General features: G+C 37.8%; 3 protein-coding genes across 3 annotated transcripts; 2 read left to right on the top strand and 1 right to left on the bottom strand.

The window, feature by feature from the left end:
• The first annotated feature begins 25515 nt into the window (after window positions 1–25515).
• LOC114350289 (uncharacterized) lies at window positions 25516–35007 on the top strand. The gene is made up of 3 exons (XM_028301022.1): window positions 25516–25618; window positions 34079–34371; window positions 34935–35007. Exons 1-3 carry the CDS (start codon window positions 25516–25518, stop codon window positions 34941–34943), a joined length of 405 nt encoding a protein of 134 aa, XP_028156823.1. The 3' UTR covers window positions 34944–35007.
• Window positions 35008–36785: 1778 nt separating this feature from the next.
• LOC114350288 (tetraspanin-8-like) lies at window positions 36786–54629 on the bottom strand. The gene is made up of 2 exons (XM_028301021.1): window positions 54435–54629; window positions 36786–36986 (listed from the first exon to the last, which is right to left on the bottom strand). Exons 1-2 carry the CDS (start codon window positions 54495–54497, stop codon window positions 36786–36788), a joined length of 264 nt encoding a protein of 87 aa, XP_028156822.1. The 5' UTR covers window positions 54498–54629.
• Window positions 54630–60756: 6127 nt separating this feature from the next.
• LOC114350287 (uncharacterized) lies at window positions 60757–70235 on the top strand (the record flags this gene model as incomplete). The annotated part of the gene is made up of 5 exons (XM_028301020.1): window positions 60757–60787; window positions 60889–60964; window positions 63119–63271; window positions 68162–68340; window positions 70050–70235. Coding segments are annotated over exons 1-5 (618 nt in total), but the record flags the coding sequence as incomplete, so codon positions are not given.
• Window positions 70236–72089: the final 1854 nt, after the last annotated feature.

The raw sequence follows: 72089 nt of genomic DNA, 5'->3' as shown, positions 1-72089 counted from the left end.
CTTCCTGCAACCTGAAACAATAATACAGTGTGAGTCACGATAAAGTGCACTATATAGGAAAAAGGTGAAACTAGACCTATTTTTATCGACAAAAAAGTGGTCAAGAATTTTTGAGATTAAAAAAAAGAAATTATAGATTTTTTTTCTTGCAATTACTTATTGTAAAGAAAACGTAATAACTTTTAAACTAAGAGATGTATCCTGATAAAATAAAAACATTAATAATGATAAATAACAGACAATACTAAAAAATACATAAAATACTCAGAAAATGGCAACAAATAATAAAAAAAATTACATTTTGAGAAAAATCTGCATTTTTAATTCATGTTTTTTTGGTTATTTGATAAATTTCTCCAAATAATGCCCCCATAACAGGTGGTTTTTATAACCTTGTATTATTTTCTATCGTATTGCCTTTGTAAAACCAAAAATCTCATGTCTCTATCCCTATCACAACATTTGCAATGAGCGTTTGTACCAGTATTTGTTTTGTCAGAGTTTGTTGCGGCGCTTCTTCTCAGCACTTGCCAAATGTTGGTCTCGAAGCGCTGGTAGGGTAAAAAGATTATGAGACATGTAGAGGCTCCTTAAGAGCAAAATGACGATTTGTAAGAACTACCTATTTACTAATTAATTTAGAAATTTTGACTTTGACTTTGACTATTTTCGGAGCCTTTTCAATTCAAAACAATCAAAAATGTTTTCTCTTGATAATAACAGTGTAGATAATGTAAATCAAGATCAACGTATTACGTGCATAAGAGCAATTTTATTCGTAAACGATTCTGTTTTCCCCCTTTACTCGTGGTTCCAGTTTGCATCGATCGATGTAGCTTCAGCCTTAGTCGGCTGTAAGTACACGTTGTGCCGCGCTAAGCATCGCCCGGCAGGCAACATAATACCTCGAGACTGGTTCGCTAGATGGCGCTGTGCTTACTTGACTCGCGATTCAATTTGATTTTATCAAACTTTATGAATAATCATTTCATGTTGACCTCTCTAGGTTACTTAGAGAAAACGTCTCTTCTTGAGAATTTTTGACAGCAATGCATTCAGTATATCAATACCAAGGTATCTGATATACGAATAATGCGTTGCATAGATATCACACTGATCTTTCTTATTATTATTGCCTAAAGTAGTACAGGCCAAATTATCTTTTAAGCGGTAATTATTTACTTTTAAATACCTACACCTACCTAACTGAATTTGTTTCTTTACTAATTTGTGAAGAAATAAAAAATACGCATTTTTCAGGCCATACAAAGCAAAAAGTAGACTTCTCACCGGGCAAAGTAATCGATTCGCATTCAACTCTCATTATGATCAAATCAATAAGAAATAATAACCCTCTAATTCTCACCGAAACTGTTTCCCACAAAAAAATACAAGGAAAAAATGTAGATCGTTCGTCTACCATACATACTCAGCTAAATTACAGTAAATCAAACCTGTGTATGGAAGTAACACCTACGTCTTAGTAATCAGAAACACATCATCAATTTTGCTATTTCATTAACGTCTATAGATCATGCATCAAAAATCATGTTGTGTACAGTAGCACGAACCATCAAAAATGTAGAGTCAACTGGATGCAATGACCCTAGCGCCAAAATGAAAAACTAACACTTAAAAAAGCTTCCGAAACTCTATTTTGATCATTATTTTCATGACCTTAAAGTTTACATGCCATTGATTAAATGTTAATTTTAAATTTGTGCTCTAACATCATCTTCTTCTCACCATTCAACTGATTTTAAATTCTAATGTTAACAAAATAAGAGTCATCGATATTTCTGAAGATTTAACCACTTGCCCGTCGAAACTGAATCGTGTCCAAAAGCAGTGGACCGCAAAATGGAAGCTCCCAAGATACGTTCAAAGAAAAAGTAATAAATGGTCCTGTATGAAATATTATACAAAACGAGCACTCGACGTGTGGTAGCTAACTGCGGAATTCGAGAGGTTAAATTAATGTCGATATTTGGTGTTAGATGTTTACATTCACTGATTTGAATGCATGAGCTTGGGAGCGTGGTTTTTATGAGAGCCACTTGTGCGTGCGACTTCGTACGTTTTCGCCCAAGTTCTTACTTATGGGTCTGCTAATAAATTCTCATAATTTATCAAAATGTCCTTGTCGAAGCACACTATACAATATTCTAGTGTTATTATTCCATTATAAAGGTCGAATAGTTTTACGGATCACAGAACACAAACAATGTGAAAACGTATGTTATTGGAAAAAGTGGTAGTTTACGACCCAAATACTCGAACTTGCACCATCATACTTTAACAAACGTCAAAAATCTGTCAAGCTCCATACAAAAATCACCGGTTATTTAGGTGGTGCAATTATTCAGCCTTACAGTCTGTTGAGTTATCGCTAACATATTATTAGGTACTGCATCATCAGATCATTTTAGTCTCCACTGCAAAAGCACAATTATTTCTTCGCTTACTAAGCCTTTAGTTGTGAAGGACTGAGGCATTATGAAGGACTTGGCCTACATGCACTCCACACGCTGCGCTTACGGTTTGGGGAGGCCTGATGTCGCGTATTTGTCCTTTAGTTCAAAATGTACAATCAGAATACATTAAAGAACTTTGAATTTGAGTCTTGAGTCGCTTACGACATCCAAGGTAAGAATCTTCGTTTCAGCCAATTGGCGTCTACGGCCACACAGTACAAACATTTGTGTACATGAACATGACATATTTGTTAGTAAAAAAAAGTATGTTTATATTCGTTGTTTAGTACCCATAGTAAAAGCTCTGCTTAGTTTGGGACTACAGGCGCAGCGGATATATTTTGTAGTACCTTTGGGTAGGTCTACCGGCGTCTTTGTATGCCGCCAAAGCATAGACAAAGTAAGCACTTACAATGCGCCGCCGCAGACTTATTTGTGCGCTCGCGCAGATCCATTACACCACTTACTAAATCCTCGGCAAAAGTGTATTTCAGAGGCCGCCGCGCTAGTTCCCCGCTTTGAATGTAGGCGCCGATTCGAAGTGACCAGTGGTCCGTTAACGTTTTTAATCTTTAAATCTGGCTGCCACAGAGTTGCGGATTGTAGAGCAGTGTGCAATATTTTTGTTATGACACAGTCATATAAAAGTAAATAGTTGAGCCTGATGTTTCTTTTATACTTTCTCATCATCATAATTATCATTTCATCCACAAGACGTCTACTGCTGAACATAGGTATCTCCCAATGATTTCCACATCGCCCTGTTGGTAGCGGCCTGCATCCAGCGCGTTCCTGTCGCTTTCTAATTGGCCAGGATAAAAAGGAATCGAAGGACAGTAGAAAAATCGTACATTCCTTAGTGATGGCAAAATATTTATTACTTTTCTTTTATTGTTTCAGATGAGTCCCAATGCAGTCCTGAAAGAAATAGGAAAGTCATGAAAAAATTTCTCGTCGTCTCAACCAAATCTTGTCCACCACAGCTGGACACAGGCGCCCCCATGGATTTCCACCATGCTGAAATTAATAACTTCGATAAAATGTAGTGAAAATTGAAAAACTTATTGTTTCTTTTAATTTCCTGTCATACACAATTATCCTAACACTAACGGCCGTCCCCTTCGTACGCGTGGACCCCGTTTTACTGCCTTAGGGGTGGGATTTCTTAAAATCCGTTAATTCTACACCCTATAAGGAACATAGGTACCTGCCTTTCAAGTTTGTAGGTGTTTAGTTTCTGAGATTTCGTGATTAACCTCTCAGCCCCCAAGTGGTAGCCGGCTGCCGCGTAACAATTGATTAACAATTTATTGCGTCTAGATTCGCGGAGCTTGAAGGATTAATCAATGAGTGGTATTTCGCTTTTATTTAAACACATTTAATAATCATTTTAATTACATAATGATTCCAGGTCGCATATCTATGGCACCCGCCGGCCGGCATATAATCGCAAAGCATCCAGACGCTCTCCACTGATCTCCAATCGGCGACTGGTCAAAGAAGGCGTAACTGTGCGACTGCGCACCGACAATACAGCATCCCGAAGAGATTTTCTGCTACGATGCCTCTTATACATACTACGGTATGGTAAACATATTGGCTTCTTATGCATTTTGTAATAAGGTTCGATTTTGCAGCAAAAATGTGCAGTGGATTGTACCTACTTGAAAGTGAAAAAATGCATTTGCCACACGCACTTTATTCTATGACCGCGTGATATTTGTTTGTATCTAGTGTGTATATTCAAAATAAATAATACGCCTTTGTGTGGCCACGAGTGGTGCTCAGACACATTTTACATGTGCTTCAGTGGTTCTCACCAGAGATTCAGGATAATGGAGTGGACTTACTGGACAACAAAGATTGGTGCACGAATGATAGTTATCGTATGTTTATTATTAGGTAGAGTCTAACATTGTGGGTATGTGGTCATGAGAAGAATTATTAACTAGTGATTAAGTTACATGAAAGTATGAGCCTTCATCATCATTTCAGCCGTAGGACGTCCACTGCTGAACATAGACCTCCTCCAATGACTTCCATATTGACCGGTTGGCAGCGGCTATGGCATTAGCATTTGATATATATCTTAAATCTATGGATAAAGTTCAAAAATATTATGTCGGTAACCTAAACAATTAATAAAAATACTTTGAAAATACCTACATTAATTTTAAGCTAATATTATGACCTTTCAGTAGTATTTTTTCTTCAGTAATAAACATACTCACCATTTACTTACTTACCACATGAATCATACGTTCGTTTCAGCCCAAATAACGTACACTGCTGGACAAATGTCTCTCCCACGGATTTCTACAGACTCAGGCATAAGAAGGCTGGTCTGCCGAGCTTGTATCTACTACACTATCTGCAAAACATTACGTAGTTATCTTTAGCTAGTACTGTTTTTCTTTGCAAACAGCTTGGGAGGTTTGGCAAACTGGTACGGCCACGATAATCCCCGCATTGTGGGCGGCGTCTTTGTCGGCGTCTGTAATGGTGAGGTTTATCCTTTATCTATTGTGAGGATACATCACTTTTGATAAGCTGTTGTTTGTAAAAAAATGAAGTCTTACCCAATATAGTAACCGTAGTAACGATCTAAGTGCTGGTATTCTGGATTGATAACGGTTTTAACTGGCCATATTATACGTGTATTTAAGTAAGCCTTGTAAGGAACAGCCTATCCTTCGTTTTTTTTTAAATGCAAAACAGCTAATGCAGATACCTACTTAAACATCAGTCGCCATTGCGATTACGTAACCGATGTTTAAAGTCTATAACGCGAATCTACTCACTATGCTGCCTTACGGAAATACTTTAATTATCATCATTTCAGCTATAGGACGTCCACCACTGAACATCTAGGATTCTAGACCTCCCCCAATGATTAGATGACTAGACCTCCCATAATGACCGATTGATAGCGGTAATTTAGGTAATACGGTACCTAAATACTTATAGGTAAAAAGTAACATCTATGATCATTAGTAAATTGATCATACCTCCATGTGCTCGACCTGCCCGACTGGGAATCGAATCTCTACATTGTAGAGTCCACAAACCACAAGATCTTTACCTCTTTTCATTACTCATTAAATCGTAACCGAACACCTCAAACGAAATACGTAAACGTAGCGCCCTCTAAACGTCAGGTCGAATTAAAACGCGATATTCAAAAGCTGACCAGAGGGGTTATTCCGAAAACTGTGATCCGAAATTTCAAATGTTGCCATCCCTCTCCCGCCAAGCGAGATGCCAGCGTGAGCGACGGTGACAGAAGGATACGAAACTACGTAACGCGTTTTGGAATAGACCGCCAGTATCGGCGCGCGCGCAGATCAGACGCGCCGCGCCTTTGATGCGCCGCTTTGTGCGCTACTGAATAACACCACCGAGTAGGGTTGCTAGGAAATAGTCTGAGATTAATAGAAGTAGGTACGCAGAATTGACGGCCGATGGGTCAGCAAGGTTCTGGAGCGGAGGGCATGTACCGGAAAGCGCTGTCCACCCACAAGGTGGACCGACGACCTCATAAAGGTAGCAGGAAGGTACTGGTTTCAAGTCGCTACCAACCGGTCATTATGGAAATTATTAGGGAGACCTTTACTCAGCAGTGGACGTCCTATGGCTGAAAGAGGGCCTAAACTCCCTACCTCCTTTGTTTGTTTTAATTTGTCCTAGAATCACCTTTTATGACATCCAAGGGAAAATTGCAGTACCTATTCTCCCACCAGTACCCAGTCTACCACCATACTCTTTTTTACAAGCTTTTTATTACTTTCACATGTCTGGTGTCTGTCGTCAAATCTTGCAACTTAAAATTGACCCACTTCCCGGTTTCCTATTGAGCTGAAATTTTGCATACATGTGTAAGTCCGATGACAATGCAATATTATGGTACCATTGAGCTGGTCTGATGATGGAGTCGGGAGGTGGCCATAGGAACTCCTAAACAAAACGGCGGAAACTCATCGAGTTTGGGTTCGTTGGATTTGTCTTTTCGAGCACTTTAGTGTTAGATAACGTCCAGGGTCCTGAGATTAAGATATAACTAAAAAGTGTAAAATAAAATTATAATAAAAATAAACTTTTTTAAAAACAAGCTTTTATTCTGAATTTCGAAAGCTTGTAGCGCAAACAGAGAAAAAGAGGAATAAATTCCATGCGCGATACAAACTTTCGAAATTCAGAATAAAAGCTTGTTTTTAAAAAAAGTTTATTTTTTTATACATTTTTAAATAAACAAGTAGGTATTTTCAAAAAACGATAACAAAATGTAGACAGCCCTACCACACAGCATTCACCACGAGATTTTCAATTGATGATTAAGCTCGCATTACACGCAATACTTTCTACCATGAAAGACATTCTTGTAAAAGCTCTTTGAAAAAGCTTTTGTAACATAGCGGGTTTTTTACATCTTTTGTTACATTTGTAGAGTGCAGTAATTTAGCGAGTATCATTAGGATAGGATTCAATCTATCTTGGTAATTTAGTCATTAGGCTTTTATGTAAGTTGTAATAAGTAAACTTCAATGTAGAGTTTTTTACAACTATAGTACCTATTAGACTGTAATCAAGCAGTCGAAGTTGGTAATTTATTACTCGCACTGATTTCTTGTAGTAGTTGTAATAATAAAAAGTTAGTCTAGTTACATTCGTACTTTTCAATTACTATTCAATATTTACATGCGTCAAGATTGGTGGTGCGAAATTATTTTTTAAGATTGACTTAAGTTACACAAATGGCACAGGTGAAGCTAAATCAGCAGTCAGCAGGTCAACACACTAGTGCCAGACTGTATGATCAGTTGCGCACCCATAAAATGTCTAACATAGCTTAACTATGTAGATGGAGGCTTAGAAAGTGTCCTAAAACTAAAATATGAAAACATGTTTTAGTTTCGGACAATCCGTTTGATTCAAACTGGGAAAATTTAAATAGGTAGGTACAGCTTTCGTGACGTCACAGGTAAGTATAGAACCCAGGTTCAGGTATACCCATTAACCAGCACAGAGCTAGCTAATTAAACACAACTGGTTAAGTTTTCATGCGTTAATTGCTTAAGTTACGTCGAGTGCTTTTATTCTGTAAATAATTAGCATAGTAAAAAATTATCAGCCATCAAGTGGCGTACAAACAACACGAGTGTAACAACAAAAATACTGCAAAATTATCCGGTTTCGTCCGCATCTCGAAATGCCTCCAACGTTCGAATTATACAGTTTGCTGTGTGTAATTAAAAAAACAAACAGTATGATTTATTTTTCGACATTCCACCGGTTGCGTAGATTGAACCTCTGGCTCTTGACAGCAGTTCAAGCCGAGACCTCGCCACTGTCACTGCGCATCTCTGGTACAGACAGCAAAAAAACTACGAAAATATTCTTCAATAAATTCACCACACTTTGCAATGATTTATTAGTATAAAAATTAGAAGCTAGACTCATATTTCTTTCTACCCACAATGTAATCTGTGGAAAGGCCAGCATTGAACTGAAAGCGACCTATTGAATCTTTGTGACTAACCTGGTGTGACCTGGTGTCATATGTTTAGAGCTGCGGCTTGTGAAATACGTGTCTGATGGAATGTAAAAAAAATCTAATGTAACAATCAGGTTCATTTAAAATTCAACCAATTTACCTATTGCATGCCTCTAGAAAAGAGCATGTAGGTACACAGATTTCGAGACCCCGTTAGATGCAGTAAGATCTTTGTCGCACTTGCTAACTGAAAATTTGTAAGTGAATTTTGATTTTTTGATGAATTATTGGACCTAAAGCATAATAATCTATGAAACATCACCACATTGCAAAGTAAATATCAAAGAAAAATATTAATTTACATCTAATATGCTATCGCTACGTGTGCAGACGCAACAGCACGGGAGCTTCACGCATGACGAGCGCAGCGTGGGGCCAATATCTGTTTGTGGAGATAATCTCGCTGCCTACCTACTTATAATACCAACGTGTACTTAATAAACACCTTCAACTCTATTACTTTGTTGAAGGCTTCTTTTTTATGACCATTTCTTGGCATACTCTGTATAATTGGTGTAGTAGTTAATCGAAAGTTATTGCTTAGATTGGTAATACAAATCAATTCGCCTGTGGCTATGATAAAAAAAAGTCATGGATTTGATGCCTATGAAGCTTGTATGGTCTTACTCGAATGTGGTAGCAATAAAAGCTATTTAGCAGCAAAAAGATAGAGAATAGTGTTAGAAAAGGAGTTTAATTACACAGAACAGTGAAACATTACACTTGAATGAATATTTGAAAGGTCGAAAACCAACGAATGCTCGATACATGCTTTATGTGATTTATGACCCCAATTAAATTTGTTGAGACGTCTCCACTTGGAAATTAATATTCGTCACAATTATTCTTCTGATTTAGCCGGATCTGCAGTCCCTTTCTTCTCCAAAGGTTTATCTTTCAACGTCTTCTTCAGTTGCTCCAGCTTCGATTTGTTGACTTTATGGAACATCCCCGCTTCGTTCGCCGAGTCCAATTTGCCAAGTCTTCCGCCTGATTCCCTCACAGGACCTCCCTTATCTTCCACTTTGGATAGCAACCTAGATAGGTCGATGGTGATGGTGTAACCTCCGAAAGCGTTAGAGGCATGGATCAGGTACCATTTGTGTCGTTGATTGGAGATGACGGAACAAAGCTGATAAGGGAATATGTTCTCTGTCCATCTAAAGGTAGCGTTGTTGGGGTAAGGCATCGCAGCAGAATCTGATAGGTAGCCCCTTACAAGAGGTATTGGACATCCTGCTAATTTTAATGCCTTTGATAACAACTGCATTTGGACAAAGGTGTTTAGGAACTTGCTAGATTTTGCACTAGGACACATTTTGGATGATAAATAAAATATAGTTACATTGTCGGCCACAGCAATTTTGGATTTGTGATTTATGACATCAAATGACAGAAAAATCATACATGTCAGGTTCAAGCATAGATAAATACACAACCATATAGGTCGCCATCCTTATAAGTTTTAATAAAATCACATTTATAGAATGTTAATTAAATTGTGTAATTCATACATGAATTCGTAAATTATGTCCATTTTTAATCACTCGAAAATTACTATTCGTTTCTTGTGCGTTGTAAGACTACAAAGATAAATATGATCTCATGAAGTTCGACGTTATTTCTTCTGATGAAGTCTAAGATGAAGTATGTTTTAACGTTCCTATTTAAAAACTTACTAAAATCTAGCATCATTAGCATGGTTTTATTTCATAAGTTTCTCTATTATATCTACTTTACTGCTAATTGGCTATACCTAGTTCACGAGAAATACTGATAAGGCCGGGTAGGTACTTAGTTCTTTCTAGAGTCTAGGCTGATAGTAACTTTAAAACCAAATAATAGATTAAATTAATCGAATTATACTTTTATTGCTTACTTATTAATCATGATAACTGTATAATTTACAAGTACCTATATTAAAATGATTTCTGTTATTTCAAATTGGGTAATAATTTCTGCAGTAACTACACTTTTCTCTCAGGGTTCTCTACTGTGGGGTCCTCGGCCTTCCTTTTCAATTCTTCCAGCTGCTTCTTTGCCTTCTGCGTGAAGTAGCCTTCTTCTTTCATGTTCTCTGGGTGCACAAACCCTGGCATATTGATGGTCATTTGTTCTTCTTTGGCAGGTTCTTTGGGATCCTTCCCTTTATCTGCAAATCCTCGCTTCTGCTTTATGTATGGAAGCACTCGACCCTTGACAACTGCAAGGCATCCTGGATTCTTCGTCACGAACATACTGGATCCCAGAGGGTACATGTGGGTGAAGTATTTGACCATTTTTGCGACTTGATGTAATTTTGGAACTTAAATGATGAGGGTGATGGGGTTTTGGGGAATTATTTAGATCCTATTGCTGGTGGTGTCATTGTTGATGTTGGTTGGATTTGACTTGAGTGACACCTCAAGTTTTAGGACCTTTTAGTTATAGGACTATGGCCGATGTCATAGAGTTTGAACAGAATATGCCATGAAGGTTAAGTACTTACTTCTCCTTTTTTGAAGTTATACAGGGTGAAATTGAAATAATTAGCATCCTTTTAAAATAAGACACTCTACTTGTGTTGTGATACATAGTACATTCCCTAAAAATGAGACAAATCCAATGAGTTTTTTATAAGAAATATTAAATATACGAATGTAGGGCACTTTAAGCAGTGTGAAGTGCTGGATAGTACAAAATAAAATACAAATCTTGAATTAAACTGAATTATGATAACTTGTCTTTTGTTAAATCAAAGAACAAAGCTGTTGTCCAAAACATTCTGTGAAAAGATTGTCTTCAAATATTCGCAAACAATAACAAACTTCAAAAACATAAAATTATTACTGTACAAAATCCTAATTCCTTTTAGTGCCGGGTTCAGTACAAGTACAAGTAGAAGTTTAATTCCATAACTTTCCGAGAAACCTCTCCAACAAACGGATAAATAACAAACAAGTAAGTTACACCCAAAAGGATTAACATAACGACATTTCTTTGTTACGAAATTGATACAAAAACAAAAAGTTCGACCAACCCTTAAAATTACACCTAAAGATGTAACAGTTTAGGTAAATTTTACAGTAACTGTAAAAGGGTGGAGAGCGAAAGGCACTTTTTGTGTAGTTTTCGAAATTAACTTTTGCCCAATAATTTCTGACAAAGGCAAGGTAATATGCCGTGGTTTGATGCTACTGGGCGGTCTCGCAAAAACGCAATATTATGACATTTACCAAGTAGTGGCTCTGATGTAGGTATTTTTTTATTTGGTAAAACCAATTCGGTGAACGTGGAATTCTGAAGACTACTCTATATGGGTATAATAATTTTGTAGTTATTTATAATAGGCGACCATCAAGCGTAGGATGCGCACCATTATAGTGTTTCAAGTGATATCTGTATAAACTACTAATTTCGTACGTTTATTATAATTGTTGCATATTTTTGACCTATGACCTCAATCTGCTTGTTTTAGACCAAAATCTAAATTCCAAGCCAAGAAAAACTGATCAATAAGGCACTAAAAGGGAGTTAGGGGATGCCTTTGTCGAGCAGTAGATGTCATTTGGCTGAAACGAAAGACCGAATGAAGGCACTAAAAATCCTTTAGTATCCAAATCCTGTTGCCTACTAGACATTGCGTTGGAATTTGGATCTACATGTACACTGACACTAACATTGTACGTAGGCTTATGGTATTTGAGCCTTGATTGCGCAAGCGTCCGAACAGGCTGTAGAGCGACTGAGCGAGCGAGCGCGCATCTAGGTTGACCGACGCTTGCGCGGGCGCCGGCGACGTCTCTATACTGGGAGCATGTCAAACTGTGCAGCTTAAAGTCTGTATAAGGTAATAAATAAGGTACTGAAGGGTCTTCGAAAATTATATTTTTTTGACTTATCAAGATGCTCTTTTAGGAAGACTTCTTTATCTGAGAGCATGTCAAACTGTACAGCGACTTGTAGTTCGTTGCAGGACCCCCTGCAATCAATTTTTAAATATTATCTTTTGCACAGTAACCCACATATCTGCTAATATACTGTGTTACTAATATAATAGTCATAATCCACTAACGAAGCATAGGAATAACATTGCGAATACGAGTCCCAAACTAAAGCAGTCGATTTTTTCAACCAACGTCATCTCAATATTTTAACATAAACGCTAACAATAACCAATAACCCATAACGTTTTTCCCAAAACGTTTGCTTGTCAAGACGGCATTAGCCACAAAAGAATCGATTAATTAAAGTTAAGTTTCGGGACGAGCGAGTTCATTCGATAACGACTCGATTACATCCGCGCCGCTCCGACACCTCGCCCGTACTGTGATCCATCATGCTGTGATGGCACGCGTTGGATTCCCAACCTTTTACTGATCATCATCGTGAATTCGTGGCCAGGCAGTCATGAGGGAAGAAATTGATTAATTTTATATTCGCTTGCCAAAAATCATAGCGTTGCAGAAATTTTTTAATAAGCTTAAAGAGATCTTTCTTGCAGGCAGTGGAGAGATAGCCAGAAATCTCAACAGAATAGTAGGATAACTTACCTACTTGTTGTTTCTTTAACCAAGTTTTCCAACACTTGCGTGATGTGACAGCTATCATCAGCTATGAGATGAATGTCTATGTTCCATAAAATCAGATCACAAAACAAGAGAATCTTTTTAGAAATTAAATTGCCTTTTGGCACATATTTGCAATAAGGTACTAACTACACACGAGTCTTACACGGTTAAGCGTCTAATAATGTGTCAGTCAAATAGCTTTATTATTACCAATTACCAATTGAGTACAGTTTGATTTTTGAGCCTTCAATCCTGCTCTATGTGATTTATTATAGGTATTTTTTAGCAACTATCCTAAATACAAAACTCGAAAGTTTGAGAATCGAACGCATTGTGGGCGGTCGCGCGACATCGGTCGTCGCAGTTAATTATCGATACACGACGATTATTCCGAATAATTAGCTCGGACCGGCCGACACGAACCAGTCGGGACCATGGCCAATGGCCAATAGGTTACAGTTATCCTCCATATTGGTTTAGGTCCTCTCATCCCTTGCGATGTGGCTATAATCTGAACTAGATGGAATTTTGCAACATTTATTGACACCATGACATTGCAAGAAGTTGATCACCACAACCAAAACCTAGCATTTATGTCTTGACTTTTCAGCGAGTAAAGCTTTTAAAGGCGAGGAGGCAACCATCCCAAATGAAACCTATGAAACCTATGAAACCATCAAATTGGCAATTTTGATGGTTTTACACGTCATAATTATTTTCCCAAACTAATACTTTGTCCACATGCATAAAGTCTGGGTCATTTTGCAGATAATTTCATAGGTAGAGCATTTGGGATGGTCAGTTAAACCTCCTTGAGGACTTGACCTCAATTATTGAATTTTTAAGACTAATAAAATAAAATTAAAGAATAAAAATGTTATTTTTTACATTTCGTCAACGAAACTTATGGAGAGACAACTTATTGTCATTTCGTATAATAATATCTTATCGTTTGCATCTTTGAGCATCTTCAACTTTTTGTAGCGTCTTGCATTCTGTTTTACTGTCAAATTTGCATCTGTTATTGGATTTTCAACCTAAAGGTTAAAAGTTTAAGGTCTGTGTTAATATAGGGTGTGTGTTAACGTTATTTTTGTAATAACGTCATGATCGGTCGACATTTTGACAATTTTGTTCCCGAGAAAGTGTCAGTTGCGTTTGAGGACCACCAGGCGGCGCCTCACGCCTGAGATGGGTCAGAAGATACGGATAGTTTAAATTACAATTAGTGAGGAAATATTTTGGATATTAGTCAGATTTCGTTTAAAAATAATGACACGTCTCATTGTAAAAAATAATCGTAGCAAAATGTATACCGACATTTGGACGACAACTGTTTCGTTCGTTCGTTTCAGCCGAATGATGTCCAGTGCTGGACAAAGGCCCAAGAATTTCCACAACGATCGGTATTGCACTTCCCGCGACCTTCACCAGATTGACAACTGTTTCCATATGGAAAAAACTATGTCTCGCACAGTTTGCTAATATATCGTAATACTTTACAATCTTAAAAAATTAACGTTCAGATTTTAGTGTTACTTAATCTGGAAAGTAGCTGCATTGCATTCATAAACGCTTATCTATTCTACTTGCTTAGGTAGAAGTTTCCTAATCTCTGAAAACTAAGAGATTGGATTGGTAAAGCCTGGTCCGTGAGCACGTATAATTTTGTCCATGATAATCCTACGTGCTCACGGACCAGGCTTTAGTAGGTATGCGTGATTTAGGCATTATGTTTTTTTTTTTAGATTTAGTTATAAAACAAGAAAGACTAGGATTACCCAAACGCAAACACAATGAAACACAAACTAAGTAAGGTATGGACGGTATCCCCAAAGGATTATTCGAACACCAAATAATTTCTGTACAAACATCGCGTTAATAGCAGCTATCTAATAAAAAACCCAAAGAGATGCCGACGTAAGAAGTGAATAAAAAATTATAATCCGCCCCGGAGCACANCGCCGCGGCAAACGCAACCCGATCCCCAAAATTCACTTGCTACCAAGTTTATTATTTGATACTCCGCACAGTGGTCTGAAAATGAAGCCCCCATACCATAGAAACTTAATGTCAGAAATTAATAAATAAAAATATGTATTGTGTTTAGTATACCTCCCTTTGTTTTACTAATATAGTATGAAGGGTGTGAGTAGCTCCATGTGTGAGAAAAAAAATATTTAATTTTTTTTTGTATGGAAAAAAACACTTAAAGTGGATTTTTTTTAAACTGAATAGAACTGAAGGGCTGGTACTCACATGAGCTATTGCACCATACACGGCGATCAAGATGACACACAATTCTTGTGCCGTTGGTTGCCGCTTTGCATGTAGCAAGCTTTGGAGATTTTGAATTTTCGGTAGGTGATCTTTCAAGCCTTTGATGTTATTTTATGAAGTTATTCACCGCTTTCAATACGAGAATAGCATGTAAATTAATACTCACATAACTAGGAATATACTACGGGTATTTTTAAATAATTTTTATTTTAAAAATATAAAGAAAAATAAAAGTTTAATCATTGAATGAAGTAACCAACCAGTTGGTAACTGACATTGTTATTAGTTACTAACCTGCTAATGACGTTTTAATGAAAATAATAGAAATCAATACTGATTAAATAAACATCTTAAAAAATCGAACTGCCTAATAGGCCAAAATCGGAAATAATTCCTACAAAAGATTTTATTGTTTTAATGGCTTCATTTGTTACACATTAAGACTATCCTAAGTTTTCGACTTCGACGGAGTTGTGCTTAAGTGGTGGGGGCCCCCGAAAGGGGCGTTTTTCGGTTTTACGGTTATATCGCGTAAAGGACTTACCCTATCGAAAACTGGTCTGCATGACGGTTGAAGGGCATTTAATCTTGCATTGAATAAGACCAAATTCATATGTTTTGGACAAACCGTTCTCGTGCTTATATTCGACAAAGTACAAAATGTACGTATATTTTAAGGACAACTAAATTGTTTTTCTGTTTGGCAATGTCTTCCAATACTTTTTATTTAGGTATTACATAGTATATTATAGTAGTGTAGTACGTAGTATGTAGTAACCCTGGTGCAAAGGCTCACTAAATTTTTTAAATTGTTTTTACCTGTGGGAACCTATAAGTGGTTTACTCGTTGCCTATCTTATGTTATTATTACACACTGTAAAACCCTGGTTTTCCTAAATAAATAAATAAATAAANCTGAATAAAGACACGGAGTAGGAACTTGGTTTAATATTGTCTCAGAAAATGTTAGACGCTTTGGTTTCTGTACATGACATAAACCTATTTTTTGTTTCTTGAACTTTGTTTGATATTTAGTCATAATTCATATTTTATCGTCTGGCGTAGAGATTTCTACACGATTAACATGAATTAATTCCAATTAATTCGCCTTAGAATGGCGACCTTTTTTTTTTAGACGTTAATACGATTTTCACCAAAAAAAAAAAAAAAATTAAAGGCTGGGACAACAGGTACATCAGTAGTACCATATTGCCCATTTAAGCTTACCTTTCCTTGGCAGTGAGTTTTGTATTTGGCAGTCGTGGATCAAACAAAACGTACCAGACTCCGCTATACACTCCGCAAATAATAAATAAATATCCTTCCTTGGACATTACACTACGCTTCTAGTGTTCCCATTTTCCATTTAACCGTTGCTGAAGAACAGCTCCTGCACATGTGGATGAGCAATCCGTCATCAAGGCGAGGCGAGCGGAAGTGGTTGGATGAGATAGTGCAACGGCGCTGTTAATGCTTTCCTTGCATTTCTCGAACGCTTCTTTGGATTTAGAGGTCCACTGGATCTTGGTCTTGTCGTTTTTCTTAGAATTGTGCAGGTACTGATTAAGCTCAGCTTGTATCTGGGCAGCGTGTGGTATCGNACTCTTAAACTAACTGACCTACCCTAACCGTTATAGTTTTCTTGAAAGTTCATAAAAAGCAGTATTATTATGAATTTTTCCAGATTTTTCAAGCCAACAGTCTAGTTTTTAGGGGGGACGCCCCGCTCGAACAAAAATTGGCACTTTCAAGTTTGCAAACGGATCCCTAAATCGAAAAATAGTCTATGAAACTCAGTTGAATTACTCCAAAACTATTAAATTTTGGATTTTTTAAATATCACGTGAGATTAGGGGGTGGGGGAGGGGGTCAGGCAAAATCTCACCAAATCTCACCAAGGGGGGCGGGGGGGTTGAAAAATAGCCAAAATTGTCTCACGTAATTTATGGACGCCCCCTTATTGTGGCGTACACAATGCAAACTGTTGCATAACGATACTATTCCAGACAACTTTATCAGGCTGCTCTTTATCTCTATCATTTATCACCATGTTATTAATACTAGCGAATCTGACATGTTATGACGAATTTTGATTGCATTTTTTTATCTTCTAGGTACCCTTTAACGTAGCTCTGCTGTCATGTTTTTCATTTTGTCAAATCTCGTCAATTCTTGTCTATGAAGGGACGAATGAAATATGATTGGGAGGGTGATTACCTTTTGCCATTTCTGCCTATATCACACAATATTATGATGTTGCGAATCCCCAAGCTGAAATTAAATGAAAGTCACACTCAACAAAATAACCAAATACGCAAACCTTTTCACGATATCAAATACCTAGAAATATTGGGATTTCAGTAATATTCATGAGCCGTTTGAAGTAAATCGTATATTATTCGAATTATGTGCCAATGTCATTGCTCGGGTGACCCCTGTGTGTGACCCTCCGTCTGATGCTGAGTAGGCTTGACGACTATTCGAAAAAGATTTTGCAAAGATTAGACAACGACAAATCAGTTTAATTTGTGATCAATTGCAAGCTGTAAAAACATATCGATACGAACGAAATGATTTTCATTTCAACATCTACTTCATGATCATCATTATATCGTCATGCAGATGCAGACTACCAGTATAATAAATCTAACAAAGTAAAAGCATGCATCATAATACAGAGCCTTTGCATTCGTCTTAACATCTCAGCTCATTTAGTTTGTACTATAGTTTTAGTTTTAAAAATCTTGACAGCCCTAAAGAAAGTTGAAAGTCGCGCTCTATTTCCGATCTTGGGATGATCGGTGACATTTTTGCAAATAGCAGGGGTTATGTGATGGTCACCATTAGGATGCCGTGTGCCAATGACCTCATATACAGGGCGACATGTTATTTATTCAGAACAATATCGAAATGACTTTTTTATGCATAACAAGGCAGGTATTTGACCAATTGTGTTAAGTGAGATACAGTCTAGGACAGTACTTCTCTACCCTGTATGTGCCTATTCACTTTCCTTGAAAAGGCCTGGATTATAATTTTCGGGAAACAGCAGCGAAATCCAGTCCCTAGCTGTCCCAATGTAGCTGTAAGCTCATGAAAATTAGTTCAGCCGCTTTGGCTTATAAACGTTACAGAGTTATTTTCATGTACTGTTAATGGAATTCGTTGTTATTCTTTTATTCGGTCCCGCGTCCACAAATAAATTAATAAACAACACATTTTATTTGGCTGCTCAAGTAATTAACAATGTGGGAGCGTTAAACTCTTTTATCATTGTTTCCGCGCGGAACGTGACATTTTATTGTCAGTTGTAAAATATATTTAAACAACAAAGTATTTCTTGAGCCTTCTGGTAATCGCTGCAGGAAAAGAGTATAACAACTACTCCACATTTGTGAAGTCCCTCGCTGCGCTGTTTATCGGAAAAAGAGGTGACTGGTGAAGGTTTTAAGCTATGATTCATGATTTTTTGCAGAAATTCGACCCTTCTGAGACCTTGGTGCGTGACCGGACTAGGCTAGTTTCCTAAAAAAACTTTTAGTCCGTCAATTATATTATCAAAAATAATGGATACGTATATTTTTATTTGTCAATCAAACAAGTAATTACGAAATTATGATTATGATGCGTTGAATTTCTGCGTGACGTCACAAAGTCCTACTTGACGTCACCGTCCTATTCTTTGGAACTTTGGCGACCTTTTTCTTTCAAATTTCATTCGTTTGAAAAAGTGTAAAATACGTGTCGAGTATTTTTTGATAAGTTAACCGTCGGACTAATTCAAACTCTTGCTTTTTTACCCAGGAAACATCCCTATTGTATCTATCTTTCTCACTCCGCTGCTGCGTGCACGGGAGACGTTTAATGCAGGATGTATCGAAATTGTTCNCACCCTTCATACTATATTAGTAAAACAAAGGGAGGTATACTAAACACAATACATATTTTTATTTATTAATTTCTGACATTAAGTTTCTATGGTATGGGGGCTTCATTTTCAGACCACTGTGCGGAGTATCAAATAATAAACTTGGTAGCAAGTGAATTTTGGGGATCGGGTTGCGTTTGCCGCGGCGTTCAAAAAAGGAATTCGTTTCTTTTTTTAAGAAGGTCCTCGTTCGAAATTCAAACTTGACGTGTAGCGGCCAGTACGAAAAAGGTTTGACGAGAGTTTTTACTTTCATCTAAAAAGTTTTAAAATAAGATAACATTATCATTTTAATTAACTAATTGTTTACCTTTTCTGTATGCAATGTAGCTTTTTATAAATAAAAGGTGAGGTAAATTATGTAGAAACGTATAAGTATGTAAGTTAGTTGATTATTTTCTGCAGTAAAAAGTCGTTTTCCACACTGAAAAAAGTGAATTGTTTATTTTCACGTAACACGCAAAGGTGTTGAATAGTGCGATAACATTAAATTCAGTATTGAATGAACACAAGCCGCAAGATTAATAAGTTAAACTTTTTGATTCCAAACTGACGTAACACGACCTTCTCGGATTATCAAAATCATAAAAATGCTTCCACTTAATTATGCATTCATCGCGTCCGATGCACGAAACGAAATACCCCACAACAGGTTATCGAGATAGCAGCACATACTGGATATGAGACCTTTTTGGTGTGCGTTTAAAAATGAATTTTAGAGGTGCTGGCCACTAGATTAAGATGGAGATAAAGAAAAAAGAAAAGGCGGGCTTTTTGAGGAGCGTCACGTCAAGTGAAACGTCAAATGTGACAGTTTCCGAGCGGGCGCGCGGAGCGAGCATTGCTCCGCGCTTCGTGGAAGCGGTCAACTGACCATTGATTCAGCGACTCCTTGCAGTTAATTAAACACAGTTTGCAATCTAATATAGCTAAGATACCTAAATGCAATTGTTTTCGGTCTCCATGAGCCATTCCTTTTTTTTTGTCAGTCTGCTTTTTAATCCAACTCATAAAATCATTTGTCCTGAATTTCAACGCACACACTAACCCCCTAATAAAAATTACACGCTCGTTGAACAGCGTTTTGTCACAATGTATGAAAATGTCGCTTTAAACAGTAAGTTTAGTAAGTGGGTAAATATCAAAGCTGAAATTTTAAATTTACATAGATTTGCGTTCAGCCACAACGGGTTGACAATATTCTTTCAATCTGAAAATAACGTGAACGTAATTTTGGATGTAAGATGTCCAAAAGTTTCTGTGGTAAAAATTGCATGGACTTTTTAAAATGCCTTATGGCGTGTTTTTTGTAAAACCAGGTCAAGGCATACAACTTTAACGGCATCATAATCGAGTTATTGACGAATTATCGATTGAAAACGCTCGAACGCTCGGCTGGGCAAGGACACGTCTCTCCGATTTGTCCTCTATTTATGCACAAATGGCGGAAAGCAAGTATTATGCCATCAGAAGCGTTTATTTACGCTCGTATTGCTTTTTGACAATCATGGGGAAACTAGTTGTATGGGGTTTCTGATGACATTTTAATAACTTCTGAGAACTTCGGAAATTATGAATTTAATAGAGGTAGTACGTTTTTGTAAGTGGCAGATTTGACAACATGGGAAACCATGCAGATCTTTCTGCCTCTTGAGTTTTTGCTACCAAAATCGTGAATCGTATGTTGTAGGGTAAGGTTTGAAAGGCTTATTAGTTCTCGTACTACACATCCAAACGCCAGCTGCAGTAGCGAGTTTGAATAATGCTAAAGGCCATGTACGAATATTTATGAACCTGAAGACATCTTAGTTTGAGTCTGAGTAAGGTATCTAACACAGTAGATAAATCATATATGTATATACTGTGTATCTAATATCTAATTAATTACCTACTTGCTTAGTAGTAGTTCCTTGGATTTGAAATCAGAAGCTTTCCTGAAAATAATTACAAGTTAGTAGATGAGAACTGTAAAGAACTGTAAAACACTAAATGGTTATCAGTCAGTGTCACAGATCACTTCCTAGTGATAGGACTCGAAATAAATATTTCTGATAATCTTAAAAATTTTAGTAGGTACGTACCTAGGTAAGTATCTACTTATGTCAAATACAATTGACATAAGACTTAACAGTAGATTATTGAAATTGTACAGAACGTTCGTAATAGATGTAAATATGAATAAGTGTATTTTGTATTCGTTTCGTAGCTTGTAATAGACCCTGCAATGTATAAAGAAATAGCGTTAGAAATAGACACAGAGATGTATGTTATTNTATAATAAAAATATTTTAATAAAATGAAACTTACTACCTTATTTCTCACGAACGAATAAAGGTATCAAATTGAAATTTATACCAAATACCTAGATCTATTGTCATTGTCCCTTTATGAAGTAAAAAAATCAAACTTCTAAGTTAACGCGATCAAAAGATACAGCAGTTTATACCGACACCTTAGACGAATTTCCGTCACACGCTAGGGAATCAAAACCTACAAGGTACTTCCTGTGAACTCAGAATCTTGAAATTCGGCACGAAGCAACGTTATATAGTACACATAAAGGAAAAATTGCGAAAATGATAAATTTGAAGTTATACAGGGTGTTAGGTAAATGGGTATATGAGCCGACACTAGCCCATGTTGACATGGGCATATAAATGGTATGGTGAAGTCAGAAATTTGATATCATCATTTTATTTTTTTAAATTTTCATACAAAATAAATTTTATAAAATCTGATTTGTATGAAAATTAAAATGATTAAAATGAAGATATAAATTTTCTGACTTCACCATACCATTTATATGACCATGTTAACATGGGCTAGAGTCGGCTCATATACCCATTTACCTAACACCCTGTATAAAATTTAAAATATTATAACCTTACTACCTACCCTTTTTCACATGAACGCGTATAGATATTAAAGTTGAAATTCATATCAAACACTTCTTAAATCTAATTGCCTCTAAACTGTGAGAAATTCTAAATCAACGCAAAAATTCAAAACGCTGAGGTAGGTACCTACCTATAATGCAAATATAGGAAAAAAAAATTAAAAAAAAATAATCATACCGCATATTTTGAAATTCGCCACTACTCGCAACGGAATCAAGTAAGTAATTTGATTTAATACGTCATAAATTGTAAACCGCTACGTTTGTACGGCGGAACCCTCGGTGTGCGAGCCCGACTCGCACTTGGCCGGTTTTGAGTTGTATCTTTACTTAGGTGAGCGATATATGTCGTTGTCCCCATTTTGTGTCAGGGCTGTGATAATCCCATTGGTATATACTATACTCCAATATTCCCATTCAATGGGAACACCCCGGGAACGCTACTTGAACTTCCGGTCCATTCTGTTGGTACTTCCGGTAGCTTCCCGGAACGGCAGCACTTCCGTCGGCGTAACTTTAATGTTATGTGTGTGTGAACTAAAAATGCATCTCAAAATTTACTTTTATTGTTCACAAGCTGACCCGGCGAACTTTGTTCCGCTGTTCCGCCTTAATGGCAATAAATAAGCAGACTTTTTTTATTTCGAACGGGATAAAAAGTATCCTATGTCTTCTCCTGGCTCTAAACTACCTCCCTGACAATTTTCAGCTAAATCGGTTCAGCCGTTCTTGAGTTATAAGCGAAGTAACTAACACGACTTTCTTTTATATATATACGACATTTTTAGTCAAGAAAAATGGAGAAANGGAACGTCTTGACATTAAGCCTCTCTGATGGTCGACAAAGTTTGTGTCCTCATTTACATTAAGTACCTACACATTTTGTTTGTATACGAAATGGGTACATTAAATTAATGGGACTGCTTACTGCGTCGGTTCTCCTACTTTTCATATGATAACTGCAGGATTTGTAGAAAAAGCGCATGATAAATACTTTGCAGAGTTTCTGTTTGTTCCCTTGAAACCTTTGTATTTGTTTTTTCATTATGTGGGATATTATGATAAGCTCTTTACCATCATTCAATTGCTGTCAAATAATCCTGTCTAGAACTCTAGTTCAAAACCCAGGATTAAAATCGTAGTTGACCACACAATAACATCTTCAAGGATAAAGATTAAACTGAAAAAGCTAAAGCTGCTTTCTCGGTTAAATCCAGCCATAAAGTCCTATCAGATTTCCCGACGATAACACTTATCAGTCCTACTCATGCGTATGCAATTGTTTCATAACGATAACGAACTGTGTCAACACACCTGAATGACGTTATGTACATTTAATTGATAAAAATCACGATTTTACTACCCAAATCGATTATCGAGTTGAGGATTTGCAAATTCTTGAGCGATGAGTTCGTTATGGATTTATTGATAACGTATTTTTAACATGAGAACTTCTTTTAAGTGAATCATATTTTGTACCGTTAATAATTCTCATATATTTTAGCAAAATGACACCTATTAAAACTATAAGATGGCACGTTTAATGTGCCATCGTACATACTTATCATCCTTAATATCAAGAGACGCGTATAAACGATATAGCGATCCCCTTAAATATTTTTCAAATTATATGAAGCTTTGGTTATTGTTTAGCCAGACAACAATGTCAATGATGCACATTTCATTTAATGCGACACCAATACAATAATACAATTGTCATTCTATACGGCAATCTGCCCCATTCTTTCAAGTTAGCACACTGAATACTCAAGCGATCTAGATCTTCGAGGTATTCCCAAGGGTACGACCTTGGGACCGTAATTACAATAGCAGTAATAATTACAAAGTGACTTTAAATTTCTTTGTCTACACATTTATTTGACATCGAATGAACTAATATGTGTGTCGAACTAGTGGATACATTTTCGGTTTAATACATACAAGGTACACAAGTAAAATATAAGTAACAGATTTCACACTTTATAATAGTGATTTTACTAAGTAGGTAGGTACTGGTCTTATCTAATCCAATAAAATTATTTTAAATTGGATTAAAACACGAATTCGTCGAAGACAATAAAGAAACTCAAAGTTTATTGATTATTGTTACTAATGTCGAGGGAAATCTAAGCAATCGATTATAATTATCTGCTTTTTATAAAATTCAAGTCTTTATCACTTTGATTTGATGGATCGTGCGAGTTTAATTGATATGACTTTAGTATCCTTAGCAACAGTATTTCAGTGTTTAAACACATTTTATTTTGTACAAAATAATTTACGGTTACAATGCCGTACTTAAACTTTTCGAAATGAACTTTTGTTGTTCGAATATTTTGACATAATGTATTTTAATGTGCTGGTCACGATGTTCATACTTTATTGTCTCTAGTCCTTGCTGTAATCCGCCTGTGGTAAAATTTAACATTGTAGCGTTTAACATTACGGGAAATACTATTTGCTAGTGAAGATAATGAGAATAACTGTAATTTGTTTTCGTAACATTGTAGTTACTTCATATTTTTAGAAATATGTCGAACAGTTTAATAATGAAATGGTTAAAAGTTGGATATTGATTAAACTCCATTTGATAAACGTTGTTTTCAAACCAAAGAACGTAGATTGCTGTACAAAGACCTGCCCAAGGATTTCCACTAGGACCTGTCCTCTTATTAATTCTATAAATATTTCGATATCGTAAATGGTTTCTGTGTAAAAGCGTTTTATAAAAATCTATTTGCAGAAAATTATTGGCTTTTATGACTGTCAACAAGGTCTAAACGCGCGCGCAGGGTGATTTTTGTCACCATGACAGTATGTCGCTTTTTTTCTCTTAATGAAAGTGTAAAAGAGAAAGATATACCGCCTTATACGTAGCCTTGTAATTGCACTTTACCCCTGAAGAATAAATAATTATTACAACTGCATCGTTATCAACACAAATGAGTAATCACAAAACTTTCTACTTACCATTTATCTTTGCACTGATATCGTTGTTTACTTCAACCACGTAAATTATACACTCACGTTTTGTAACTGCTTTAGCACATTTTGAACCCTAAAGCGTAGCCACGAGTAAAGTATTAGTCAAATTATCGAAGTAATCGAATCTATTTACAACAGCACATCAATAGTAACACGTTGATCTAAGATCGCCCTTATTTCAACAGAAATAATGGCGACTTTTGCAAAGCAACTATCACGCTTGAAGAATCAACGAATTAGAGGTGGGCGCCGATATAGAATTAGCCGGCGGCGGCGCGCCGACTTTTTGGCTTCGGCGGCGGCGGCGTCGGCGGCGTGACCTTGCCCTTTGACCTTGTCTCATTATTTCTTTAAAAAAATCTGTTTAGAGTCATCTAGACTATAATCAGGTAATCGTATCTTGTTCAGGGCCGCGCATGAGCGCAGGCACGTCGACCCTTTGGGATCTTTTGTGCGCTCCCATACCTTTATTCCCCTCTCATCTGTAAAAGCCTATCCATAAAGCGAGTCAAGTGCTTGGGTGAGAGGGACCTATTTCTGGTGCCGGATATGCCGACCCCAAGAGACCAATTCTAGTTCTCGCTGGCGCATCGCATTCGCACAGTAGTTATTTCTTGGACTCTGCATGTTCTCCACATGCTCGACAACTGTCGTTAAGCCCATCTTGTGGAGGATGTGGTTCGTAGTGAAGTGTCCTGTTAACGCACCCGTGATCACACGAGCTTGCCTTATGTTTCCATTGAATATGAGTTTTTCCCATGATCTTGAGTTTCCCTTTAGGAATAATTTGGAGTGGCTCATACCGTTGGAGCTTACTAATGCAGCTCTATGCCTCCTAGTTATTATGCCTCATGGCCATGTGTGCGGTGCTTATAGATAAGGGCACTATCGGCTCTGGACCAATAGGTGTCGCCTCTGACCCTTGTCTCGCCAGACTGTCGGCCTTCGATTCCCGTATGTCCAGGTATCCACATTAGGGTCACCCTGTTATGCCTTCCAAGTTTCTTTAGTACCAATATTGCCCTCAGAACGAGTCTAGATCCAACCCTCACCGAGGCAATGGCTTTGAGTGCTGCCTGACTGTCACGTAGGATGTAAATGTCGCGCTTTTTATGCACCTGTTATATATTCCTTAGTGCACACATGATTATAGCATAGGTTACAGCTTGAAATACTGTTGCAAACCTCCCTAAGCTTTTACTGTGCTCGGATCGTTTGTAGTAGACGCCCGCTCCTGATCCTGAGTCCATCTTGAAGCCGTCAGTAGGTATACCTGATCAGGTTGTCCTGTTGATCTCAACAGTCTTTTCCAGACTTCTCTTGTTGTATAGACACTTTAAAATATTTGCTAAACATGTACCTAAGCTGCATTGTATCACATCCCATGTCCGTTATTGCATCTTGTACAGAACGTTCGTAATAGATGTAAATATGAATAAGTGTAATNAATTTCAATATTTTAATGTCGGGAAATAAGTGATTGGATTATTATTTTGCCTGTGAAATGTGATTCCTTAATTTTTGTTTGTTCGAACAGAACGGTTTTTACACAATTTCATCACACAAGACATGTCGTATTCGTGTTGTTTTTTCGCTGCATAAATGTGTCAACTGTGTGAAGTTTTCACTCGAAGTGGTGTAACAGGGTGTGAATGTGTGCGTGCCGGCCTGTACGTACAGGCAAGCTGGTGTATCCTAATGTCACAGTATTTTGTTGATGAGAATCCGTCCGACTTTTTTTATAGGTCCATGACTCATACCAATACATTAATAGGAACAAACCTACATTTGGTATAAAAATTTGGATGTGTAACGTAACTCAACAAGACTCGATTCAAGCTTGACCTCAAGCACTATAATTTTCTAAAATTGAGACCAATCATGTTGCTTCCAATAAAAATCGGAATATGAATCATATTAAAGATAATAAATATCCTTAGGTTTATATTATCTTCATACTTGAGTCACTTGATTGTAGGGCCTGAGTGCTGCGACTTAAACAACTGTCTGACCTTAAGCACTTGTATGTTTAATGTCCTTTTGACCGCCAACAAAGATATTGAGTTGACCCTTGGATGACAATAATATTTTCGTGATCAACCTGATTACAACCACGCCTCGATTAATTTTCCATGATGGTATAAAAACATGACCTTTTCTCTTTGACGACGTCTAGTCTACTGATGGTCGATTGCCTCCCAAAAGAATTTTTACGACTGGTCCTGCGGCTCTTTCCGCGACCTTCACCAGATCGTCCGTTCATCGAGTGGGAGGTCTGCCTACATCTTCCAACATACAGATAAATGCATTTAAAGGAGGTGGCTCCTTTCTAGAATCTAGAACTAAGATCTAGATCTAGAATAAGGAGGACTTATTCTCGTTCAGGGAATGTCTTCATAAGTTGTTGGTAGATAAGGCGTATTATTCGATTAGCGAATTCCTCCTGGACAGTTTCATGTGTTTGTAATGTATGTAGTCCAAATCTAATACTTTTGACATACCAAGTACAATGTAGTTGACATTATACATATAGGTAATTTTAGTATTTTTAATTTATTATTTTTGAATTGACATTAATGTAATTATTGACCCTGAGTTGTCTGACATTAGTTTTTATAAATGTGAACTATATTTTGTTAATGAATGTAAATGACAATTACAGTAATAATTTTGCATGCCTAAAGGTGGAAGATGGAGATACCTACTTGAAAAATTGTAACACCTACTGATGTAAACCCATTTTCGCAAAATAAATGATTTGATTTGATTTGAGAATTCAACTGAAAAGTTCGGTCCACAGAGTGGGAGGACTACTGCCTACACTGCGTCATCCAACGAACACATTTTTAAACCACCTCCTTTCTAGAACTAGAAATCGTTACAAAAGTACTGATTTGTTTAACTATTGCACATAAAACGGCCTGGAAGACGTAGCGTGGGCAGGCCTCCTACTAAGTGGACCGACGATCTGGTAAAGGTCGCGGGAAGAGCCTGGATGCGGGCAGCGCAGGACCGTTCATTGTGGAAAACCTTGGGAGAGGCGGTGAGAGGCCTTTGTCCAGCAGTGCATGTAAATGTCATATGGAATTATCTTCCTCTGACCCTACCCAGGCAGGATATAGAGCAGGCGGCGTATAAAAGTGTATGTTGCAGAGTTACAGTGACAAATACGGACGGATGGCCTAATAAAATTATCAATTCGAGCGCGGTCGATGAGCTGTTGACACAGAACTCGAAACATTATGCAACTGCGCCAGCTCCACTTGAGACTCGAATCTCCGTCGCAAATGCATCCCCTTGCTTGGTTGGACGTAAAGTAGGACAGTGCAAATTCATTGATTTGCATTTTTAAGGTTCCGTACTCATAAGGTATCAGCGACACCGTAAACAACTGTACACAGGAAGATTTAAAGTTTTGGGATGACGCTGTGTGTGTAGTGTAGGTTTGTTGTCGATACGATAAGACGAAGAACGAGACCCTATTAATATGCCTCGCCTCTGCTGTTTATCAAAGGTAGACGGTTTGTGCACAGTATATATATGAGGTTTGTGCTAGGAGTTGGAGTACATTGGATCAAGGAAAGAATATTTGACGCGAGAAAAAGAAAACTTGTAAATGAAATATAAATAAAGGAGGAAAGTTTGCAATAGTTATTTTCCCTAGTCTTCTTTTGGAAAGTAAATATTGTATCTTTCTGCGACTAAAATTTACGCAGGATAAGCGAGCAAAAGCCAGTTCAATATATTTCTTAAGATTTTCCAATAGGCCTTGCATTTCCTTCATAACTAGTAGAATCTGTTTCCAAACCTTAACCTAAAAACAGACGTCAAGTTCCGTCTGCTTAAACTGGTACAATTTGTTAATGAGCGCGTTAATCGTGCAGTGTAACTATATCGAGCACACGTTAATTGCCTATATCGGCTTGTGCTAGTGCGTAATGAGTTATCTTAATTAATTAATATCTGATCGTTGTTCGCGGGCCATCTGCCGCTTGTCGGGTGCAAAGTATGGACTATGGAGATATACTTTGAGGACTTGTTCCCACGACCCGCTTTTTGAAAGGTTCCATTTAGTAGTTCGTTCGTTCGTTTCAGCTAAATGACGTCCACTGCTGGGCCAAGGCCTCCTTTACTAGTATAGGTGTTTTAAACGTTCACAAGAACATCCCGTTTGCAGTGTCCCTCAAAAACCGATCCGTTGGAATTTGGAAGTCGAATTACAAACACACACGTGCGGTTAACAGTGGACATCCTGTGGCTGAAAATGATAATGATGATGACTTGTGAGTTCAGACATGACAGAAGCAAAGATCCTGCATTATTGGATCCCGCAAAAATGGATGTTTGTGGTAAAGGGCTCTTAATGGGAGATGAATAAATAAATTTTAATATAGTGACGGTATACACATAGATCGTAATTTTCGAAATTGAGACCATAATTAATTCTGCGAAGAGACCATAAAGTCGTAATATTAATTTATTTCTGCGAATAAGCTTGTGATATTATTTAATTTATTCATCGTTATGTGCAAGTTATAACGTCTCACGTGTTGTATTGTAATCCTCATTAATCTGCCGAGTGTTAAACGCAGGTAATTAAACCATTCAGTCCGTCCTGACCATGACCATGACCGTTGTTTCTTTGAAACATTTTCTTCGTTATTTCCTGGACACGTTCCTCGCAGATTATTATTGCGAAACTAGCTGTGACTGTACCTGCGGCTTCGTGGTAATCGTTTTCTTGTTACAGTACCTTGATCAAATTACTTCAAAACCTTATCACTCATTTATATGACACTAGTTGTGCCCGCGACTTCGTACGCGAGAAAATAGTTTGAATAATATTTCCCGCTTTTGCAACATTTCTTGGCTGTTGGGTTATTATAACCTTGTTGGTGTTCAAATAAATAAATAAATAAATAAAGTCTACCTCGATAAATGGGCTCTCCAACACAAAAAGAATTTTTCAAATCGGCCCAGTAGTTCCTGAGATTAGCGCGTTTATGTGTGGTTGGGCCCAGTAGTGAGCTCGAGCTACGTCTAAGAATCTTTTAAATGGAAATGTAGCCCTGATTTAATGCTAGTTAAAAATCTAAATCTTAACATACAAGGAACTAGACTAGAAATCTCTAAAGATACCATAGAATACGAACTTGACAATCAATACTCAATTTGTTATGGCACGGACTGGGCGGTCGTATCCTTAGGTGGTATTAGGGCAAACTATATTTAGGCGTATATTGTTAAGAGCCTACAAAGGGCCAGAAAAGGGCCCACATCGTAATAAAGAATCGAATTTGGTCCTACAGCCGATTGTGAGAGGATTCTGTTTTTATCTACATTGCGTACATTTGTAGCTCTCGTCTCGGCGTGACCTTTACTGCACTCACGATGAAGGTCTCGGTGTTTCTTTGTCCATATAATATTATCTGTCCATTGTTCGTGTGTTGCCTGGTCTTCTTTTATACACAGTTTCAGTGGACTGACTCTGGACTGAATAATCAATTTGTCATCACAAATGGAATTTAACAGCAACTCATTGCTGCCGAGTCCAAACGTTGGTTAGCAATAAGATATAGTTTGAGTCATTCTTTGACTGACATTGGACATAAACATGATCCAAAGTGCAGTAGTCGACTCAAAAGTTCCAAACCAGTTGGTTTTTGCGTCATGAATAAGGGAATGAAAAAGTTCGCGAGGATTAGAAAAACTGGTACGAAAAGCTTTGGAGCAAATGTGTTATGATGATTGGCTAATCATTTATCCTGGACTTATCACACACACAATTTATGATTAGATAAAATTCACTTATGTGCCAAACGCCTATTCCAATGATCTGGCTATCTGGGGCGGGGTATAGACAATTTCCAATACAGGGGCGGTAGCAGTTGACGACGTAATGATAATTTGATTGGCAACCTTTATGCTTGACGCTTCTGATTCGATAGTTTGGTGGTTAATTAATATTCTCAAGACGCTGTAAATTCACGAAGTAATTTGGAAGAGTCCACAAGTATTAATAAATGACCGCAAAGTTAATTTGAAAGAAAGAAAACATTTCGCAATTTGCAAACCTTTTGTTTGTCTAGTGTCTAGCTAGTTAGAGTAAGTGAACTAAGGTCAAACTGCTCTGTATCAATGCTCGTCGTAAACCCAGAGCCATCATCATCAAACCAGCTTCCGGCATGCCCATTGTTGACGCTACATTGTGCAAACGCGTCGTTTCTGAGATTGTGTTGGATCTTGCCACTCGCAGGAGTTTGCGCAAGCCGTTGCAATGTTTACCGCGTTTCCAAGATATCGAGTCAACAATGTAACTGACTAGATACAGCTTCGGCCGTGAAGACGCCCACAGATTATAACACGTTGGACAAAACAATATAAATTCTACGTATTGATCCAATAGTCTTATGTCAGTATCCAAGGATATGCCAAAAATCCAAGTTTCACAATATTTTACAAAAATTGCCAACATTTTCTCAAATAGACAAAAGATAATAGTTAGGCCTTGCCTGCAACTGAGACGGTTTCCATATTTCTCAATATCCTTTAGGAAAGTTGTATGACTTAGTTAGCTTAGTTTCTACACCAGTTTCTCTTGATAAAATGTACCAGAGTTAGATACAACAGGGCTGGTTTAAATGGTTTGTTATTCTTAAACGTTTGAGTAAGTAGATATTCTATTTTTCATCATCAAATTTACCTCATAAAAAGCCTACAGCTTAAAGGGGTTTGGTAAATCCCACCCGCCTGCTCTGTTTCTCACGTGAGTAATCACAAACCTTAGCCCTCAAGGACACCACCCATGAATTCGCCACTGCTGATGACGTCACCCATTCAAATTGTACAGAACGTTCGTAATAGATGTAAATATGAATAAGTGTATTTTGTATTNTTAATAAAGCTGCGTATTTCAATAATACTTATGTATGATTATCTTAATAAAGATTGTTCAACGGCCAAGTCACACAACATTAAATATAATAATAAAGAAATCGCAGTAAGAAACCATAGACTTGGCACGACTTTGTCTAGATTTCATTACTTTTTAGAGATAAACAGGCAGCTCCATCGAGACTTGGCTAATTTTTTACAGAATGTTTTTGGTGGGATTATTTCTTACAAGTTTACAGAAATAACAAGTTATATTCGTATCCTTACTAATACTAAAAAACTAATCTCAAACAACGAAGAAATTTTACCACAATGCAAGAACCTCTAGGATAGATTAAACATATTATTTGAATATTTTTTCATTACGTGAGAGTTATATTGATATAACCTCAATTATATTCCGCACAAAGTGTCCGTCATGCAACAACTAATCGTTGAAAAGTTATCATAGAATCGATTAAAAGAAAAGCAGCAGGCTAATCTAGAAAATTACCTTGAATTATATTCTTAAATTTTGAAGCAAGACCTTCTGCTTCGCATTTTGATAATACTTTACTTAACGATAATACCTATTATCTATACTTATAATAAATCTGTAGAGAGGTCAATTCTGTACATGAATAGATTTTCAAAATAACTATCAGGGGGTGATTAGTGATCAATACTGATGCCAAAAATGCAATCAGTAAAATTTTTGTCTGTCTGTCTGTCTGTCTGTCTGTATGTTCCTTATAGAAACAAAAACTACTCGACGGATTTTAACGAAACTTGGTACAATTATTCTTCTTACTCCTGGGCAGGTTATAGGATACTTAAGAATTCCCACGGGAACGGGTATTAGCGGGAAAATCCTTTTGTATGAAAAATGTAAACCGCTTAAGTTAGACGCTTGAAATTCGGCATGCAGGTACCTTAGTAAACTAAAAGCTTAGTTACAACAGGATATTGCAAAATTCCCACGGGAACGGGAGTTAGCGGGAAAAAACATTTGTATGAAAAACTCTAAACCGCGTAAGATAGACGCTTGAAATTCGGCATGCAGGTACCTTAGTAAACTAAAAGCTTAGTTACAACAGAATATTGCAAAATTCCCCCGGGAACGGGAGTTAGCGGGAAAAAACATTTGTATGAAAAACTCTAAACCGCGTAAGATAGACGCTTGAAATTTGGCATGCAGGTGTGTTAGAAAACTTAAAGCTTAATTACAACAGGATATTGCAAAATTCCCACCGGAACAGGAGTTAGCGGGAAAAATTTTTTTATGAAAAAATCTAAACCGCGTAAGATAGATGAAGGGGGTAAAACTTGATCCACGCGTACGAAGTCGCGGGCGGCCGCTAGTGTATAAATATTCTTTATAAAGGTCTTATTTATTTAATTAACGTATTTATCATAGTTTTGATTTCACTAAAGCTCTCTAAACATCTACCTGGTAAATATGAAAATCTCGAGGATGCAGCGACGAAGTATAATTTATGGTTAAACAAACTTACCTTAAGTGAAGTTAGACCGTAATTATACGAGTCGCTGCATCCGAAGAGATTTTCATTCCCGCCCTACCCCTAAGTTTACACTTAACTTACCCTTACTTAATGTACAGAACGTTCGTAATAGAATGTAAATATAAATAAGTTTGTTTTGTATTCGTTTCGTAGCTTGTAATAGACCCTGCAATGTATAAAGAAATAGCGTTAGAAATAGACACAGAGATGTATGTTGTTTGTGCAATAAAGATAAGCTAGGCCAGAAAAGTAGGCAATTGTTATCTTTATCTGTCATTTTTTGAATTGTATAGTGTTCTGTTGTATGTCGCTATCAATTTCTTGAGCTTCACATTCATGTAAGATTGTGTTAAGTCATTTTGTTTGTACTGTGTTCTATTGTCTTTTATTTGTGTCTTTATATCGTGTTTATTGTTTGTGTCTATTTTTTGTATTTGTTAATTGTGTATAGTTAATCGTTATTTGTTTACTCTGAACATGTAAATTGTATTGTATTTGGATATGAAAATAAATTAACTTGTTGTTGGTGTTGGCTTCATTTAGAAAGGGACAAATAGGTAGGAAAAATAGGTACTCACCCTCCGACGGAGGACAGAGACAGACATATCGGAAATAGAGCCGTAATCGCTTTACGGTATTGCCTTTTCGAGAGAAAAAGCAAACATTTGTTGTCTCGCTCCCACTAGCGGCCCTCGCTCACACCGTATCGCGTCTCNTATGCAAATAAATTAACTTGTTGTTGGTGTTGGCTTCATTTAGAAAGGGACAAATAGGTAGGAAAAATAGGAAGTTAGAACGGATAGGAAATAGGTACTCACCCTCCGACGGAGGACAAAGACAGACATATCGGAAATAGAGCCGTAATCGCTTTACGGTATTGCTTTTTCGAAAGAAAAAGCAAACATTTGTTGTCTCGCTCCCACTAGCGGCCCTCGCTCACACCGTACTGCGTCTCGCTCGCACTCGCTCCGTCCTTGTCGCACGGAGGCACGCGATACGGCGTTGGATTAATGCGTAGGCGTCACTAGTGGAGAGTGGCATGGTGGGCCCAAATATAGCGGTGGTCCGAGCCAAAATCACANGAGCCAAAAACACAGTCCACTTGAAGATAGCTACGAAGTAACAACTAAGAAACAAGAAGTCCCTAGAAGCCAACAGCAGCCAGTACAAGCCCACTCAAGAAACAAGGGGTTGTTATTTCAGTACACCCCCTCCCCGCTACCCCGCTACGTGAACACCGGCGAGAGAGAGACAACGATATCTCTGCATCGGGCGCTTCTTCTTCGAGCCTTCAACAACTCCCAGGCGCAACTCCAGTAATCCGTGGGGCGTACCCCACAATTAAAGTTGATAAATTATAATCTGCGGATGTACTCGTAGGTATAATCTGCACAACTATTTCGAAATATCTGTGTGGGATGGCCGGACAAAAAATAGCCAAAACATTTCGCAGTAGAGATATAATATGTCCTCCAATGGAATCATCGAACTTCTGTATTGTATCCTACAACTTTGAAGGCCTGCTGTGTGCCCTCCTATGCTCATCTTCTTCATTGTCTTAGGGTCGGTTGCACCATCTTACTTTAACTTTGATAAACGTCAAAAATCTGCCAAACTCCATACAAAAAACACCTGTGTGTGGTGAGCTCACTCGTGATAAAGCATATTTAAGTACGGGGAGCTGCCGTGTGGTGACGGCAGAGTAGAATACATTTGTCACCAACCCCTACTCTTCCCGCGGGTGTCGTAAGAGGCGACTTAGGGACTACACATCAAACAGAGAATGGGCAGCAGCGCTCTCTGAAAAACATCAATCTTTTANATCTCTGCATCGGGCGCTTCTTCTTCGAGCCTTCAACAACTCCCAGGCGCAACTCCAGTAACCCGTGGGGCGTACCCCACATTTTGGTCCTTGACGAAGCCGGATTACGTCGGGTTGTTGAAGAAACTTTGGAAGAATTGAAGACAGAAAATGCCAGTGACAAGATCGCGCAGCGGAGGTTCAAGAGTCGGAGCCACGGAGAGTACATCGGAGTACACCATGTCGACTGCCGTTGCGGACGAACAAGGGACTAGTCAGACGGAGACGACGGCGTCGCAGCGCACCGTGCCAGTGCAGCGCGCCGCTCCGGGGCAGGGCGAGCGCACGCAGGCGCCCCTGCCACACACATCCGCGCAGCCGCCGCTGGCTGAGCAGCAGAGAAGAGCTGCCCAGCGGCCGCTGTCAACATTGGGGCCGGCGCAGCCGCCGCTGAGGACAGACCAGCGGCCGCCGCAGCCGGCAACGGGAGCCGGAGAGCCAACGCTGCAGGAGCAGCGTCGCCAGGCTGAGCTACGGACCCGGCCAGTATCGTCGCCCGAGTCGCCGCCCCCTGCGGAGCAGGGGCCGACGCGGCTCGAGCGCCCCGCGGCGCCAGCAGCGCCGCCGAGATCGACGGCAACGACGAAGAAATCGAAGCGCACCCGCAAGTTACTGGAAGCCAGGGAGGAGCTACTGCGACTGCAAGTGAAGCTTGCGGCCGCCAAGGTGGCCGCCCTGGAAGCAGACAGCGACTCAGAAGAGGACGTGGACACGGTGATGGAGGAAGCGGACCACAACGCACGGGTGAACAACTGGTTGGATACCAGTGTGCCGCCCATGCCCATCGCCACCGAGCCGCCCCTAGCCATCGCCAGCGAGCCGCACAGAGCGCCGGAGCCACCGCCACCGCTGGGGGACATAGAAGATAGAAGGCCTCAAGCCATAGAAGTCCCTCAGGCACCGGCGGGAGCCGGCGCGCCCGCGCCGCTCCACCACCAAGTGGACCTGTCGGAGCTGGCCAGCGCCATAGCGCAAGCCGCCCGCTCCGGACAGCACAACAACAACAGCAAGATGTTCGCAGAGCTGCCATACTTCGGGGGGTCGCATCACGAGTGGCTTTCATTCAAGGCCGCGTACTTCGAGACGCAGAGCGGGTTCACGGACTTGGAGAACCTCACCCGCCTGCGCAGAAGCCTCAAGTCGAGAGCAAGAGAAGCCGTCGAGAGTTTGTTGATATACAACTCGAACCCACGCGACGTGATGAAGATTTTGGAGGCAAGATTCGGGAGGCCGGACGCCATAGCTGTCGCAGAAATGGAGAAAATTAGAAGCTTGCCGCGCCTCGCCGACAGCCCACGTGACTTGTGCATATTTGCGAGCAGGGTCACGAACATAGTCGCCACACTGAAGACCATCGGGAAGCAGCGGTACCTACTCAACCCCGAGATAGCGAAGTTAACAATGGAGAAGCTGCCGCCTGCCATGAAGTACCGGTGGTACGACTTCGCCGCAGGACAGCCCACCGACGAGGCCGACATTNACATTTGTCACCAACCCCTACTCTTCCCGCGGGTGTCGTAAGAGGCGACTTAGGGACTACACATCAAACAGAGAATGGGCAGCAGCGCTCTCTGAAAAACATCAATCTTTTAAACTGCGATCTCCAACCCGCCTGCCTAGCGTGGAGATTATGGCAAAACCCTCCACTATAGTGGAGGAGGCTCATAGTCCAGCAGTGGACTGTAAAGGGCTGTTGATGATGAAGTACGGGGAGCTAACGGGACTATTAGTAATTTGTGTTAAGAAATTACTAATAATCTTTAAAAAAAACGACCAAATCCTTTAAGCTAGCACCCATAACACAAGCATTAAGTTGCTTACTTTGGGGCTAGCTGGCGCTGTGTGAAATTGTCCAAAAGATTTATTATTTACTACTTACGATATACAGCAGCTTAGGGCTCTCCTTCCAAGCACCGAAGCACCCGAATGCAGCGATGACGATGATCAGCACCCCGATAGCGATCAGCAACGCGTCGGTCTCGTGGCCTGTCATGTCCTGCCCCGCGAAGTCCTTGATCATGGTCAGGTCCACGCATGCTGTCGCTATGATCACGATGCCGAAGATCTGGGGATGGGGAAAAAGCACATGAGCATTGAAGGTAATAAACCTGATGGATATTAACCTGTTAAATGGATGATAAAACGGTAGCTTTATAGTGTTTTAACTTAATTGTTATGAAAGATTAATGCGCATTGATCACCAGTTTGAACTGACGTTAGAATGCGCTAGTATTATTACTTCAATGCGTTAGAATGGAAATGTTATTTTAAACATGTTTGTTTTTTGTCCATTAATCATCAACGCTTGCCTAAACTGCCTAATTTTTTCAGCCTAATGACGTCCACTGCTGGATAATTTATACGTACTAGAACATTATTTAATACATAGAAAGAACCTATATTAATGGATCGTCTGTGATCAATATAAAACTGTTATACATAGCTACATATAATATAATAGTTTATGATAGTTAAGCTACAGCTTTTACTCAATTCACCAAATTAAGGTGACTCATTGAGACGACATTGAAAATTTCCATAAGCCTACAAAAACACCTATTTTGTGTAAAAGCAGATCCATTAGTTGAATAGATATAAGATACCCATAACGCGTAAACCGCCTACTGTTACCTTAGCCTTATCTAAAGAGTAAGCCTGGTTTCCACTGATGGAAGACTCACGATATTTCTTTGCCATGAGCTTTGTGTGAAGTCATTTTCGTAAAGGACTTACAATGCTCTATGACAGAGTTTCCCAAACTATGGGTCGCGACCCAGTGGTACTGCCTGTACAACCGCTGGGCAGCGGGCGAAAGGGTCCCGAGTTTGGGAACTTGTATTAAATGAGTCGTAGTCCAGACAACTTTGGAAACCACTGCTCTATGAAGTGATGATATAGAGCCAGTCGCTGATCGCTAGAGTAAAGATATTGTAGCTATACATTAAGTGACAGATAAAACTAAAAATTATTATGAATTTAGTCAATTTGGCTCATTTAAGTCTAGACCTAGGATTTTGATTTCAAGAGAAAGCAGAAGAAATATTTTTGGATTTTCAGATAATAACCGTTTGGGGATAGCATGAGTCTCGCTTAGCACTGATGAACAGGCTTTACAATGAAGAAAAATCAATCCCACAGCCCACGCCTCCCGTCAATTTGGGCGAACGATCCGACAATTAGTTGTAACGTCTCCCAATTGCCTCGCCCACGGTTGCCCACCATGTCAGTGACCTGTGGGTGTCCGTGGGCTTTGTATTTCGAAATTGGGTCACTGGGTGGCACTGGGGGCATGTTACTTTTGACAGGGCACGTGATTTTTTTTTGCATAACACGGCAGGTATTTGACCGCAATCGCGCCTGGTGTAAAACAAGTGAATATTCACTCTCGCCTTGAAAAGGCCCGGATTGTAGTCGGCAAAGACAGCAGCGAGACGAGATCGAATCAGAAATGAGGAGATCCGTAAACGAACTAAAGTAGCTGACATAGCCCGACGGATTAGCAAGCTGAAGTAGCAATGGGCAGGGCACATAGTATGCAGAACTGACGGCCGATGGGTCAGCAAGGTTCTGAAGTGGAGACCGCGTACCGGAAAACGCAGCGTATGACGTCCACCCACAAGGTGGACCGACGACATCATAAAGGTAGCAGGAAAGCGCTGGATGCAGGCCGCTACCAACCGGGTAACATGGAAAGCATTGGGGGAGGCCTATGTTCAGCAGTGGACGTCTAATAGCTGAGATGATGATGATGATGATGAAGACAGCAGCAGGCAGCGAATTCCAGTCCCTGAGTTGTTCGCATTATAAATGAGTTAGTTATATCAAAACGCTTTGTGCGAGCTGGTTGCATGTCGACAATGAGTTGTCCTGTTGTCTAACACACTTTTCATAGTTTTATAAATAAACTGTTTCATAATTAGGCGTAAGTTAATTTAGTCGGCTGCTAAAGGGAGTTCCTGTGTTTATGTGGCTAAAATTGTTTTTACGAGCGAACAGACCAACTGTATAACGTCATTGCTATAAGAGAATACGTTAGGGACGTCTGCTAGCCCTGTTTTATACTAATTTATTTTAAAATGAAAAATTACTATTACTAAGGATTAATACTTTAATTTCATTTTAATTCTATTCTATTCAATTCAAAGTTTAGTAGAGATACCAGACAAGGATCTCAAAGATCTTCTTGAATTCATATGCGATAGAATGACATTGAATACTTATTAATATTTATCGAGAATTTTGCATTAATAATGCTCAATTCTCTAACAACATTTTCCATTTGGAAAATACTGCCTCAGATAGGAATTGAACTAATGATTTTTCGCTTCATCAGACTACCTAGAGCTGAGTTGCACTCTACCTAACTTTGACCGGTATTATTTGTTTGGAGTTTGACAGATTTTTTGTTATAGTTAAATTAAGAAGCATCCATAGCCATTTTGTCTTTGTGGTTAAAGGTTACAGCCCTGTTACAATCGCAGTAAAACGCATTTAGGTCGCTACCAACTTTTCGTTCGCTAGGAAGCGTTGTGACGAAACGCATGCGTGGGCGCCGGTTGATCGTTACGATTTACTATTATCCGTTTCACATGTGGTCACAGATCTGGAAAAGATCGTTTCTTAATTATAAGATCGCCTAAATTGGGCAGCTTCAAGTTTTGTGTTTCTTGTGAATTTAACTTTTGTATTTTATTCAATACACAACATTTCTGCTCTTTTATTTTGTATCAAGAATTAGGAACGACAATTAAAAGAAAGTTGGTTAAAAGTTTAATTTAAACAAGCGCCGGTTTCTATACAAAAACGTAGGTAGTATGATGTAACGTATGCAATAATGATTAGGTATAATGTATAATGTTGAAACAGTAGAGTCACTGTGTTGAGAATGCTAATGATACACGAAGACTTTTATTTCAGTAGGAGTTTTTATTTACAATGATGCCGTGGAGAATTACTAATGTTAGTGTGATGAGCACATGTTTTCCTGACATCTAGATCAAATTATTTTTTTTTTTTTTTTTTTTTTTTTATGCATAACAAGGCAGGTATTTGACCACAATCGCACCTGATGTTAAGTGGGATGCGGTCTAGGATGGTACATATCTGCCCTGTAAGTGCCTATTCACTCTCGCCTTGAAAAGGCCCGGATTATAGTTTTCGGGAAAGACAGCAGCAGGCAACGAATTCCAGTCCCTAGCTGTACTACTTATGTATATAATTATACATAAGTATTATATTATTATTATAGCTACTTATGTAGTTAAACCTCTTATTTGTTTAATTACTCTTGTTTTAGGTTAACGACATTATTTTTTTGGTACTATTCCATGATTTCACGGTATATTAAAAATGTGCTGGCATCTCATGGTAAATGAGGCTACTGTAACTATTTACCTGTGGACGCGACCTTGTCAGGAGAGCAGAACACAAACTGGCGCCACTTCCTGCGAGTGTACTCACGACTCACGGCTCTACATTGCAAATTATGGAATTATTGTCTCATATAATATCATGATGCTAATGTGTATGTTACAGGAAATGTATGAAATCCGTCATTGTATACAATTCCTAGGATTTGTGTATAAGTCCTAAAATCACCCGGAAATGTGTGATGTAAATTATATTAGACACATTTCCTAGGAAATTTACACATTTCCTAAACAGCAATCGGATGTAATTAAGAGTTCTTTTTTTTCTCCGAAACTTAAATGGCCGCGGCGCGGTTGCCGCTCTGTATGTGTAAGGTCGCAAGTCTAACCTAACCTAACCGAGACTTTGTTATCCAGCTACAGGAGTACTAAAACCTTCATGTCAATAATAGTTTAATAAAAGAGATGTTAAAATTAGGGTTTTCCAATACTTCAGCGTAATATGCGTGATGCCGAAAGAAAGGTATGCCAATAGGCAAATATTTTTTTCAGCCGAAGTATAATAGTGCGAAAACAACTTTCAGGTTAAACAATAATAGTTGTAAGTTAAAAGTACCTATCGGCCAATGTGGTTTGGCTAAATGAAATTTTATTCGTACTGAGGGGCACCCGATCACACGACCGCGCTTGTGCCGCTTAGTTTTATACATTTCCTAATACAATATTGGAATTCTATAAAATTCCTAGGAAAAGTATACATGTCCTAGGATATGTGCGTATTAAAAAATCTGTGAAGCAATATTTCATACATTTCCTAAATAGCTTCGGAATTGTATACATTTCCTAGGAATAGTATACAATTCCTAGAATTCATACATTTCCTGTAACATGTATATTTAGTAGTATTTATTTATCTATTTTAGACTGCGCTTCTTATTTTACTTTAGGCTGAGTTGCACCACCTAACTTTGACCGTAACTTTGACGATAACCGGTGCTTTTGTTATGGAGTTTGACAGATTTTTGACGATTGTTAAAGTTAAAATAAGATGGTGCAACCCAGCCTGTGTGTGCAACTTGATTCCTGTCACTGTAAAGTATATTTCAGGAATAGGTAAGTAAGGATACAAACGTTGATGTGAAACATTGTAGAAGCTTCGTTTACAGACTTAAATATTGTGTAGCCATTGAGTTTGTGTCTCATTTATCGGTATTTAATACATAATGGAGTTTTCTTACTTCTGATATCGGGTTATTCCCAAAAGTCGACGGCTCTATTGTTTTCCAAAAATGTAAGTCGTATCATTCCTATTAATATTATAAATGCGAAAGTTTGGATGTCTGGATGGATGTTTGTTACTCTTTCACGGAAAAACTACTGAACGGATTTTGATGAAACTTTACAGTATTAAAGTAATCTTTATAACCCAGAATAACATATTAGGCTATAATTTATGAAGATCTGTGACAAATTAAATTTCACGCGGGTGAAGCCGCGGGTAAAAGCTAGTTCTAAATAAATATGTTTATGTGTCGCGAATACCTTCCCGTGTTTTTATGTGCTATAGTATAGGTAGTTTGCGGATAAAGTCTGCAGGTACGCATCCGTGACAATCAGACTGGAAACCATTTTATGGTTTTTCTAACATCTGTCTTGTTTTGTTTCAATCTATTTTAAACTTAGTTTGGGTTTAGTACAATGTGAATTATAGATAGTATGGTACAGTCAGTCATGACACCCAAAATCTAAATACATTAACTCAAAGGTGACTGACTGACATAGTGATCTATCAACGCACAGCCCAAACCACTGGACAGATCGGGCTAAAATTTGGCATGCAGGTAGATGTTATGATGTAGACATCCGTTAAGAAAGGATTTTGCGAAACTCCACCCCTAAGGGGGTAAAACGGGATCTACGCATACGAAGTTGGTACACCCCGCTAACTGTGAGTTGGCGTTAATTAAATAAGAACTCTTAAATGCGCTGTTAGTTCCATAGACGTAATTTTGCTGACCTGATATCTAGTTGGTATTGTTGATCGAAGATTTACACTGCAAAAATGATGAAGTTTGTTTTTTTATACTCGTACACTGCAATTAGGTTGAAAGTCAAACGTAGGTTCAAAAACAAATTACGATCGAGTAAAAAATACTTGCAAAAAAAGGTAATAAGTACCATCTCAGAATTCTGAGAACTAACTACATAATATAAAACAAAGTCGCTTTCCTGTCTGTCTGTCCATATGTATGCTTAGATCTTTAAAAATACGCAATGGATTTGGATGCGTTTTTTTTTATAGATAGAGTGATTCAAGAGGAAGGTTTTGTGTACCTATGTTTCCATTGTACCTATGCGAAGCAGGGGCGGGTCGCTAGTTTAGAATACTGTAAAAACACCTAACAACTTCGAACATAACAACAAATGCGCTTGCCAGTATGTGACTAATCCCATGAGCGCACCATTGAATGACATTGACAAGTCACTCTTATTTTTCCGCACTGATGAAATCTCCTTGCATCATCGTTATTAGTGACATCATTTATGGCATTATGGTGTTATTTCGCTTCGAGTATGAGTACTAAACTAATGCCTTTACAATATCTTCTTAGATAACTTAATCATATTTAACATAGGCACTATTTGATGAAATAAATATTGCCTACATTGTTTGCAACATCAAGCACGGGGTCGTTACAGCCTACACGATGAAAAGAAGGTAAAGGACAGTACGCACCATTATTAATTGCTGCATTGCCGCGAAAGCTCTCGCTTGTAAAGGCAATATACGAGTAGGTACAAGCACATAGTTATGCCGAATAAAAAACTTAATTTTAGTAGATAAAGAACGCATGCGTTTGAAAAACGCTCGCCAACTTGCATAGGTACGAATGTTCGCAGTTAATTTACCTAGATCTTTTAAACTTTCTTTTAAAAACGAGGAAATCCAATCGAAAACTATGGGATTTACAGTTAACGATTTACGACGAAATTTTCAAATAATGGTTAATTGAATAAAAACTATGAGCCTCAAATGAATTCATACGATTGTACGGAATTAGGTGCGTCTTCGAAAGTGGCCGTCCTTGACACATATCGCAGTCGCGACTGAACCACGATCGTAATACAAAGGCTGTTGTTGAGAATGATCGGATCATTAATGCGCAGACGCCGGCTAAACTATGGCACTCTGACTTAAGGTTCAGCCAAACCAACTTGATCAGGCGGCGATGGCGATCAATGCTTTTAAGTCTGATCGCCATTGCTGCACGCCGGCTCATCGCGTGAGATCGCGTTGGTTTGGCCGAACCTACCGGTACGATCGCAAAATATTTACTGTAGTAGAGCCTAGTCAAACTGTATTACCTACTTAATTTAGTTGTACCTAAAGTCGATCGTAATACAAAGGCTGTTGTTGTGAATGATCGGATCATTAATGCGCAGACGCCGGCTAAACTATGGCATTCCTAATTTGGACGTTTGGACGTTGCCCGCAGCTGCTACGATCGCAAAATATTTACCAAAACAGTATAATCAATCTGTTATTCACTCGTACTTAATTTTGTTGCAAAGTCGATTTTAATACAAAATAGGTATGTTGTGAACAGTGTGAATGATAAGATCTTTATGGCGCATACGCCGGCTAAATTATGGCGTTCCAACTTACTGCGTTTGGACGCTGCTACGATCGCAAAATATTTACTATGCCAATAGTACAGTACAGCCTAGTCGACTTGTATACTTTAAAGCTCTTGGCCTGCATCTAACTTGATGAAAGGTGATGATCAGGCTGAAGATGGAAGCGAACTTCAACCGGAAAACTAAAAAATAAAACGTTGTAGTGATGAACTTGAACTGCGTTCATTTTTTAGTTAATATTTGCCTTCGCTATCGAACCCGTGTGATCGTACTACCCACTATGTGTTGTTATCGTTTGTATAGTGTGGCGACATTGTCGTGATTAATTAGGAACCGGCTATAAAATTAATTCAGATAAAAACAGGATATTGATACTATTTTTCATGTTATGAAAAAAATGAAATAAATCAGTAGGTTTTGAATCGAAGCAGCCACACTGCTTTTGCCGTGGGCGCACAATTACTGGTAGCCAGTAAGCAACTGTGTGATTTTTATAACTACGATAAAAAAGGAGGTAGGCATTATCTACTTAGGTACTTAACGAGATTTTGAGAGAATTTAATTAAACCATTCAATCTAAATGTATTATTTTCATTACAACAGATTTGTGTTTAAAAAGCTTAACAAAGTAACTATCAGTGTCTGAACGAAATGATTCTTAACGAAATGTCGATAAATGTTATAAATAGTGGTGATGGAATGATGTCATGGCATGTGCTGGTCTGGACCTGAGGCCGGCTGCACCAATTAAGACAATTTGCCGGCTCAAAGCAAATGACCAGATTTTCGGCCAGATGTCAAGGTCCTAAGTGTTTTCTTCGTTGAGTAGTAAAAAGTCGTATGAGAAGATACTACCTACTATGTTTTCAGAAATTTCAAGAGAATCAAAAGACACTAATGTCCGTTTTCACCATCAATCCCTTAATTTTAAGTGACCCCTATGGTAACATACATATAATAGTTAAGTATTTTGTTTTCAAAGGGGTCACTTCAAAATTAGGGATTGATAGTGAAAACGGGCATAAGGGACATTTTTTTAAAACTTTTACAGTAGAAGCCTTTTACGAAAACTGAAGCAGAGATAACTATGCTTTTAGGAAGATCCTTTAAAACAAATTGATATCGTAAAATATAGTTGAAAAATTACATACGACTTTTTGAAGTGACCATTATGTCAGCATAATTTCTTTTGCTCTAAGGAATGTTAAACGAGAATCACGGGAAAGTGCATGTCGGTCATTCTCCGGATCTGGATTATTTTGTTGATTACCCCGACCTTTTTTATTTTTGAATTTAGAGTAAGTTTAGGTAAAACATTTCAAAATAGACATTATTAAGAGCATATTTTTTATATTGGCCCATCTGTAGCAAGCAGGAATAAAAAGTTATGCGACATCAAAATTTTCATGGTCGGGGTAATCAAAGTTGGGAGTCAGAGTAATCAAAAATAAAACAAAATATTTTATTTTCTAAGGTTTTTTTTAAGTATGGTAAAATAAATGTTATTATAACTAGCCATTTGTTATTTTGATGTATAAACGACAATATTGTAAAGTTTCAACAAAATCTGTTAAGTAGTTGTTGCGTAAAAGAGTAAAAAACATACATATACATTATACATATAATATTAGTGACTCAATGTCCTATGTCTCCTATATGGGACAGAAGGCGTCCACAACAGTCCTCCATCGCATTCGGTCTTGAGCTTCGCGTTTGATCTCGCTCCAAGTCTTAACAGTGCGCCGCTATGTTTTTTTGGCGCGACCACGTTTGCATTTTCCCTGGGGGTTCCAATCTAGAGCCTGCTTGGGGATGTGATCGGGGTCCCTTCGGAGAGTGTGGCCGATCCAGTTCCACTTGCAGCGTTTATTCTGCTGAACGATCGGTATTTCGTGGCAGCGTTCCAAAAGTTCGTCGTTTGAAGATTTTGGAGAATTCGGCGAAGACAGCGGCTGAAGAAGATCTGCAGCTGGTGCGAGATAACCTTAGTGACCTTCCACGTTTCACGCCCGCCCATAGAGCAGAACTGGTTTGACGTTGGACCCGAATATTTTGATCTTGCTTGGGTCAATTTCCGTGACTGCCATACGGCTCGAAGTTGTGCGAAGGTAGCTCTGGCCTTGGCAATGCGCGAAGTGATGTCCTCTTCGGTACCTCCAGGCTCTGAAACGATGCTCCCGAGGTAAGTGAAATTGTGGACTCGTTGGACATCCTCTGCACCAACGGTGTGCAATTCCTCACTCCAGATCGCATCTCTTGGGTCTTCCGGTACTGATACCCTTGCTTTACCCTTTTTTCGGCACAATAATTAGAAGCCCCTTATGCCAGTCGTCTGGGAGTTCCTCTTCCATCCAGATGTTTTCGAAGACAGGTGTCAGGACGTTAACGGCGGAGTTTACATCGGCTTACAGCATTTCAGCGGTGATAAGGTCGAGTCCAGGGGTCTTGCCAATTTTGAGGGATAATATTATGTATTAATAGGAGATAGGATTTCATTTTAGTAAAGGGTAATTTTGCTTATTAAACGTTATTTAGTTAATCATTCATTAGTAAAATTACAGTATTATTGATTACTCGGTGACAAAAGTCGGGGTAATCAAGGTCGGGGTAGTCAAAAAATTAAGGTTTATCCTGAGCCCTGCCCAATCTGTAAGTTGAATCCCATATGTTTTAATACACAAAAATGCGGTTACATGGACCATTATTCCTGTACATTCTCAAGAACTTTCCATGTAAAGAAACCTAAAAAAACAGGATAGAGTAAATCAATCGTGCACTGAACCAAGGTCGGGGTAATCATATTCTTATCTCGATAACTCCGAAATCCTGCGACGAGTTGCATTACCGATCACCTCGGCACGCAGGCTACCACTAAAGGTTCACGGGGGAGGATAGAGCTCGTTTCTAAATTGCGTAGCTAGGGACGTAGGCGCACATTAGCGACGTGTCGGGGTAATCACGGTTAACGCCCGGACACAACTTCAAATAGTTATTTTACAAAACCTTTTAGTGATATAGTTATATCGTATTTAATTTATCAATGTTTATTTAATCAGTAATCGATTACATAAGCATTGAAAGCGGTAATAATATCGGATTAATTTATACGAGCAAATTTGTTCTGAAATCGGGAGCGCGGACACGTCGTGGTAATCAATTTTTGACGACTTACGATTTTTTTTAAATTACTTAATTAACTATTATTAACTATCTCTGTGGTTTAACAACAAGAACCAAAGTTATACTATTAGATAAAAATATTTGTTACTAAAATATTATGATATTCGGGTACTTTTTGGCCCCGGACACGTGATTTTCTTGGCCGGTAGAATGACCCATGTAAAGAAAGATAAACAGATTACGATATCTTAAGACATCGCACTCATATTTTGTTTACTGAACAAACACCAATTTCAACGGGCTGTGGGAAAGGCTATTTTATATTTGTTGAAACCGGTGAGATTTAGTCGCATGGACTCGTACTATGACGTCATCAAAGTTGATTTTCAAGAAAGATGATGATAATCGAAAGATGATTTCTCTTTAGGTGGAATAAAGATCAAGTGGTACTGGAAGATCACTTATGGGGTATTGTTGGCTCATAGCGTTTTTATTGAAGCTTTCAACGGGTTGACCTAAAGCTCATCTAAAAGGGAAATATTGTAGACTCGAGAACCTTAACTTCTTAACCAAGATCTATTTGTTAAGTTTACCATGCTAACTTCTAAAAATTAATGTGTAGCCTCTCGTACACTGAAAGGCTGAGTTGCACCACCTTATTTTAACCGTAACAATAACCGGTGTTCTTTGTATGGAGTTTGATAGATTTTTTACGTTTGTCAAAGTTAAAGTAAGATGGTGCAAGTCAAACTAAGTCTTCCTAAACAGGGATTACCACTTGCATTTGCATAATTTTTCAAACCTCGTACAGAAATCATGGAAAGTCAATTAGCAATAGGGCAGGGCGATAGTATCGACCGGCAACACTCCTGCGACCCAATTGAGTGACCGGGTCACTATGGTCATGTTATTTGAAATGGACAGAATGTCAGACATAATTATGTGTGAAGGTGCTAATGATATACAAGTTTCAATAAGAAGTTGTTTATTTCGTTACAGGAAAAAGATCGTCATAACACGTAAGAGGCATGTTAATATGAAAAATGATTAGTTCCATGAATACATTACACAAAATCTTAATTATTTTTTTGTTTTTATATTAGCAAGATTTTTCAAATGTGAAAACCTAGGCGTGTGTTTGTGACAAATCCATCATTAGGACACGCTACATTGCACCATCTTATTTTGTCAATATGAACTCCCTTCAACCGACCAATTTGAATTCAAGCAGTGTTGTTCGCTACCAGTATTAGGCTAGTCATCATTACTATGTAGTTAATGGTAGAGCAAATCAAGTAAACACTATCCAAAGCGACCATTAACAGCACTAATCGATCAACAGAAACCGATTACCCTGCCTGTTGATTGACAGCGTTCTCATTTATTCACTCGTACGCCACGCGAAGACAATTACAACTTTTATTCAACATGCCCTGTCAAGACATGACATGGTTACTAGGAAATGGGTGACCTGGATGATAGTCCTGACATTTGGTGCCGATCGAATGTTTACGATCGATAGCACTTTGGCTTCAAATAATATTAAGTGACTGGACGATGGATGGATGGGTGTAAAATAAGACTGAGGCCTTGTCCAGGAGGGCGAATTCGCCGCGAATCGCTATTATAGAAATTCTAAAAAAACACCAAGGAAAACAATTTTATTTTCCTTTTGGCTTTTTATTGGAATGTATTGTAGAATCATGTTTTTAAAGCTCAACTGGATATCTAGTAGGTAACTCTTATTTTTTGCTGTTCTATGCGAGACGTTCCCTCTTTTTTTATGCATATTATTAATATCATAGTCAGTCCTGTTGTTTTTGCTATTTATACTCTTCCCAAAGGACAGACATAGGGCATGACATGACATGTAATTTACGTGGTCACGTTACGAAAAGGTGCTAATCGTTATGATAATTAGTTTAACCGCTCGTGAAATTCACGCCCAGCCTTCTAGTTTAAGTCTTATGGTTTTAAATATGGCACCTTCAAATTAAGCTTTAACCACACCTTTTAAAAGCCAATGGCAGGTCGCGCGACCAATGACAGTTCACGCGACCTGTCATTTCCCTGTGATCGCGCCGACGATGGCGATCTGCACGCGTTGGTGTGGGTGAAGCATTAGAGGTGTGAGGAAGCGCTGTAGTGGTCCACTGTGGCGCTTCATGATCATCATCATCATTTCAGCCACAGGACGTCCACTGCTGAACATAGGCCTCCCCCAATGACTTCCACATCGCACGGTTGGTAGCGCCTGCACCCAGCGCCTTCCTGCTACCTTTATTAGGTCGTCGGTCCAGCTTGTGGGTGGACGTCCCACGCTGTGTTTTCCGGTACGCGGCCTCCATTCCAGAACCTTGCTGCCTCATCAGCCGTCAGTTCTGCGTACTATGTGCCCTGCCCACTGCCACTTCAGCTTGCTAATCCGTCGGGCTATGTCAGCGACTTTAGAGACTGTGGCGCATGTAGAACTCGAATTATTATAATATTGTTTTTCAATGGCATACAAAATATTAAATGTGACAAGCCATCAAATCTATTAGCGTCCATATAATATGCTAACTAGCCACTTAAAATTCCGTGTCCAGTCAAGCACAATTAAAATTCAGCGTAGGCCTAAACAGTGGATGTTGCGCCGGCGCTTAACTAATATTAACATATCCGTTGTGGACTCAGACCCTTATTTAATGTATTCATTGGACAGTGTTTGACTTACATTATCGCACCTACTGTGTTGATGAAAAGACCGCGCTTTTTTGGGCTAATTTGTATGCAATACACGGGCTATACTTTTTCATTTCACGTATACAAGCGTGGATTAGGTAATGTTGCTTAGATATACTGTATTACCTTCCTCCTTCGGCAGCAGGGATCAACGTCAAGGGACCCGCTGAAAATCGGTGCCCCTATTTGACAGCAGGGCACAATGTTTTTCTTTTTGTAATTTATGTAAATGTGATGTCGCTTTTTTTGTCAAATAGAACATTTTTTACTTTACTTTTACTATTAACTGAACAGTTAAACTTAAGACCTATGGCTAGACACTGGACCAACTGACGGTCATAATTAAATCAAAGGTTGCCGAGAGTCGTTGGAAATAACATAGAACTTTTTCGAAATTAAATGAGTCTAAATGAACAATTTTATTAATTTGAACTGACAATTCACTATCTGTACTAACAAACTAATATTGCTGACGGAATGTTTTAACATATTATATTTAATGGCCTTCACGCTATAATCAGAATTGGTACCCAACACACGCTGACCAGCCAGAACGAATGTTTTACAGCGAAGTGACGTCATTCTGATAAAGTTATGGCGTCATTTCCTTTCTGGAAGGTAAGAGGTCACATTTTATTAATTCGTCAAAACATTTCCCCGATATAATTTTGCATGAATATTCAACAATCTGAATTCAATTAATACTTAGAATTATTTTAGTTAAATGTAGAGTCGACAGTACATTATACTGCATAATTAATTGCACTATAGCACCTATCCTATTACAAGCAGGAAGTAGCAGGAAGGCGCTGGACGCTACCAACCGGGCAACATGGAAAGCATTAGGGAGGCCTATGTTCAGCAGTGGACGTCTTATGGCTGAGATGATGATGATGATGATTATTAGATTTTCATTGCTGTTTAGAATCCATCAGTGGATTGACAAAAGTATACTAGTGTTTTTGTACTGGAAAGCATTTGACTGATTGTAAGATTAAGCTATACCATAAAAGAAACGTAAATTAAGCAGAAATCACTAACCGTAAAAGTACTAAGCGTAGATTTTTGTAGATTTATACAGGGTGTATGTTTGTTCTTACAATACAACACGAATACATTAGCTACTTGATTGTGACCTCGCGTGACTGTACATACTCGTAATACCTAAATACATAACACCTAGCAGGCGAGACCGTACTGCTAATGACATAAGATCAAAGTTGTAGGTGTTTTAGGTTTACTTAGTTTTGAACTTGAAGAATAAGTTAACCAGATTTGTAGCACGTAAGTGGAAATATTTGTATTGTAACACGCAGGTAGTGTTAAGGTACGAGTATTACGGATTCATGTTGGCAAAAACCATGTGAAATTAAAAAAAACTACTCAATAACTAAGCTTTTTTTTCAGCATGGACTGCTTAGCTCGCACCTTTAAAAATGTATGTTAAACTTTCAAAAAGAGGCTTTGGCTAAGTTCCTTGCAGTTTCTTTCCCGCACAGGCCCACATTATTGCCCTAAAGCAGTTCTAGGACGTGTAAAAGCCACGAGGACGAAATAAGAAGGCTAAAGAGAAAAAGACGCTAGTTCAGCTAGTTCTGTACATCAGTACTATTGTACTAGGTACGGCCATATCGTCACGTAACTGACCATACAGTGATATAAGTTAGACTCATGTAAATACCATAGTTTCTCCGGTTTAGTCATGAATCGGCGTGACGTCACACACCTGCCTCGATCTAGCCGGTAATTTACTGCCTCACTATAGGAAGGCACGGTACGTGAGCACTGGCACATTATGTTTAATGCTATTTATGTTGTAATCTCTCAATCTAGGGTATATTAATGAACCTGTTTTTGTAGTAAATTCGGGGTTACCCGCCGATATTGGAAGATTAGGTACCACTGCATATAAAATATTATGGTAATGACACGAGTTTGAATGCGGTGTTTGTCATTTCATACGAATAAGGCCCAGAACAGACGGTGAAACGCAACTGCAACGAAACTGCAACTGCTAGTTACTTTTGAGTTGCATCTAAGTTTCTGCCATAGCGTCCGTTGAGAGACCACACATGACGCGACTAGTTTGATACTTTCAGTTTCAGTTTCATTCATCAGAATCATCACAAAGTTGCAGTTTTGTTGCAGTTGCGTTTCACCGTCTGTTCTGGGCCTAAATCGAACGTGTATTATGTGCTTATACCAAAGTTTAACCATTAAGCATATCTAAAATACATTGTGTAGATTTGGATACTAATTATGCTATCGTAAAACCGAAACACATAAAAGAAAATTTTTTTTACGAGTACACTATAGCATTATAGTGACTCTAATGGCAGACAAGAATGGGTTCCACACAAGGTCATGCCACAAAATCTAGAGCTTGAGCTCCGGTAAGCTAACTTGATATATTATCCGAGATGAAACGTTAAATGCACCCACCAACGTATGGTTATAACTAAAGCTTGGTGCCACGACTGATTGATCAATTTTCCTAGTGACTGAACAACTCCGTGACTCGTCAAGCATTGCAACAATTAGTAGTATTGTCATCAAGCATAGCTCTTTTGTTTTATTGATAGCAATAATAATTCTTGTATACCTTCATACAAAAGTAGGTACATAGCGCAAAATTCGCTACAGTACCCACTACGTCACGATATTTGTGAGTTTATTCAGGGAATTACGCGTCCTTCGTACAATATAAGACATAAGTGTCTTTGGACTATGAGGAAATCCAAACTATATTTGTTTAACGTAACTTGTCTCGTAGTTTATATATTTTTTTAAATCATTGTGCTCTGTTGAATTAAAGTGATAAGGAATCGTATGAAGAACTTTCTTTGGTGAGTTTTATTATCATATTAGTTTATTCAGTACATACTCGTATAGGCCCGTTATGTTATTAAGTATTTCAAAATATCTGGTGGAGATTATCAATTCCGATCAAGAAATCAAATTGAGTTGAACAATTTGACATAGATAATTTAAAAAAGTTTAATACTGGTTCCCAATTCCATGGTTTTTGCAGTACCATTTATAGAACCCGGAACGAAACTGACGACAGAAAAAGCCTCATGGTCACATTTTATTTATAACTGCGTTTGTCATAGCTTAATTGCATGGCGGTCAAGCTATTGCAATTAAAGCATCAGCCATCAAACGACCACCCATCGAGATGTATCCAATCGCCCGATTGCTTAATAGCAGCATCTCTGAAATGGATCAACAGATATTTTTTGTAGAGAAAGAAAAAAGTTTTTTAACTAAGATAATGTAAGTCTGTTGTTGAAAGTGCTTTACCACGTCTAAAAGTCAGCGTTATTTGAATAAATATTGTTGAAAAACTACAACAATATGACATTGACAGAGTTTACTAAGATATTCTAGATTTAAAAACAGACTAGTTATAAAAAGATTCTAGTTTTAGTATTTACATTCTAGCTCAAGATGTTTGATAAAATGTCATATTGTTGTAGTTTTTGAACAATATTTATTAAAATAACGCTGACTTTTCGACGTATCTTATCAATTATTGGTAAGTTTTTCTAAAGTTAACCTGTAAAGTTCAACAAAACTATTTGCATTCGACTCTACACAAAACCTTTATTTCATTTTTCTCTCTTATACAAAATCGTAATGTATTTTATGTTCTTACATAATCTGTAGTTCAACCAGTTAATGTAACCTGCGATGCCCCAGTAAGGGCGTATTTGGACAGACCACTTACAGAAACGTGTTGTACCTTGAAATCCTTACATAGGTGACATTCCCTAAATACATTAATTTATTTATTGATTGATAGCAAAGTGCAGTTTAATATTTCTTTCTTTATTTAGAGATTAAGTCATTCAAAAAGAAGATTTCCTTGAATAATAATCTGACATTTGTCTGATTAATAGAATCGCAAATATTAAAATAATCAACAACAAGCACCGCAATATTTCCTCATACGAACTGAATGCAAATTTTTATTATTTCTGTTTGTAACCGTAAACTTCAAAATAATATTCGGTTAGGAATTTCCTAGATATTAAGAAATACATATGTATGCTTCTTACATCTATACCTACCTATCCTAAAGCGTTTAACTTCCAGTCTAAGTTTCATAAACATTATTTAACTTTCAATTTCAACACGAATGAAGATTTGTACTTTATCACTTGCAAAAATTCTACTGTTATTATTACTATGGGTAATAATAACAGGAAATTCACACTATCACACTTAGTTATATAATATTATGTTATTACACTAATAATATTATAAAGGCGAAAGTTTCTTACTTCTTCAGGTATAAACGGCTGGATTTTAATAAAATTTGGTATGGAGTTAGCTGACACCCTGAATTAACACAGGCTACGTTTTACCGCGAGTAACACCGCGGGACATAGCTAGTAAGTAATGAAAATAAAAACGAAAGGTACTTAGGTAGGTCAACCATTTATGAATTCCTAAGTGAAAATACGGAATGAATATGCGTTTTAAAAATAACAATCGTAAACAATATCGATAACTAGTATTTTGTTTTGTTTTGATGACAGTACATGGAATAAAATTAGCGGCTTCTCGAATGCATGACTGCACGACACATTATTAGAACTGGAGCGCGCACTAAAATTTACGATCATTATTTACTCATTAATTCGTGAAAAACTCACCAAAAACAATCCATTGAAAACCACCAGCAGATATTTTATGCATTTCATCCCGCAGCCCTCCATGTTTGATTTTTCATTCACCACAGATTAGTTGAAAACTTTTTCCCGCGCAACGACCGAAGAGGTCGCGTTCCGAATTTTATTTTTAAAACGTGCGCGCGGCTTTGCGTTTCGACACGATCTGCCGGTCGGTCCGGTGACTTCTGGCGAATGCGGTAAGGCCAGGGTTGCTTGGGTTTTATTAGTGGGGTCTAGTGGGCACTATACAGTTTCGTGCGAGGGTAGTCACGCACCCAGATCGCCAGGACCCCAAATTAGACGTCGTAAAGCACTGATAGGGATCTGGGGTGACTGGTCAGTTCACCGATCGGTTATTGGTCTTTCTGGTTGGACTAACAGGTGATAAAAAGCTTGACTAAGATTTATTAATAAGATAATTATAAAATAGGCACCTAATTAAATGATATCCTAGGGTATTCTATAGCCAATTAATAAGCCTTAAAATGAATGGGGCTCTCTTATTTTATTAGATCTATCATTAAAGCTAAGTAATACTTGACTTATTACGTCTTCAGGCACGCATAAGTAACTAATTATCCAGTTTATTTTAATGGGTACCTATAAATCAAAAGAAAGACTAGTGCCATAATCTTTTGTATTTTTTTATATAAAAATAACTTTTCTATTTGAAGTCTCGGTGGACGGACTGGACGGTCTAGTAATGCGGGCAGCGCAAGACCAATCATTGAGGAAATCCGTTGGCTGAAAAGGTTGATTTCAGGCTTTAAAGGTCATTAAGAAGAAATTACCTTTAAATGACTTCTTTATGAAGTCATTGGAGGATGCCTATGTTCAGCAGTGGACGTCCTGTGGCTGAAATGATGATGATGAATCCAAAGACTAAGGCTGAGTTGCACCACCTAACTTTGACCGTAACTATAACGATAACCGGTGTTTTTGTATGGAGTTTGACAGATTTTTGATGTTTGTCAAAATTATAGTAAGATGGTGCAACTTTGTAGTCACGTTGCCATTATTATTATTTTATTTATTTATTGCAGCAATTATAATTTTATCACGTGTTAAGGAAACGCTAAATATACCTATTAATTTGCATAAATTGCCACAACTCCGGTTAGTACACCACGTTGTCATGGCAACCAAGTTTTGAACACTGAGGGTAGTCACCCTGGGGTCATGCTTGGACTTCGGCGAAATTTCTTTAGAACGTCTTTACGTGTTTACTAAATGCTTACTAATATGGAAATTGGTTTAGTTCCGTACATACTACGAAAGTTTTAATAAATTGTAAATTATTGTTTGCGAATTCTAAGGCCGCGGTCTCAGTGGTGCGGGTATGTAACCAAATGGTGCGGTAGCGGGGTCGAATTCCAATGAGGGCAACCTTTGGTGAGATGCCTAGAAAACTTAAGTTGCACCACCTTAAGTAACCGTAACTATAACCATAAGTGGTGTTTTTGAAGGGGTTTTGACAGACCTTTGACTTTTGTTAACGTTATTTAGGATGGTGCAAATCTAACCCAACCATATAAAATTAAGTTACCTAAATAATAAAATTAATTCATTTACTTATCATCATAATTTATAAAATGACATCATCCAGAATACATGACCTTAGTTTACGGAGGTAAATTATGTACTTATAAGTTAAAACCTTTATTTTATTTCACTTTCGCCGTCATTAACTGCGACAAACTTATATGTATACTTTAGGCAATAAAGTTTATTTTCATTAGATTTTTTTCAGCTCTCATGGAACCCCGTTTTACAGTGGCTTAGTAATTACGTTTAGGACCGGGTTTCTGATAACGTTTTGATAGGTACGGAGTAAGTCAAGTTTATCGGACCTAGGTCTTAGGGGTGCTCTACACTTAGCTAATAATAAGTAGGTACATGTAATCCAGGCTACTGTACTTGTATTATTCGTACAATGCAGTAAGTATGTACCTGTGCAATTATTTATAATCTAATTTTACTTCGAGGTGAAACTGCGCTTCGCTTCTGAGTCAGGCGCATAAGTAATTGGCGTTGGCAAAAGCTAAGTAAGGTTAAGAAAAAAAAATTAAGTTAAATTCTAAAATATGATGTCTCGCCGAGAATTTTAGAAAATGCAGAGCATTGAAGTGTACTCGTGTGGGTGCTACTGGTGCTACATAAAAATCCTATATTGAAGTATGTTTTAGCATCATCAAGAATGATATTGGAGTACCTACTGAATGTAATTGTTATTGAAATAAATCAATTAATTTCGAATGAAGTGGTGTGTATAGAGCTTTATTCTAGCTAGGTAAAAGCTTTAGATTGGGTTTCAGTTGAACCTGACATTGAAACAATTTATTGTTGACGGTACTGCTGATAACTAATCGGAGATTAAAATCACCGGTTGTATAAACGTAAAAAAGAAATATGAGTGAAATTAAATGGACGGCGACCGTTGGTCAGCTTAGCTGTATCAGAAAGTTATATAAACCCACCAAAGAAACTGTTCGTTTTCGTCGTCGTTTCAGCCGAATGACGTCCACTGCTGGACAAAGGCCTCTCCAAGGATTTCCACAAAGACCGGTCCTGCGCCGCCCGCATTCAGGCACCTCCCGTGACCTTCACCAGATCGTCGGTCCACCTAATGGAAGGCCTGCCCACACTACGTCTTCCGGCTCGTTTTAGACACTTTAAAAAGTGTAACATCTAATCTAAGGGATCATATTTATTTTTGGACCATAGAGGTACTTATTCTGTATTCAAGTTTGCAATGTCCTTAAAATTATGTCCCGTCTGGAAATCGAATCCAAATGTATCAAACTCATTGACGATAAGAATAGAATCTCTGTCAAACAGCAAGCTAGACATGAGGCACGATGCAGAGGTTGTCAAAATGTATGGAAGAATCACAATGTTCCATATCGGCATTAAATAAGTAAATAAATGAAAATAAAGCCTTTTATTTGACCATGCTACATTGTTATTGCCATACCGGCATGGTAAAAGATAAATAAAACTTAATTTCATTAAAAATCCTTAGCTTCTGTATGAAAATCATTGTTTGTCTTCGGGGCTTCGAACCCACGATTTCTAATTGATGAAATGTTACACTTCCCGCTAGTACTTAAATAATAAATTGGTCAATACACTTACGGGTCATCGCTCCAGTTTGGTAAATTACTTACCTTCCTTCGTTTCCTTACAAAGTGGTTTTGGTAGTTCTTTCATGTGCCCGATACATATTTAAAAAGAGGAAAATGGTTAAAGCCATGCTAGAGTTCTAGACAAGCCTTTAAATTTAAAACAGGTAAATAGAAACTTAGAAAGTACTCTTATTATATTTCTAAAACTGTCGTAAATATACTTACGTACCTACTCGTAATTATAAAAATTCCTGTTTCCTCTCAAGCTAAGATAAAGCTCAAATATTAAGTTTGTGTTATGAGTGAGCTCATCACTATCTAGCGGTCGACAGGAATATTTAAGATTTAGATCATTCTTGAAAAAATGTTTATTAATTTCTTCTAATAAATGTTCACAAGATAATAGAAATTTTTCGTGGCTCGTAAGTTCGGCTACTAGTAGTACTATTTATATAAATAACAAAAGAAGAACCAACTTGCCTTTTCTAATTTAGTAAGAAAGTTGTTCATAGTTTTTAAGTTTAAAGTGTCCGTATCTATGAGCACAAAGCTCTACATGATGGAAATTTTCTAGGAAGTGGAATTTTCTAACAACATCACGACTGACTTGGTTTATTTCGGGCACGACAATCAGATTTAGCCTCATTTTCTTTAATTTTATTACAATTTAACATTCTTTTGCTATTTACGACATTACATTTGATTACTTTAATTCAAGTATTAATTCAAGAATCGAGACAATAGAAAATTTATTAGAAATGAATAATTGTGGTCTAATGCAACCTTGGTGTTCTACGAATTAAATATTTATTCAAAGAATTTAATGAAAACTTAATTCATTATTGTTCTGACAGAAATAAAGTCTTACAAATGTTTAATTAAAGTATTTACTGGTCAAATGAATTTCAACTGCTCAGTAGAGCCTTAATCAGTTCGTCACAGTCGTCAAAGTTGATGATCATGATTTCAATCAAACCAAGTTCATTACTTTTCAAATAGAGCATGTAAACTTTTCCCCTTCCCTCTGGCACCTGACATGTCCCGAATTAATGCCTAAAATGTTTTCAAAACAGACCATTAATCTTCCACCCTTCAATTTGGGGTGTAAACATTTTGACACCTGTAGTTTTCCATGTTGCCCTATCGATTGCCGATTTATTTTAACCCCACATTAAAGGTTGAATATGGTTTTTGTTGATGTTGGGGCAAACGAGCAAAACGGTTCATGGAGTTTCTTGGACACCAGAAGTTGCTGAAACGTCTGCCTTTTTTAAAAACCTTAATGTTGTGAAAATGGTTCGGTAGTTGTGGACGAAGTAGGAAATTTCCTAAAGGCCTGAGGTTCAAAGAAAGAAGTTAATTGTAGACTGAAAGTATAATCGAGCGTGCACTCTATATGGTGTAGAAGAAGATGCCACTAGCTTGCATGAGAGATGATGAATGAGAGACATTTAGTTGGCTTGTAGTAAAGTGGAGGAAATAAGGAAGATTCTGTTTCATATAAAGAGTATAAAATACAATGCTGTTTCAAAATATTACCAATATTTTTCAAGTCTAGACAACGCATGGCCATGCTTCAATACAATTGCAAATAAATCCTTGTATTAATGCTTTGTTATTTTTCAGTTTACACACAGTCATTTAAATAAAAAGTTCATTGACTCAGCACTTTCAATTTACGCTTTTAATTCATTACCATACAAATTCAATATTAAACCATGGACAATGCGAATTTCTTCAACCACCAAGGCCAAGTGTTGGTTGGTTGGTGGACAAAGCTTTGTGTCAGGTGTTGTGGGGCGGTTGCCATGGCAACGCAATGGCGGCTTGATGGCTATGACCTGTGATGATGGACTGCCGAAGGAAAAGTCCTTCGCTATATTTTTGCTGTAGAATGATTGATAGAATATTAATTCAATGGGACATCACAATAACATCCATTACCTATTCTATCTGGTACCTACCCACTCATAAAAAAGGCTATATTTATTTATCTTGGTAGATTTTATGAGTCATAGAAATAATTTATTTTCTGAAAAATTACACGTTTCAGTATTACTTCAACCCTAACACTGCTCCGGGACAAAAAAGGACCATGTTGAGAAGAAGCAGCGCAAGAAACTCAGTCACCATTGATTGATAAAGATGTTTTATTATTTTTGCTTGTTATTACAAATAAACGTACCATCGGATCGTTCAAGGCAGTCCATTTCATTAAAGATCTAAACGATTACACCGAATTACAAAATGTATTTTAATACACTAAGGCTGGGTTGCACCATCTTACTTTAACTTTGAAAAACGACAAATCTGTCAAACTTCATACAAAAAACACCGGTTATTGTTATAGTTACTCTCAAAGTTGGGTGGTGCAATTCAGCCTAATTGTTTAAACTTAAAACTGCCTTTAACAGTTCTGCCCTCGATTGTACCTCTGAAATTGAAGCACTATTTTCGTTGGTCCAAGTGGTAAAACCATAAATCTTGCTGTAATGGTTCCAAGGAACCTCTCGCCCCTTCAGAAGGTTAATGTTTATCTATGGTGTTGATCTTTTGCTCTTTTGTACGGATCGTGAGTTATCATTTTTCGATGATTAAAAAGTTATTGCTATTTTTGAAAAGATAGTCATACAGGTAATTTATTTTTTCTTTTCCTATAGATTTCAAAACTCTACAATGTCTTAGTTATAAAGAAAACACTGTAGCATACTTAAGCTATGACATGGTAGAGTTCGGAACCCTTATTCACTTGAATATGGGGGTTCCTTAAAAGTTTAGTTATTTTGGATAACCTGATAAGGGTTAAAATTGATCTGTTTCCACTGGATATTGGTCTAACATTTCCAGAAACTCACTTGGTATTTTAACATCATATAAAACCCGCATTGCGAGTAATTGTAAACAAATGTAAATAAATGATGCATCACTCCTTCTGTCAGTCAAATCGTAATTCTACTATTTCGTAAATCACGTAGGAGTCTATGTAATATTCATAATTCATAATTAAATTATGTTGTTTAAACAATAGTTGCTTCATTGATTGACATCCTGGTATCTCCAATCCACATTGTTCAATTTACGTCCAAAAATAAAGTATTTACGCACACGACGTACAATGTGCTAACCACGTTAAACAATGGTTACATGTTGATTTATTATATTCTAGTGGTTTATTCAGACTCAGACATGTTAGCCGTGTATGGTTATTGTGTAAGATATCTTCGATATTTCTTATGTGCAATATAACTAATTTGATTATTATAGATTTGTATATGGTGAAAAGTGCCGTGACGTATGTTTGTGTGTTGTAGAATGCGGAGCCAGTGTTGTACGTGTTTGACTTGATTGAAGAACAACGGAAGGCGTACTTATGCATTTATTGCGCAGGTAAATTACTATAATTTATTTGAATTTTCTTGGTTACGGCCTCGTTTGTTTTCGTGGGTATTTCTAAATTTCAAGCTACTTATTTTCGTCAGTAAAACAAGTAGGTAGCTTAATTGCCTGCTGTGTACATTGCGCTTTTCTTTCATTTTGACTTTACAATAGCAAAAGGCAAAATCATTGGGGGAGGCCTATGTTCAGCACTGGACGTCCTGTTGCTGAAATGATGATGATGATGATATGCTTTTTGGTCTTTGTTTTTATGTAATTTAATAACTATATTTTCATACTTATATTTTGTGTGTGGATGTGGTAGAGCTTTAAAAAACCTACTACGTAAAGCAGTTGAAAATTAGTGACTTATTCATATTAAAAATTAGTTGCCGTAATTTTTTCACTTGGAATGTTTGTAGAACTTGCGAAAATGCTTCTATTGTACAGCTACAAGTAAAGCGTACATTTTGCATTGTTAAATTTTTATCTTTACAAATACGGAAAACACATAATGAAAGAATAAGGTTGATAAATAATAGTTGCGATGTAGATTGCTAAATCCAGACCGTGAACAAGTAAGACACTCGTTATGTTACATGGAATTTACTCGTATTATACTGTGGTATGTGCACTTCTATGATGCTATATTTTGCACTAGTTATATTTCCCGTTGAATGAAATTTACGAGAACTGAAAATACCTAGCTGAATGGAGGAAACTTTTTTACAGATTGATAACTTAAAACTCTTGATTAATAATAGTTAATATAAAGCTACATTAAAAAAACATGATTAGAGAGATTTTCAGCAACTCTAGCATGGGTAAACATCTAGAATCTGTAGCATACAACAACAAACTGGAAAGTTTCACTTTGTTTCAGCCATTCTTCTCGCCTGAAAGTACTCGAAGGCTAAATATTGTACGATAAGTTGATAATCTAGAATGGCGATTAATGATAGAGAAAATTAACTTTTAAATGACGTGTCAGTATTTTGCTGGTATTCTATGAACACGTGTCTACATTTAGGGTTGCAAAAACTAAACAAATCCTTTCCTAGAAGGCTAGCTTAATAATTATTAAAATTGACGTCGACTAAATGTTACTTTTTTTTTGGGACCATTTATTTATTTGCAAGTAATAGTACGAATTAAAAGAATTTATTCCTTGAGCGAACGTATTTTTGTAGAGCCCTATAAAAGATGTTCGACCGTATAAGAGAGAATACGGACATAGTGTAGTAATAGGGATATCAGGTGGAGCGGTATTTTCTATAATGTGTGTTAAAGTATTATTCTGGGGGCACGGCAGTGCCCCCACTAAGTCGAGCAAAAAAGCGGCTCGGCCGTACCATCGTTGTGGTAACTTCGTTGTGGATAAAACTAGAAGGCTGAATTTTCATTAGCTATGCAGGCATTGTAAAGACACGGTATATTTAAAATTTCATTCAATTTGAACCAGTTTAAGAATTATTTAACGGGTCAAAGTTACTTAATTTTGTCACTCACCGACTGACTCACTGACTCACCGATCATCAAAACTCTAAGGCACTTCTAGCAGACCTAGAAGCTTCAAATTTGGAATATAAGTAGTGTTTGGTGTATGAATCAAGGAAAAACTAAAATATTTGGGGGCACGGTAGTGCAACCGCCAAGTCGAGTAAAATTTTTCAATTTCGGTCCAGTTTTCTAGATACATAACTGCTGTCTACAAAATACAAAAAGAAATGAGATCCCATCAAAAACAATACTTGTCAAAAAAACCAAGTCTCGCAACTCAGTTGTTCTACGGTAAAAAGTTGTGAGATCCATGTAATACCAAGTCCAGGCCAGGAAATCTTTAACGTTTTACATAAATTATTGACTTGGCCATCGCACTAAATAATTTAATTTACACGTGTTTTCATGCGATGGCCAAGTCAATATACACTCAACATCAAATAAACCGCACCTTCCGCGACGCGAACTTTAAATATTTTCTTCTGACACAATCATGGTACCTGTGGATCTCACAACTTTTTACCGTAGAACAACTGAGTTGCGAGACTTGGTTTTTTTGACAAGTATTGTTTTTGATGGGATTCTTATTTTTTTGTAAGAACCCTGATCTTACCCTAAGATTACTTCGCAATATAAATCCATTATAATAGCATACCTGTTCGGCAGGCCCTCCATTATGCGATAGAAGCGGTGCGTTCGCGCATTCGTCCGTGGAACTATTGTTACGCGCGTATATATGCGCGGGAGTGGCAGATGCGACGCGCATTTTCGAGGCCAGTACCCGGGAAGATATCATGGGAAGTTCGGACAAGGGGAAAGGTGAGTGAGTGGTTGAAGTGGACTAAATTGGATCATGACCGCTGGATGTCTGTGGCCATTTTTGATTAGTGAAAAACTTTTAAGCTTTGACAACCCTATTGCATTGGTGTCTAAACAAAGCTAGTTATCTGCTTTCGGTCCTAAACTCAAATCACATAAAATAAGTACTAAACTACTAGATAAAAATTGTTCAAAGTTGTTATAACTTTGCGCTACCTACTCGTAACTTAGTTACTATCTTATTCTATCCTTTAGGATAGATTGTAAACTCTCTTCTTCTTCTGTCAAAAAACAGAGTGACTAAAACTTTTGGGTATTTGAGCCTGAAAATGTAGTAATATGGTTAGATGCAAATCACATTGCTACGGATCCTTTAGTTAAATCAACAAATAAAATCAGTTGTCTTAAAATATTGTATTGAGCAAATGATTTTCTACTTTTCTTACAAGCTTACTTATTCTAATTTTTTTGGATTGGCCTCCTTGCTATTAAACTTATGTATTCTGTGCTAATACATTTAACTTCTGAAGTAATTGGTAGATTTGGGATGTAGCATAGATTTAGGTTGGTCATGATTCAATTTTATTGTATTTTGTCCCCTGTGCGTAGTTTAAAAACAGAAGAGAATCGACAAAAGCCAAAAAAGAAGTTTCTAAAATATGGAAGCAATTAAATCTGCCTTTAAGGGTAAGTGGACGGTTTTGAGTGGATTTCACTATTACAAATAAAATGTAGAGTTCACATGGCACAAGATTATTATTGAAACTTATGGATAATGTTAGCTATTCTATGGATTTTCTCAAATGAGCACTTTAGAACTGTCACTGACATTTTTTTTTTTAACAGAAAGCACTTTTATAGTCATCATAAAATAGTTTGTGACACTCAAAGTGGCAAAAAAGTTGATTGAGGGTTTTCGCGATTTAAAAATCCGCCAGATGGCGGGACGTGGATGTAGGGTCTGACTGCTGCTGATTGGTGGATTTTGACATATCTGTCAATGTCATGTCAAAAATAACCAATCATGCAGCATTTGGACCTCGCGTCTACGTATTGCCATCTGGCAGATTTTTGAATCGCGAAAACCCGCATTGTGACAAAGACGTGTTGCGAACTTTTTGGTTACTTTGGGTGTCACGATCTATTTGAAGCTGAGTCTACAGACAGCGATACGTCTAGGTAAATACTGTAGCATCTTATGTGATTGTGATAGGGGTGATTATACAACAGCAATCTAAGTATGATGTTGTTGTTATCTGTGGGTCATTCCACCGGCCAAGAAAATCACGTGTCCGAGGCCAAAAAGTACCCGAATATCTTAATATTTTAGTAACAAATATTTTTATCTAATAGTATAACTTTGGTTCTTGTTGTTAAACCATAGAGATAGTTAATAATAGTTAATTAAGTAATTTAAAAAAAATCGTAAGTCGTCAAAAATTGATTACCACGACGTGTCCGCGCTCCCGATTTCAGAACAAATTTGCTCGTATAAATTAATCTGCTATTATTAACGCTTTCAATGCTTATGTAATCGATTACTGAATAAATAAACATTGATAAATTAAATCCGATATAACTATATCACTAAAAGGTTTTGTAAAATAACTATTTGAAGTTGTGTCCGGGCGTTAACCGTGATTACCCCGACACGTCGCTAATGTGCGCCTACGTCCCTAGCTACGCAATTTAGAAACGAGCTCTATCCTCCCCCGTGAACCTTTAGTGGTGGCCTGCGTGCCGAGGTGTCCGGTAATGCGACTCGTCGCAAGATTTCGGAGTTATCGAGATAAGAATATGATTACCCAGACCTTGGTTCAGTGCACGGTTGATTTACTCTATCCTGTTTTTTTAGGTTTCTTTACATGGAAAGTTTTTGAGAATGTACAGGAATAATGGTCCATGTAACCGCATTTTTGTGTATTAAAACCTTTGGGATTCAACTTACAGATTGGGCAGGGCTCAGGATTAACCTTAATTTTTTGACTACCCCGACCTTGATTACCCCGACTTTTGTCACCGGGTAATCAATAGAACTGTAATTTTACTAATGAATTATTAACTAAATAACGTTTAATAAGCAAAAATAACCATTTACTAATATGAAATCCTTTTAATACATATTATTAATGATAATAATATCTTATCCTATCTTCCGCCCTACCGGTGTAACAGTCGCCACCACCACGCCTGAGACACTGTGGGACCTGAGACACTCTACTCCACCTAGGCTGCTCGATGTCAACGTTAACCCACCAACCCGCGACGAAGTGACCAAGGCTATCCTGTCTCTCAAAATTGGCAAGACCCCTGGACTCGACTTTATCACCGCAGATATGCTGAAAGCCGATGTAAACTCCGCCGTCGACGTCCTGACACCTGTCGCCGAAATCATCTGGATGGAAGAGGAACTCCCAGATGACTGGCATAAGGGGCTTCTAATTATTGTGCCGAAAAAAGGCTAAAGCAAGGGTATCAGTATCGGAAGACCCAAGAGATGCGATCTGGAGTGAGGAATTGTGTGTGGCACCGTTGGTGCAGAGGCTGTGGAACGAGTCCACAATTTCACTTACCTCTGGAGCATCGTGTCAGAGCCTGGAGGTACCGAAAAGGACATCATAACGCGCATTGCCAAGGCCAGAGCTACCTTCGCACAACTTCGAGCCGTATGGCAATTACGGAAATTGACCCACGCAAGATCAAAATATTCGGGTCCTACGTCAAACCAGTTCGGCTCTATGGGTGTGAAACGTGAAAGGCCACTAAGGTTATCTCGCACCAGCTGCAGATCTTCTTCAGCCGCTGTATTCGCCGAATTCTCCAAAATCTCCAAACGACAAACTCTTGGAACCCTGCTACGAAATACCGATCGGCCAGCAGATCAAACGCTACAAGTGGAACCGGATCGCCATACTCTCCGAAGGGACCCCGATAATATCCCCAAGCAGGCCCTAGATTGGAACCCCTAGGGAAAATGCAAACGTGGTCGCGCCAAAAAAACATAGCGGCGCACTGTAGCAGACGAGGCGAAGAAGATCGGCAAGACTTGGAGCGAGATCAAACGCGAAGCTCAAAACCGAATGCGATGGAGGACTGTTGTGTTGTGGACGCCTTCTGTCCCATATAGGAGACATAGGACATTGAATCACTAATATTATACGTATAAGCGAAAGGTTTTTAGTCTTTTACGCAACAACTACTTAACAGATATTGTTAAAACTTTACAATATTGTCGTTTATACATCAGAATAAGAAATGGCTAGTTTTAATAACATTTATTTCACCATAACTTAAAAAAAAACCTTAGAAAATAAAATATTTTGTTTTATTTTTGATTACTCTGACTCCCAACTTTGATTACCCCGACCATGAAAATTTTGATGTCACATAACTTTTTATTCCTGCTTGCTACAGATGGGCCAATATAAAAAATATGCACGTAACAATGTCTATTTTGAAATGTTTTACCTAAACTTACTCTAAATTCAAAAATAAAAAAGGTCGGGGTAATCAACTAAATAATCCAGATCCGGAGAAATACCCCTGTACACTTTCCCAGTGATGCGTAATCCCAGTCTTAAGTAAATCCTTAAGAAGTCGTGAGCAATAAAAATCTCCAGTATTGACGTTTTGAGAGTAATTTACGATATATTCAAAAATTACGTTATTTAGTTAATTAACATTAGTGTACTCAGAGTGATAAAGTTTTAGATAAGAAGGATAGACACACCTTTAGTCTGCAATCAAAACAGTTTAGTGACAGCCTTCGTTGAGATGTGGTGATTAATAGTGATGAGGATGATGGTCATCATCTTCAGCTCGATCGGTTCAGTACAAGAAAGTTATTTCTTTGAATGTTATAAAGGAGAAATTCATAATGCCTCCTTACAGTAATATGAAAGTTTTTCCTAAAGAAAGTTAGTATATTTTTCTTTCAAGAGTTATTGTTTTGTTGTGATTTGCATTTATGTAGGTACTTAAATTTATAATTAAATATCAGTAATTCATTAGTATTGGCAAGAACTTTCTTAATATTGTCAAATTGATGATGTAAATTACCAAAAATATTATAGAGTCTACTCATGTTAACTCACTAGTAATAGTTTAGCTACTAATAATTTTTGCGTAATGTTTTTGCGTAAACATTTAAATTGTAGTTAAATATCAATAGTATGAACCACACTTGCTTATTATTGTCAAATTGGTGATGCAAATATTATTAAAATTATTTGAGGCGTCACCTTTCAGCTAGAAATAATTTTCACGTAGTGTCTCCACGACATGATTTTTAATGTATTTGTACTGCCTATCTACACTCAACATCAAATAAACCGCACCTTCCGCGACGCGAACTTTAAAGATTTTCTTCTGACACAATCATGGTGCCCCAACAATATTGGTGTTATTTGAAAGCCCAATAAATATCCTTAAAGAAAAACACATTTAATTTCTAAATAAATGATTATCACATACCATAAATGTGACTTGAAAAGAGACCTCACTTTGGGCTCACCTCTGGGATCAATTAGACCAAATTTTATGGTTAAAAAACCGAATAATGATCACGTGTCCTCTTTAACAGATGGATACCGATTAATCTCAACTTAACAGTTTTATAGCCATAAAAGTTGGCTTAAGCGTAATAGCCTATTTTTTGAAGAAGTGACTCTGGATCCTTCTAAAGACACATTTTGGGGTAAAAACCTTTCCTTTAATGAAATGAAGCTTAGAACTAGGCTTTTAAATGGTGCCAATATTGGTGGGAAGTGGGAATGCATACGTTTGAAAGTGCTTGTTACGGGAGGTGCGATTTATTTGATGTTGAGTATATAATCCAATGCCAAAATATCTCTACTACACCACATAACCATAACCGTTTCCAAATTTTAGCGAAAGAGTCGAAGGTGACCAAAAATGATGTGCCAGTGCCGGCCCCGGTCGAACCGGTGGAGGTCAAAAGCGCCGCCTCCAAACTGGAGTTCGCGAAGCTAACAGCCAGGGTCGGAAGGTCGGGATGCTGCCAGCCATGCTTCAAGATCATCTTCGTGATCCTTAGTATCGTCACTCTGGTGAAATATTTTTTATTAATGGTTTGCTTTTGAATATACATAACTTAATTGGGTCCAGCAGGTGCAAAGATTTGTTTGACGATCACTGCTGTTGGGTTATACGGTAGAATCGTAGGAGAGAGCTTGCCGATGCACTCGTATGTATTTTATGAGTTAATCCTTGGATGTTGTTGAACCGTTGAAATTTCTGGTTTGGGCAGCAGATGTATGCTTAGTTCTTCTTAATAGTTCTCAGCAGTCTATGAAAAAGGGCTGTTCAAACCACTAAACATGTACCTACACTTGTTTTCGTGTGTAATAAAATATATGCGAGTCATTTCTACTAGTACCTTAATATGTAAGTCTAGATATTAGCACGTCACTACCTTGTTTAATATACCACGCAATCTTGTATACCCATTCTTATGATACACCATACAAGAATGCATGGTAAATTCAGTGAACTGCTCCTGAATCGAATGTACCTACTACTACTATTTCTATTTATTTATATTAACCGGCAGACAGTGGTGACTGAGTTTGTTGCGGCGCTTCTTCTCAGCACTTGCCAAATGTTGGTCTCGAAGCGCTGGTAGGGTAAAAAGATTATGAGACATGTAGAGGCTCCTTAAGAGCAACCTAAAAAGTGTTACAGTAATGCTAAAGATATCACTTAGATATTTTATATGTAGGTTGAATGACTTAACCATTTTCTTTTTACTATAATAAGACTGACAACATTAAAAGACACTAGTTGAAAGTTTAAAACATTAATATTATCTGACGCCATTTGCTTTCTGTTTTCTCTAACATAGAAAATAAAATTATAATACACATATGCATGAAATACTACTTATTATCCTTTTCTTACAAGCGGAGTATCGATAGAAGCAATTTTATAAGTTAAAATTAATCAAATCGTTAAAAAAATCACAAAAAGTGTCATATGTCGATTCTAAATTTGTCCCTATTTTATTAAAAAAAGGATTTCTGTGAGGGCGCGTGAATTATAAACCACAAACATATATATATTTTCACATAAGACTAATACTCCCAGCTCATTTTCATTCTTGAAACAAAAAAATATGATACTTACCTTATGATAAATTATTTTAAATAAAGACATTAAAACATCTCCTCACAACACCATTGCACTGCAATACTCTAAACGAAAAATAATCAAATCGGACAATAAAATGCGATAAGTTTTTTCGAATACTTTCAAACAAACAAAATAAAACGTTCAGCCTTAGAATAAAACGTAACTTTGGCATTGTAATTCTGAAAGCTGTTTCAAAGCTGTACTAACATCTAATAAAATGCTTTTTACATTAGAATATGCTGTCTAACAACTTTACTAATGTCTGTCTTCAATAACATTATAAGCGCTGGTTAGCAGCACTAATAATATTTAATAATGCTCAAAGCCGTATTATTTGGGGCCCAAATTGCGCTTACAAGACACTTATAGACTTTTATACGGCTGATATAGTGCTACATATGCTGCTTATATACTGCTCTGCACGTAGGTTCATGCTGTTGTACGCTTCTTATAATTGTGTTTTGTGTTACTTGGGATATGACGATTTGTAAGAACTATTTATTAGTCTAAACAAATAAAGAAATTTTGACTTTGACTTTGAATAGCGCGAACTTTTCTTAATCCTAACTGACCCATAACGCTGTGTAAAATTACTTGAGTCTTAACACTGTTTTTCTTACATCCACAGCTGAAATCTCTGACTGAGATATTTGTGACGGTGTCAACGGCGATCGCAACGCGCCTCTTCGGCAGCGAACAGTCAGGACGACTAGTGGGGATGGTGATCCTGGCACTGCTGGCTGCAGTCACCATATCCATCCTCATATACGCCCTGGTGGCAGTCTTCAGGAACCAGTCAAAACCGTTGCATGCGGTGAGTTTTGTCCACTTTTTTTACATTTTCTGTAGGACAGCTCTTCAGGAGCGAGCAGTCAGTACGGGGGATGGTGATCCTGGCGCGGCTAACTGCAGTCACCATATCCATACTCATATACGCCTTGGTGGCACTCTTCAGGAACCAGTCAAAGCCGCTACACGCGGTGAGTTTTGTGTTCTTTCTTCTGGATCTATTTCCCAGCCTGCAGTTAGGCCAGCTGGTGGGGATGGTGATCATATCATATAGGTACGCTATGGTGGTAGTCTTTAGGAAACAGTCGAGGTGAGTTTTACCACTCTATTGTCTGGACAACACATCAAGCCAGCAAAAAATCTTACAATCTTATCCGATAACGAAGGGGTTTTTGGAGGGCATGACATTTGTCTACCAATTAGTATGTTTAGGATTAATAGGCATACCTACTTAGCCTATCTATTACATATTAATTAGAAGATTTAATTCAAACCATAGCAGAAATTATTGGCATGTACAACGTGGTTTTAGGGAGTAAATTGCATATTTATAGTTTGTTTAGTTATTTTAGATAAGAAATACCTACGTAATTTTTTTATTGTACTTGAGCCGTAATAATAAGATTAGTTGTCTCAAAATGTCTCTTCCATATCTAAACGGTTTATTCTATAATCTGAAATGCGTAACATTTTTATTTTCTTTTCGTAAACTGTCTGTAAAAGCCATACAAATTCATTTAAATCACCGGTTTTTCCAAGTCAACTGTCAGTCTTGAGTATTTTTTGGCATAATTTTTCATTATGAGCGTTATAAGTAGGTAATCATAATTTGAGTACTAAAGTACTCATTCAGGCATAGCATTATTTTTTTAGATTATTGTTTTTTTTTTCAATATTCAACTTGAACAAGGCGACAGTCAAATGTTCTTCTTCTTTTCGTGTCGACAACAAACCTACACAGTGTCAGCCCAAAACTCCGCCACAAGAGTGGCGTTGTCAGTAGCACTCATCAAATCCTCCTGAGTGCAGTTGCTTGGGCACTCAGGGCATGACATCAGGTGCCTCATCGACTGGGGAACAAAACCGCACCTGCACTCCATGTTCAAGCCATCCAAGAATCCCCACCTGGCCAGATTGTCCTTACTACGGCCAACCTGCGTCCGAAGTCTATTTAAAGACTTCCAGGTAAGCCAGGGGAGCTCATGTCCAGGTGGAGGACTCTCAGACATAGGGACAAAAGGGCAGGGGAGATCAGCTCTCTCGCGCCATAACCTGCATCTCTCTTTTGACCGATCGTCATGAAGGAGAGGGGACACACTTTTTACGAAATTGCTTCGGCTTTTTAGCCTTTGAGGCACAGGGTCGTAATTGAAAAGTGGGTGCCGTGTGTCACTCAGCATGGCCGATTTCTCGGAGGAGGCCGCGACGGCTCTGCGGATCTCTGGGGGCGCTATTCCAGCCAGTGGATACAGCATTTGTACCGGTGTCGGTTTTAGGCAACCAGTAATCAACCGGCAGGTTTCATTCAGTGCTGTATCTACTAGCTTGGCATGGGCTGAGCGGCTCCACAAGTTCAGTTCAGTTCCAGTCAAATGTTACTTGAATATTAACGGAAAGTTTTGCACATATTACCTATGTTTATCTATTTAATGTAAAAATTGCTATTTCGATTTGTCATGCAACTTACTTGATAACAAAATCTATTGTTCACTATTACTTCTGCAACAATAAGTCATAAAAACTATTACAGTGAATTCAATACTATTGTAGTCGTCGAAATGTGGTTTTATATAAAAAAATGGTTTTAGTTAGATTTATGGAAGAATATAGTAGGTACCATGAATACCATGAAAGAGAATTCAATTACATTAAAAACCTC

The sequence above is a fragment of the Ostrinia furnacalis genome, unplaced genomic scaffold, assembly GCF_004193835.3.
Source record: "Ostrinia furnacalis isolate ACB-3 unplaced genomic scaffold, ASM419383v2 OfSCF0860, whole genome shotgun sequence".
Lineage (NCBI taxonomy): Eukaryota > Metazoa > Arthropoda > Insecta > Lepidoptera > Crambidae > Ostrinia > Ostrinia furnacalis.
This window is presented reverse-complemented; position numbering and strand designations above follow the sequence as displayed.

Coding starts and splice junctions, on each gene's coding strand:
- LOC114350288 (XM_028301021.1), bottom strand. CDS start 54,497: ATGGAGGGCTGCGGGATGAAATGCATAAAATATCTGCTGGTGGTTTTC. Junction 36,987..54,434: donor TTTTCAATGGATTGTTTTTG/GTGAGTTTTTCA, acceptor CCCCATCCCCAG/ATCTTCGGCATCGTGATCAT.